Source organism: Cololabis saira, chromosome 5, assembly GCF_033807715.1.
Source record: "Cololabis saira isolate AMF1-May2022 chromosome 5, fColSai1.1, whole genome shotgun sequence".
Taxonomy (NCBI): domain Eukaryota; kingdom Metazoa; phylum Chordata; class Actinopteri; order Beloniformes; family Belonidae; genus Cololabis; species Cololabis saira.
The window spans coordinates 28,338,246-28,402,359 of record NC_084591.1 but is presented as its reverse complement, the minus strand read 5'-3'; the positions used below and the strand labels follow the sequence as shown (position 1 = coordinate 28,402,359).

The window sequence follows — 64,114 nt, the reverse complement described above, 5'->3', positions numbered from 1 at the left end:
AAGAAAAAATATTTTTTCTGGTGACGACTGCAAATGTTGAAATAGCAGTAAAACCACATTCATTGATGAAATGACATAAGAGATGGAAAGGGGAGATGGCAGTTTTACAGGGGGATGATTTTGACCGTTTTTATTTCAGGGGGGATGCCATCCCCCCTCATCCCCCCTCAACTCCAGTACTGGTCATTGCCAACAAAGAGTATTGAGCCCTGTCAAAGAGGAATTTCTGCCACCATTGGGACAGACAAGTATCCTAATTACTAAGTATTATAATATAACAAAGTATTGAGATGAACTTTTGTTATTGACCAAATAAAAGATTTTTTTTCTGGATTTTTTTTTTTTTCATTTTGTCTCTCATAGCTGTGAATTACCTGTGATGAAAATTAAAGGTATATCTCATCTTTTTAAGAGAGTGTGTGTATGTATGTATATATATATATATATATATATATATATATATACACACACACACACAGTATATTCCATACCTTGTTTTAGGATAGTAAAAGTAAAGCTATATTGGCTATGCTTGTTTACCTTTACAAGCTGCATACACTGATTGTTCATGGTGCTTTTGTTGTCATCTCTACCATCATGTTTTTCCAGCAGCTACCTGCTCTGTATGGTCATTGACTCTGAAGTTAGTTTCTGATTCACCTCTTCCATTTGCTGCAAGGCTCATGAAGTAAAGTTTGTGTTTTCTAAAACCAATATTATAGCACAGTGGATAGTGCGATTGCCAGCAAGAAAGTCACTGGTTTAACTCCTGACTAAGGCCTTTCCTACTTACCTCCTTACTTTGTATGTTCTCCCCCGTGCTTGTGTGGGTTTTCTCCAGTTACTCTAGCTTCTTTCAATAGTCCAAAAACATGTCTATCGGGTTGATTGGCGTTGTGTGTGTGTGGTTGTTTGTCTATACATGGTTTTGTGATAGACTGTGAACTATCTCTGCCTTTTGAGTGAAGGGAGCTGGGGTTGCTGCTGAAAAGGAAAAAGTGCGTATAGAAAGGTATTTTTGAAAACCTGTGTTCTGCTTGTACAAATGCAAAAAAGGCAATTTCACTGCTTATATTTACTTTTTAAACAGACCACAATAAATCATGTTACAAAAAAACCAACAAAATTTTAGACTACTCAAACTTGGATGAGATTGTCACTAAGAGAGTAAATCATATATACAACACAGTGTTTGAATTTTATGGTTAAGCATTGAAATTCCCTTTTTTTTTTTTTTTTTCATTTACAATTTCACACAGAATAAAAGTTTCAGAAATCACAAACTGTTTTGTTTTAACTCATATTTTTCTATCTAAGAAATAATTCCATCCTGGTTTGATCAAAGTATTGTGGTTTTTAAACTGGGCGTGTTTTAAGGGGGTCTTACTTTTTACAAAAATAGGTAAATGCTCTTTTTTGTCTTTTGCTTTGAAGATTTTATTTCAAACATGCATAATTACAAAAAGGAAAAAAAACAGAATACAAATATATATATGTATATGTGTGTACAGCACTTGGGCAGACCTTACGGATCCACCAACATGCTCGAAACGGAGTAGGAATGAAGTAGCCACTTATCGAGTCCTACCCCTGAATCTTACATACATTCTTACATATAATAAGACCAGTTTCAATAAGCCTACTTATAAAACACCCATACCTACTTTAATAACTGTTCTATACAGTGATATAGTACTCAATTATATGTACATATAAATATAGTCGCAAACAAAAGAAAACAAAACAAACGCCCATCATTTAGTTGTGCTACTATGTATGTATGACCGCCCTATTGGACGCCCTTCCTGTCGCTCGCGTTGAAAGCCAGTTGAAAGCGCTGTAGGAAACAGTCATGGACGTGGAACGGCTGAACCAGTTAGTTGAAATTAGAAGTTATCTCTATGATACCTCCTCATTTCACTACAAAAACCTCAATAAAGTGGCAGCTGCTGGAGGGAGATGGACAGAGAGCGTCCAATGTCACGCAATGCGACGTGATAGTCGGACGCTCACATGCAGTTACACGGTTTTATAATTGTGGGTGTGGTTTGCATTTTGGTTACGTAACGAAAATCAGCAGAATCTGAACGGCTCGTAGAAGCCACATCAAACTGGATGGGTCATCCGGGCGGCTGTACAGACACTGCAGAATTTGGTTGCTTTCCTCCTTCTCTGAGTTGACAGGTTGAGGGGAGACCACTTTATATATGTTAAAGCAAGAAAAAACTTGTTTTTCATAATAAGTCCCCTTTAAGGTTTAAAGCGTCTTGCAATGGAGATGCCTTTTTTTTAATATATATATATATATATATATATATCTTTTTATTGGTATTTTTGGGCAATAACAAAATGGTAAAAACACAGATATCAAAACCAACCCTATCAAGTATGCCATTTTTTAAACCCCAACCCACCCACAATTGCATGGCTGTATAGATGTGCAGAGAGAAAAAATATATATATAGCAAGGACATTGGAGGCGCAGATTGTAGCCTGACATGTGAACAGGGTTAGGTATGGCAGTCCAAGACATTCTGAGATGGGGGAGTGAGGCCCCATAGAGCTGGGACAGGCGGGCCCTGGATACGCAGAAATCCCAGAATACTGATAAGGTTTCAGTCATCGCATGTGAGATAACAGTCCTGTCCATACGGATCAAGGCAATGACAAATATCCCGGCCAAATAAACAAAAACAAAACAACAATACCACTACAATAAAACGTGTAAGATTGTGACAGTAATTGCAAATTAAAAGGGGAGCATAGAGAGATAGGGGGGAAAGAGAGAGGGGTGGGGGCAGGCCAGCTGACAGTCTTGCCGGGGCCCCGGACAAAATAATCTAAGATGGGCCCCCCTGCGCCCGGATCTCTCCTTCTCCCTCTTCCTCTCCTCTCCCTCTGCTCTTCAGGTTTTTATACAAGCTAAAGGACGTTAACATTAGAGCTAGCCAGTTAGGTTAAGTTACAAGGTTGGTAAACGTTGGCCGCCCTGTTTCTTACCTTGCTCTACGCTGACTTTATTAATTCCAGCTTCACCGTCACCACCCTTTTTAAAATATTTGTGTAGAGAATCTCTGAGTTCTCTATTTTCTTCTTCTCTTTTCTCTTCTTTTCTGAGCACCGGACTTGTGCTGACCGGACATTTTGACCATTCTAATGGTTGAATTAAATGATAACATCAAATTTTGATCAGCAGCCAAACCATTTTTGTGTTGGGGGTTCTTGACCACAAGGACAATTAGGAAGAAAACAAATAACAAGCTTTTATGTAACTCAAATACTACATATTTTTTTCCACAAATAGGCATATTTTGAAACATTTTGAAAAATGATTCCATAATTTAATGAGAATAAAAATTTTAAAAAAAATGTTGCGAAACTTCACCTCTCAGTGTGAATTTGATCTTTTCTAATTTTATGTATAACAGAACATCTGTGCCTCCATTTAAGAAGAATTAGTCGCCTTTTAGTTCAAGTTTATTTGAGATACATCATTGTATAACAATAATGATGTTTCTTACACTTTGACACAAGAGGACCGCTCTATTGAGGAAAAAAAAAAAATCAACTTCAATGCACAAAAAGTTCGTTTTACTTCTGATAAAGCTTGTACGCTCTCGGGAGGAACGACATCTGGTGTCTTTTTGTGTGACTCACAGGTTGTGTGAGTGTCCTCCCATTGTGTAGTGTGTAGCGACTTGTATTTGCAGAGACAGGCTCTGGATCATTGGGCTTTTAGCCTCCTGATGAATCGCAATCGAACTTCATGGTGGAGTGCTGTGCTCCCGCAGCCCGTCTCCAGGGGGCGCTGCTGCAGGGCAGCGGGGAACCGTGACGCGGCCGGAGGGCCGTCCCTGCTCCCCCGTCTCTGCTCATTCATGCTGGGCGCTCAGCACTAGCAGCTCCGAGCAGCGGCCGTCGAGCCACATCTCCGTCAAAGCACAGACCCGCTTCCTCGCGCAGATAGAAAGCGTCGGTGAGTCTTCTCCTTTCTTTATCTCTTTCTGGGGGCTGTGGGTTTCTTTAGTTGTAGCCGCAGGGGACGAAAAACAGCCCAGCATGAAATATGTCGGTATTTCCAGCGCGACGTCAACATGACCGTGAGTTTGGAGCGTTTCCTAGTGTGTCCTGCTTTCCTCCACCTTCACAGCGCGACCTGCAGGACCACAACTCAAGTTTAGGCTTCATATTTGGGCTGTCTAAGTGCTCATTATAACAGCTGGTTCATATTATATGTCAGGTAATCGAGGTTCCCACTGAATATAATCATTCGTTTAAATAATGCAACTCTTATGGTTTGTTTTTTGTGAGCTTTAACCCGAACAATCCAGACTAAACACCTGGTTGTTATTATGTTGTTACCCCGTCATGAATGTAGGCAAAAGTCCAAATAAAGGTCATTCATCACCTGGCAGCTCCTTTGCAATAGACCTGTAATTCTGTATTTTTTTTTTTTGTAATTCAAGTTTTTATTTCCTATTCTTTGGTGTTTGACAGTACAAAACCTCACATTGTGAGACATTTCTTATTATACACATTACATGTAATATCAGTGTCAGAGCAAAACCAAAATAAACTAAAGATGCAGCGTGAGCATTACTGTTCGTAAAGAGAGCATATTTGTAATTCTGTAATTAAGTATTAATACATTTCAGTAATTATGCATCTAAATGTCTTTATTGTGTCTAACCTTTGCCAAGAACAATTTCAAGGTGTGTTTGTGTTGAAGTGTCACCTGCGAGTGAAGGTCAATAGAAGTCTGGTTGTGCTGATTGTGCTGTCCCAATTGTATAAGCATTATTGGGTTTAATTCTGTTTACTTTCATGAAGGAGATGACGACATTTTTATTAAATATGAAACATTTTTTTAGAGGTACGCAAAAGTGACCTCATTTCACACAGTCCACGTGGACGGGATGGTTGTTTTAATACCTGGCATGTAACCTGTATGTTTTGAACTTGTTTTGAGTTGGAAAAATAACAGTTTGTATTAGATCCAGCCTTAAAAGGCCTCGGATGAAGGTGTGTGATGCAGACCGGGTCAATTTATGCTGCGAGTCGGAACTCGGTTCTGGGAATGACGTCACAGACGAGTTATCAGCGTTCCAGTTACAAAGTCGGAAAACAAGTTTGTAGTTCGCGTATACCACATGAAAAATGTGAAGTACACTATAGCAGCATATATATGCTGAACAATACTTGTATATGACTGATCTAGTGTGACCAAAACTAGAAAGAAGTGCTACGAATTATTACAGAGCTCTCTTCTACTGTTTACAACCGGGGCAGCCATCTTGGAATGTGAAGTCGGGGGTGGTGAAGACTCTCCCACTTTCCCAGTGGGAAATCCCACTTCGAGGGGCGTTCCAGTTGAAAAATCCGACTGGGAACTGGGAAATTCCCACTTCCGAGGACAAATGGAACGCGGCATTAGCCTGTAGTTGTAGGAGGTGCAGTTGACAGAAAGGCTTTCACAAACAGAAAAGGGTACCTGGCTGTTTATGAAATATGAGTTATTATATAAAATATAATAACTCGTCAGTGGTGCCTTCTCCACGCTGTCAATGTGAACACGTTGACTGTGTTTTTGCGAGTACAATTGTGTCAGTTTTAGCCGGTTCCGCGTTAAATCGACGCAGAGCCTACGCCGTAGGGTACGCGGCGACGCGCAGCGTACGTGCGGGTCGACGCGTACCCTACGTCGTAGGCTCTACGCGGAACCATAAATCAGCCTTAAGCGGCGCAGTGCTGCGACCTTTCCCCTAGTTTCTGCAGCAGGGCTGGTCATGTGATGCTGGTGGAGGAGGAGGAGGAGGGACTGGCTGCTGCCCTGTGAGTGGATGCAGCTCACTCCCAGGCCTGCAGACGTACACAAGACGTGTGCTGTTTTCAGAGTACTTTCCGCTCCAGTTCAATGAAATACTTAGTGAATAATATGCAAAATAGGAAGAAAAAAAACTTTCATTCTTAGATTGAGGGAGAGGAGATTAGTAGAGGGACTCGGCTCCAGTCATTCCTTCTGCAGACAGTCAGCAAGCTTGGTTGTAGCCGGGGCTGGGGAGCATTTCAAATGTCAAGAATCAATTCGATTCCGATTCAGAATTGATTATCAAGATTTGATTCGAATCGATTCCGATTCCGTTTTTTGAGCTGTTGCATGAATTATATGACTGTGTAGTAATGCAACATATTAATATTAGTATTATATTGAGATTCAACAGCAAGTATTGGCAGCTAATGATGCTGTAAGGACCAATTACCTCCCAGAATGCTGATAGAACTGCTTTCAGAAACAGTTTTGTGTGGGTCAGAATTATCAAACAGATCCAGGGCAGATCCAGGGCAGCAAACAGAGGTAGCGCCCTATGAAATCGCTTTTAGTTTTTCCCATATTTATTTATTTTTTCCATTTTCTGTCTTTTTCGATTTTTGAATTTTGAGAATTTGTTTTTTTTAGCATTTTAAGCAACTGTAACCCTAAGACAGTATATAAAATAATGAAACATAGACAATGTATGCAATGATAACTGAAAACTTTAATGTTTTCATACCTTTAAACATATTTAAAGGCAAAAACATGGCACAAGTTATTCTCGTGTCCAACAAAACATTCCTTTTTTTTGGGCATAGACAAAAAAATTACCAAAAGATGTAATGTAATGATGAAAAAAAATCGATCTTTAGACATGAATCGATTTTTAGGAATAAATATGAGAATCGATTTAGAAGTGGAAAATCGTTTTTTTCAACACAGGCCTAGTTGTAGCATTCTGGACGTCTAAATCTTGAAACAAGCTGCACCTTTTGAAGGGTTTTAAACCTTCTTTATTGTACTTTGGATCCTACGAGGTTATCGGAAATAATTGATGATTAAGAGTCGATCTCAGGTATTTTGACAAATAAAGAAGACATTTTTATCTAATTTAAAGTTTTACTGATTGTTAATTTATTTACATGTACATAGTAAAATATTTTAGTCCGTCTGAGTTCTGAGTTGTAGAAATTGTGTAAAGGGGAAATCAAGATGTTCTGCTACTTTTTTTTCCATTGATAGTATACGTTTTTTTTTTAAAGGGAACTGTTTCTGAAGTATTGATAATCATTAATAATATTTTTTAATGTATCAGTATAGTCTAAATTGTATAATTAAACCAATATTCAACAGTAATATTGCGTATCACATGTTTTCATAACATCCTAAAGCCCTGGTGTAATTTGTTGTCAAGATACTAGCTACTGGCCCTTTGCTTCCTACCAGTAATGTAAAAATGTAGAAATTCCTGAATATTAATAGTCAGTAGTTCCAAGCTCTTTCCTTTGTCACACCGTCACCCAAAGAAGTAAAGAGTCTGTGCGCCTTACCAGTTCAGAGATGGCTGTTTAGTTGACAACATTATGTACAAAAAAGCTTATTGAAGGTATATGTGAAATTACAGTATATCCTTTGTTTTTTGTTTGTTCTTTTCAATGATATGCTGTGTTTTTTGAACTTCTCAATATTTATTGTATTTAATACTTCAGATTTTAAGCAATTTTCATTCAAACTAAACATAAAACACTGTCACTCTAAGGTTAATATTTTAAATTATTTGGTCATTTCATTTAGATTTTTTTCAAATGCTTGTTTCAATGTTATATGGCTCGTGTGACTAGTTATTAATCCTCATTTGTTTTCATAAAATATATATATATATATATATATATATATATATATATATATATATATATATATATATATATATATATATATATATATATATATATATATATATATATGTACACATACACATTTTTAGGTTTCTAAACTGCCTGAGAAACCTTAACCTTCAGGTTGCCAGAACTGGCTCCTCCAGTATTTGAGTTGTTACATATTATCTTGCCAGACATCACCTTTCACATTCAGTGGGTGTTTCTTTACTAAGAAGTCCAGTTGATAAACTATTTCCTCAATAACTATCACTGTTATTGAGGAAATGCTGATTTGTAATTCAACAGACTGAAACTGATCCCTGTTACAGATTGTCCTGATATTTACCTGGCGGTGAATATTCACAGCTGCATTCAGATTCTGATTCTGGTAATTAGACAATACCAGCTGCTTTCTTGCGATCACTTTGGTCACCCTAATAGATTCTAATGCCAAAGATTAATGTAAATGAAAAAAAAAAAACAACTGTATGGCCGGTGATCCTTATGTGTGATGTACACTACCAGCTGTTTAAATTGCACACTCTTTCCCTACAGTGACTGCACACTAGTAGCCACCATGGCAGAAGCTCACCAGGCGGTGGCCTTTCAGTTCACAGTCGGCCCTGATGGCATCGACCTACATTTATGCCACGAGGCTCTCCGCCAGGTCTACCTCTCTGGCCTTCACTCCTGGAAGAAGAGGTTCATTCGCTTTAAGGTAAAAAAAATGAGTTAAACGAGCAAATGGTCAATGTCCATGCAGTTATCTGTACAGTAAGGGAAACTTTGTTGAGCTTTGACCGAGTTGTTATTATTACACCTTTTTAGCACTTGGTATCTCTCAGCATCTCTCAGTCAATTAGCAACATCATACGACCCTGAGCAGTGCTATGGGTTTTGTTTTGGATGAGTGCTGTACTGTAAATCTGTTTACAGTACATAAACTGGTTTTCACTGAGACGTCATCTTTTCTCCCACAAATGGCCAACCGTGACAGTGACGTGGCCGTCTCCTCTTTGGGTTTTACTCTTTTACCTTGTTTTCTGTTTACACACAGTCATTCTGAAAAAAAACTCAAACCCAAAGACCTTTAAGCATTTGGTCAATGATTGCAATTTTATTTTCGTTTAATGTTTGTGCATGAGGTAATGATGAGTCATGTTGCCACAACGTGGCACAATGACACAGGACGTTGTGACATTAATTCCTAGATTATAGTCTGAACCTGACTGACCTTTTGGAGTCTTGCGTTTGACTGGTGTTTTCACAGAATGGCGTAATGACTGGTGTGTACCCTGGTAGTCCAGGTGGGTTCATGATAGTGGTCGTGTCCTACATGTCATACAACAAATATAGACAGCTGGATCCATCCCTGGGGTTGGTTGCCAAGCTGGGAGAATACATACCCATCAGGTAAGTCTACAGATGTTGATAGATACAGTTACAGCATTATGTAGTTGTTTATTTTTCTCCCTTTTTCTTAGATGCCAGATAAAAATCAATCAAGAAATAATCTCTTTTCTATTTATTTATTTATTTATTTATTTATGTATTTATTTATTTATTTATTTATTTATTTATTTATTTATTTATTTATTTATTTATTTATTTATTTATTTATTTATTTATTTATTTATTTGTGTAGTGGGAATGCACCCAAAGAAGTTTCTGGTTCTTTTTAATATCTATCATGTAGGAAATGATTGATTGTTTAATACAAGATAGATCTTGCCTATCAGTAACATTCTCTACGTGATATATTGTTCCAAGAATTGATTACCTCCTTTATACAAACACCATAAAGCTACGCGATGTTATAGATCTTTTAATGCTTCTTTCTTATCAACAACATTGGAGACTTTCGTTCAAGGGCTTGTTTATCAAAGTTAATGAATAAAAACATCTTACAGCACTTGTTATCGTCATTATTGTTGTATAAATATAGAATATCCGGTGGTAAAACCCAAATTACCTCTGCAAAATGCATTATCACTCATCAAAAATCAGCCACCGACACAAGGCTCATGCTTCAGTCAGTTGCGGTGTGTTTTTAATACTCTCAAGAAGATAAACAATCCAGCTGTTGTTGGTCACGATTTAATCTTTCTTTGTTGATATTGGGTTTGGGTAAAGTCTGCTGTACTACTTGGAAGATTCTCTTGTGTGTCTCTTGTCAGGTTTTCAGCGGTTTTCAGCAACCTTAAAAACCTAATTTAAACACAATATCACAATAAGCATATAATACATTGTTTTAATCCCCATTAAATCAGTCTCATTTTATAAATTGTATGAAGAAACAAAATCTGGATTTACTACTGTTTTATTGTCCACCTTCTGTCTCTCTCTGTTATTCTTTCTTTTGGTATAAATCTGCAGCCAACACATGACCACAGACAGCCAGAGGATAGTTGGAGGAGTTGTAGTGGGCACAGGCCTGTGGGTTACCATAATAATGATTATGAGGAATGTCCTGAAGAGCCTCCTGTCGTGGCACGGCTGGATGCAGGCACGCCACGGCACTGTGCCCTTGTCTACTCGGCTGTGGATGGTAAGGCAGTGATGCAGTTTTGCCTTTTTTTTCCCTCTTATATTTAAGTTGTCTACATCTAGATCTGTAGGAGTTGTAGCAAATGTTTCTTGAACTTTGGCTTTGCAGTTTTTGCAATAATGTTAAAAATGTGATGTGAAAGGTTATGCACACATTTTTAATAAAAAACAAACTTTTAACTATTGTTTAGACAGTCAAAATAATGTAATTAAAATAACAACAACATGAGATATTGCAGCAAAGTATTATATAGTATATATGCAAGTATTCACAAGAAGCAAGAAATGAAATTCACTAAACTGCACTAGAGGAGTTATGCTTTGTTCTTGGATAGAGTGTCCCTTCAAAGTGGCTATTTTTGTTTGTCACTTTATGATTATATTATCTTGAGGTAAAACTTCAGAATTGAATGATTTGCATTTTAAATAATACAGTTTAACTGCTGGACTAAACATTGTTTATTATTCACTGCTATTGGTGAAGTAGTTTAATTTGATGCTAATAATCTCAAGGCTAGTGTACATTTTTTGTAAATTTATATTGTCCAGTGTTAACGAGTTGAGAACAACCCTTTTGTATCATCGGTTTCAGTACAAGATGTAGTTTCATCCTTCCAAGTTTAGTCTATTTTCGTTTAACATGTTAAATTATTGCACTTTTGTTTCATACTGTACTAAGCAGAATACAAGAGCAACCGAAGGTTAAACCTTGGTTTTAGATTGTCCTTTCCTATTATCTGTTCTCCATGTCCAGCTGCTGGTGAAGATATTCTCTGGCAGGAAGCCAATGCTCTACAGTTTCCAAAGCTCCCTGCCACGTCTACCCGTCCCCTCCGTCAAGGACACCTGCAGAAGGGTAATTTTCACTGTTACTGCCTCACTGAACTGGTGCTTTGTCTGCATTTTATAAATGTTCACAATGGTCCAAGCACTGGAAATTATGTTCATGTTTTGAGGAAATTTGACAAATGATGTAACACCAGAAATGTCTTTGAATTAAGTGCTTTAAATGCTTTAAAACAATCAAACTCAACATTAGTGCTTCGCTGCTACACAGCGAGTAGCTCTGCTTTAGTTCTGAAGATATCATTTCTAAAAGCAATGTGATGCCAGTCAATTACACAATACCATTTGTATATGTAAAGGTTGTGTTGATTCTGATTGATTTATGCCCTTCAGATGATCTTGTTTTGATTCAGTGTGTCTGTACATAACGAGCAGAAGGGCTGATAAAAGAAGGAGCATGTGAATTTGTGTGACACAGAGAAAAGGGCAGAATGTCTTTCTGTATGGGTTTGAATAAATTACAAAAGAAAACATAGTTTTAGCAAATTACTACCATTGATATATCTGGGCAGCCTGCCAAAGTGTTAATATTGGGTCGGAAACAGGGATTCTACTTCATGCTGCCTTTTTTCTCTTTTTCTAGTACCTGGAGTCAGTGCGTCCCCTGATGGATGATGAGCAGTTTGACAGGATGTCCGGGTTGGCTAAAGACTTTGAGAAGAATCTGGGACCCAGACTGCAGTGGTATCTTAAACTTAAGGCATGGTGGGCGTCTAACTATGTAAGTTAGAAGGAATTACTTTCTTCTCCACTCGGTCTCAGACACTGTCCTGTGTCTCCATTTAGGTCTGAGTGAGATAGGCCTGTCTGATCACAGTACTCTTCTTTCTTTCCCACTTCTTTCCCCTGGTGCAGGTTAGTGACTGGTGGGAAGAGTACATTTACCTGAGAGGCCGCGGACCCATCATGGTCAACAGCAACTATTACGCCATGGTAAGAAGAAAAAAAAAAACTGATTTGATGTGCATTTTTTGACAAATTATAGAGAGATGTTTTAGATATCTTATTTAGTATTATTTACTAATTATATTATTTAATGTGATATTAGAAATGCACATTTGATTGGCACGTTTTCCTTTTTTATTGTAAGGTTATCCATGCAGCAACATAAATCCACCTGTGTGTGTTCAAATAAACATTGTTACCATGGCTGTAATATATTCTTAAGGGAATATACTCCAGCCACAGTTGTACAGTCTTGGGATCTTTGACATCTTGGCTGGTAACACTATAATCACTACTGTACTAAAGGATAAGTAGCCCCCTCAAGTTCCCTGTTTGCCTTGTTTCTGTCTAAAAGAGTCAGAAAGTTGGCTCCTAACATCATATTTGGCTTTCAAAAGTACAAAATGGCATTTTCACCATCAAAATAACAGTTTTATTATCTCACATAAAAATGGATATCTGTCGCAAAACACAAACAAACAATTAAAAACGCTACCATCAAAGGAGATAGTCTGATGTGTTAGGGTTTGGGTTTCAATATGAATAATTTGGACAGATTTATACAAGTAGATATGTTTCTTAAGGCAGATACATACTCGCATTTCTTTGTGGAACATTTACCCCTTTTGCCGGTCACGGTGCCTGTATGTAAGAGCCACTTTCCGGAAAGGCGTAAAATCTGATCACCTCTTTTTTCCGCCTCCCGAGGAACTAAAATGTGTGAAAAAGGAGAGACAGGTCAAGTATGTAAGGGCCATCCCTTCATTCCTTAACCAAGTGAGAAGTGTGAGAGGTTAACAACTTAATTTACAAATAATTGTGATTTCCTGGATTTTTTTCTTTCATTTTGTCTCTCATAGTTGAAGTGTACCTATGATAAAAATGACAGACCTCTCTCTCTCTGGTTAGTCAGTGGCTGACTAAATACTTTTTCTGCCCCACTGTATACAGCTTATTTATTGACTGTACACAACACTGATACAATTATTAAAGAGATAAGTGGATTGCCCTTATGGCTTGGGGTTACGCAGGATAGACAACTTGTTAAAAAATATACAGCTGATTATTGATTAAAAGCTATGAATCTTCTTCGCAGGACTTTCTGTATGTGTTCCCCACATCCGTCCAGGCTGCCCGGGCGGGTAATGCCATCCACGCCATCATGAGCTACAGACGAAAACTGGACAGAGCTCAGATCAAACCAGTGAGTACAGAGCCTCGTCTGATGATTATGTTGAACTTTTGTCACTGAGAATGCTCTAACATATATTTATTAATGAGCATATGTCTGACAATGCTGGTTCCATGAAGATGTTTAATTTTGGCATTAAGATTTACAAATTAAATGGTTCTTTATGTGTTGTCTCTTTGGGTTTCAAATGAGAACTGGTTATCTTTCACAACATCTCTTTTCTCATTGTCTTACTCAGACTTTGGAATGAGCCATTCTCTGTGCTATTGTTATTACAACCTAAGCAATATCAAATGCATTTCTTCGAAGGGTTAGTTAATTGTGCAAAATGAATGCTGGGGATTTATCTGGTACTTTGTGATGTTATCTTTTCCTGCATCTCTGTCAGTCTTTAACCTTAACCTGATGCATGATACAAAAGTGCAAGTTTAAACTGCATTTGCACAGTACTGCAGTATGTTATTTGAACACAAACTTGCAAACTTTACATGCATGAGCTTGCTGTGTTACACACTTACAATAGGTTTTCTCTGTTTTATTGTTTTGTCATTTCGCTATGTCGGACGCTGCGTTAGATATACTTGCTGGCGAACAAGGTTCCTCTGTGTTCTGCTCAGTGGGAGCGAATGTTTAACACCTCCCGCATTCCTGGTGTGGAGACAGGTAAGAAGAGGGAATATTTCAGCCATGCCCTCTGACCTCTCAGCCCTGCGACCCTTAGTTGTTGCCTTGGAAACCCTGACTCCTATGCTCATTCTCAGCAGTACAGCCCTGAAACAGTCTCATTGGCCTCTGCAGGTAATCATATCAAGATCTGTTTAAGTATCCTAAAAATATCTGTATTTTTTTGTGAAACATCTGCTGTTGGCTCAGGGCTTTGCTGGTGGGTTTGAGATGGTAGGCCACTGGTTTCTGGACCCTGCTTGTACCTCTTTCCTCGGGAGCCTTCTAAGGTCCCCCCTTCTCATGACTGCTTGTCAAATCAACCCTCATTAATCTCACTCCTCTTCATATTCCCAAGTCCGAAGGTGTGTGTTGCTTTCTGGGGACTTCAGTAAATTGCTTTGTCATCTCTGTGTTTGACTCTCCCCTTTTACTTTTCAGCTCATGCTCCTTCACACTATTCCCATGTGCTCAGCCCAATACGAGCGTATGTTCAACACAAGTCGTGTTCCAGGTGTAGAAACAGGTAGAGTCTTTAGCAGTGCTCCCTTCACCACAACACTCTGACTGTACTTCTCCTTGAGACAATTCTCAATCTCTCTGGATTTATAAATAATCTGCCCTCTGTTACTGAACATTGCATGTGTGCCGATTAATGCACATTAAAATATGAATATGCATGAGATTGAAATTTAATTTCAGAGGAGCAAAAGCATTAATTGTAAAGGAAAGATGTCTGTGTTTTTGTGTAAGAAAGAACATAATGAAAATCACTTGATCCCTTGATGTAGTGGGTTTTTAGTATTAGGCAAATGCAGCCTCAGATGAACAACATGGAACCTTTTTTACCATTTCATTTAACAAACGTGAAGCCAAAAGGAGGGGAAAAAATGACTATGAACCAGGTACCACCACGATTCAGTAGATTGTAGATAGACCTTTATCCAAAATACTTTGAAGTAGTAATTTCCTGAATGACTTAATCATTCTCTCACATCGTTGTGGAGGAATTTTGCATCATCCCTTCAGTTCATTGAGGTTTTGGGGTATTTAGATCTTGACTTTGACTAGGCCCATCCAAAACCTTGGTTCTTATATTTTTTAGCCCTTCTGTGCTTTTGATCATTGTCCTTTTGCATGACTTGGTTTTGGCTAATATTTAGCTGTCATACGTTTGACCTCACATATGCCGATAAAATACTTTGCTGTACAGAGGTGTTCATAGCCGATTTAGTAACTGCAAGCAAGGATGCTGTGGTTTGGAAACAAAAAAGCCAGAATAAACTTCCCTCCACCACTGTTCCTTACAGTGGATATGGGATGTTTTCCACCAAAGCATTGTTTGGTTTTCACTAAACACGGAGTTTGGTATTACAGGCTAGGCAAATTTATTTGAATAGCACATTTCAGCAACAAGGCAATTCAAGGTGATTTACATAGTGAAAACATGAAAAGTACAGAGGAAAAAAAAGATTATGAGTTACAGTGCAGTGGCATAATAAAGAAAGTTAGACTTAAACTAGAGTTACAGTGTATTACTGAAATTAACATTGTCTAAATTTAAATTCAAAATGGTTTAAAACATTCAGACAAAGGCAGTTTGTTCCAGATCTGTGGAGCATAAAAGCTGAATGCTGCTTCTCCATGTTTGGTTTGGATTCCGGGGACAAAGAGCAGACCTGAACCACAAGACCTGAGAGGTCTGGATGGTTGATATGGCAACAACAATTCTCCGATGTATTTTGGTACTAAACCATTCAGTGACCGGAGTGATGTGAAGTGAATATCTTAGTTTCACAACTATGGTAGCAGCATTCTGAATTAGTCGTAGTTGTCTGATTGACCTTTTAGGCAGACCTGTGAAGACACTGAGTCATGCCGTGACTGTAATCATTCATGCTTCCGCTGTCCTGTCACTTCTGGAAGGGGGGAGTCCCAGGCCAATCAGTAGCTCGGCTAACCATGGTTTGCGTATAGATTGATTGATATTTTAAGAAACGGATTATCTGGCTCTAATAGCTCGATTTCAAGAACTCCAGTTCGGTTTGACTACAGCTCGACTTTTTATTAATTTCCAAACTTTGATATCAGTTGGACTAAGGCAATAATTAGACTTTCTCTTAGTGCATGTACTGAGTGTTGCAGTTATGTATTTGACTGAAAATAAAAGCATGTATGAGTTTTTCAAGATCCTGCTGAGACGTTCATCCTTTGATCCTGGTGATGTTCTTCAGGTGATGGGAGGCCGACTTTGTAATTATTTTGATGTGTCTCTGAAGGTTCAGCTCTGAGTCCATGACTAGGACAAGATTTCAGGCCTTATCAGTGGTTTCTAACTGAAACACCTGAAGTTGTGTGCTGACTCTTAAACACTCTTCTTTCAGTCCAAAAACAACTACTTCAGTTTTGTTTGCATTCAGCTGAAGAAAATGATGGCACATCCACTCATTGATTTGTTCAATGCATCTACTCAACGCTTGTATCCGCTCATTGTCACCTGGTGACAGTGTAATGTAAAGTTGTGTATCATCTGCGTAGTAATGGTAACTTATCTTGTTGTTTATTATTACCGGTATTTGAACTAGCGGAAGCATGTAAATGTTAAATAGGAAGGGTCCTAGAATAGAGCCTTGGCGAACTATTGACACAAAGTAATCCCTTTCTTTTAAGTAAGACTCAAATCAGTCAAGTACTGTGCCAGAATGTCCGGCCCAATTCAGCAGTTGTTCTAGTAATTTACCTTGGTCAACTGTGTCAAATACTGAGCTGGGGTCCAATAATACCAGTGGTTCTTCCCCAGTCTGTATTTATGTGGACGTCATTGGACATCATGACAAGGACAGTCTCAGTGCTGTGGTGAGCACGAAAACCTCACTGGAAGACGTCAAAGCAGTTGGTCAGAGTTAAAAAGGTATTTAACTGTTGAAACACAGCTTTTTCAATAATCTTACTGATGAATGGTAGATTTGAGATGGGTCTGTAATTTTGCATTAGCTACTTGTCCAGATTGTTCTTTTCAACTGTGGTTTGATGACGGCTGTCTTCAAGGTCTGGATGAAAACACCTGACAAATAGGATGAGTTAACTATTTGGGTCAGATCAGATGCCATGACGAGTGAACTTTCTTGAAGAAAGCTGTGGGTAAAATACTGAGACAACAGGAGGATGAGTTTAGCTGATCCATAATATCCAGGTTTTTGTAGTTGATTGGGTAAAACTGTAATTTTGTCCAAACTGGTTTTGATTGGACACAGCACTGTTGCTGGACTTGATATTGATGCACTGACTGCTTTTCCAATTTTCTGGATATTCTCAATAAAGAAGTTGGCCAATTCATTGCAGGCCCTTGTAGAGTGGACTTCAGATGCTACTGGCACATGAGGGTTTGTTAACCTCTCTACAGGAGCAAATAAGGCATGACTGTTATTGGTGTTTTTGTTAATGATTCCAGAAAACAAAGATTACCCCTCATTCATCAGTTGTAAATTATATTTGTGAAATCTCTATTTATAGATATCACCGTGAACCTGGAGTTTAGTCTTTCGCTACCTCCGTTTGGCTTTTTGACACTCCCTTTTTTATCTTACTAGTGGGGCATTTCTCCACAGATATTCCTCTTTACAAGGGACAACCGTTACCATTTACTGAGTTACAGGACAGAGTGGAGGTGGAATAGTAAACTTGGTAAAAGGTTTCAGTTGAGTTTTCCTTAAAAAAACATTTTTGTATGACTTCTCTTGGGCTAGATGGAAATAGGGCTTTAAAAAAAAATCTAGAAAAGTGGTGAGACAGGGACACATGAGTCACAGAAACCTTGTAAAGTCCCTGACTGATGATCCTGAAGTCCAAAGTATGCCCGCATTTCTGCATTGCCTGTTACACATGTTGAGTCAAACCAAAACTTTTTAGCACATATAGTTCTCTGTCTTGAGGGTTGTCAACATGGATTTTAGTCTCCCAGAATGATTAAATAGTTGTAATCAACACATATTACAGACAGCAGGTCATTGGAATCCTTGAGTTTGCACTGTGTTTTAGAGGCCTGTAGACATTCATAAACATGGCACGAGGATGACCCTTTAGCTGAACAGTCAGATATTACAAAGAGTCACATTTTCCTAAGAAAAGCTTTTTACACTTCAGTGGCGACCCCTCCACCTCTTTTATACTCTCTTCTTTCACTTAGAAAACTAAAATTGGGAGGTGTTGACTCTATCAAAGCAGGTGTCCATTTAGGCACAATCTGTCCATAGAACGATATTACTGTGTAATGTACAGTGTTTGCATACAGTCTTGTTAACTACAGTCGTACGCTCATGGTCTTTTTGGAGAGAAGAGGCTTCTGCAAACCTTTAAAGTAAACCATACCCATAAAGTATTCTTTTAATTGTGATGTCGTGGACTTCAACAGGTAAAATGCTCACTGAGGGCTTTAGGGTCTGAGATGCAGCTCTTGGGTTTTCATGTAGGATTGCATGGTCTGATCTTGTGATTCATAATTGGGGATGTCCGCTCCTGGGAACTGTCTTGCATGCTTTTTTACTTGTGAATAAGATTTTTTAGTGTAGAACATTGAAATCCAAACTGTTTGTTTTATAATCCTTTAAACCCCTTAAAAACGCTTTATAACCCTTTGCTGTGGAGCTACAACAGCAAACTGCCAAAAAAAACAGTGTTTCTATAAAACTCTGCACACCTGCTGATGATCAGTTCTTTAAGGGCTGAACAGCAACAGTTGGCAATAACTTGGCCTGTTAAATGGAGACAGTAAGAGGAAACTTGCTTCACATCAAATTTACATCTTTTAGTAAATAATGACATTGGGGAAAAAGGTTACATGTAGTTGTTCATCTGAGACCCACAATTATATTGAGTCTATAATGCACAATTAGTACTGTGAGGATCTTCATTGAACCAAGTAAAACTTCCCCGATAACTGACACAAGGACCACTTTTATACACAAACCCAGACTTTGAAGACTTGCGTCAATGAAAAGGTGAATATTTATTTGTTTGCGTCTTAACTGTTTTTTCTTTTGTTTTTATAATATAAAATTGAATATAATATTCAAATTACCGTAATTGAAGTATTTAATATGACTCAGTTTCTTTGATGAATCATCAACATTTATTTTTATGCATGGTACATTTTTACATTCCTAAAGCGCAAATGCTGGAATGTGTGTTTGGAGTTATAGAAGTTGTAAAATGCCACTAGTCCTAATGTCGTCTCCACCCATCAAAAGAGTCCTTATTGTCATGTACCACGTAACAAGGAATATCTTTAGATAAAAAGAGTGAGACAGCAGAAGGTAGGAGAGGAGAGAGTAGGCCGGAGAGTCAAAGAGTGACATCAGCAGTTCAGAAGCCTGATGGTTTGAGGGTAGAAAATGTGTATGTCCTTGCCATATAGAAGCATCACAGGCTGATTATTATTAGGGAAGTCAACACAGGATATCACCAAAACACCTATATGAGTTTGTAGCAAAGATGCCACGCGAACAAGGCTCTGGTATTGCTTGTTCTTGGTTATGCATGGGGCTCCCCAAACATTGTCTTAGGTCATCGTATTCCCATCCCCCCCAACCTCTGTTCCCAAATGACTTTCCTTTTCCATCTCACATCCTGCATGTCCCATTTCAAGCTCCCCTACTTTTGGAACTTGATAGCCCTTCCAGCCCCAAGCTCATCACTAAAAATGTTCACATTTAAAACTAATAACCTAGTGACACATTATCATACTATGTTTTTCTTTTTTTCTTTCAAAACAAATATGGATCTCGCATCATTTTACTAGTGGGGCTATGATCTGGTTATCAATACCATAGTTCTCAGAAATAAAATGATGGGACATCCATTCTTCATTCAACTGTTGCTCCTTTTCTTTGAGGCAAAAACCCCCACATTTATTCATACACTGGAAATGATACAATTCAATAAATATTCTTCCAATTCTTGTATTTCTTCTTTTCTGTCTACCTTTTGTTCTTCTCACACAGATACAATTCAGCACGTGAATGAGAGCAAGCACATTGCTGTGTACCATAAGGGACGTTTCTTCAAGGTGTGGATGTTTTATGATGGGAGGTTACTGTTGCCAAGGGAGATCGAGCAGCAGATGGAGAGGATCCTGGCAGACAAGTCAGAGCCTTTGCCAGGAGAGGAGACGCTAGCAGCACTTACTGCTGGGGAAAGGTAGGTGGCAGTACCGAGTGAGTGGAGTCTATTGAATGAAGAGATAACACACTGTACATTGTGTACTGTACCAGGGAAGGAAGGAAAAAAAACACAGACAACATTTTGCAGGTTGACATTAATTACAATACACACTAAATTTATTAAGTTTGAATAACCAGAAATGGATGGATGGATGGATAATATTTGTCATGTATTACGTTGTTATGAAATAATTTACCTGATATTGACCCAGAAATGCTTAGTTACCACCACTAAAACACAACCTCTCACTGTTTTTTTGTTGTTGTTTTCACACTGTTGACAGACCTGTGTATATTCACTTGTAAATTCTAGGTGATCCGTCTGAAACAACAGTCTTACATCAAAAAACATCAACATGTTTCCTGTTGCTGTAGTGCATTGGCAGTGCATTGGCAGCCTACAATTATGCATGTCTTTAATGTCCTTTTTTACATGATGTGATCACCAGATCTTTTGTTCTTTTCCCCTTTGAAGGACTCCCTGGGCCAAGTGTCGTGACACATATTTCAGCCGTGGTAGGAACAAGCAGGCTCTGGATGCCGTCGAGAAGGCAGCTTTCTTTGTAACCCTTGATGACACTGAGCAGCGTTACGATGTCAACAACAAAGTCAAATCTCTGGACAGTTATGCCAAGTCCCTGCTCCACGGAAAGTGCTACGACAGGTATGACAGACTTGTGAATAGTTCCTCATTAATTTTCCAACTTGAACCTCAGGTGTTGACCCTTAGTTTTCTTTCCAGGTGGTTTGATAAGTCCTTTAATCTGATAGTTTTCAAGAATGGCACCATGGGACTGAACGCAGAGCACGCCTGGGCTGATGCTCCAATCATTGGCCACTTGTGGGAGGTACGCCAGTGTATAATGTCTGTGTTAAGACCACTTCTGATGTCACAGGGAATATTTTTTATGGATCATTTATGTCGATTGTTTTGTAGCATGTTCTTTCCACGGACCCTATTAAACTGGGATATACAGAAGACGGTCACTGCCATGGGGAGCCCCATCCCAACCTGCCTGGTCCTCAGAGGATGCAGTGGGACATCCCTGCTGAGGTAAGACAGTCCAGAACTCTCATACTGTAAACTAGGGTTTAATATTCATTAACACTAGTTTCCCTGTACTGAACTTTCTTCAAGAGTTTTGACACTTATCCACTTAATTAAGAAAATGAACGGCTGGATGAACACAATGATTGAAAAAGTGACTTTAAATGAACTCATGTCAATATAACAATTGATTTGTATTTCATTAGTCCGGCTTTTCTTAATAGAATGCATTACAGTGATATAAGTTATTTAAATGCATTTCTAGTTTTGCTTTGTAAAACATACACATTTATGACATCCTCTAGTGCCAGGAGGTTATCCAGCACTCACTGACAGTTGCCAGGAGACTGGCTGATGATGTGGACTGTCACATTATCCCATTCCACGAGTTTGGAAAGGGGAGGATTAAGAAGTGCCGCACCAGTCCTGATGCCTTCATCCAGATGGCCCTACAGCTGGCCCATTACAGGGTAAGTGCAGTTACATGAACTTCCAGAAGAACAGCTGTGCACTGCATGTGCACTCAGTGGGCATTTAAGCTCGCAGTACTGCATAATACGTATCCATTTTGACATAAAGCTTCATAACTACTTGCAATTTGAACTCTTGTTGACGGCCACCAGAGGGCAGTCACCACCTGATAACATGAATATTATTTCAGTGGTCCATGATTTTAATCTCATCATTCAGTCTAAACGTTGTTCATCCAAACTTTGAAGCGTTTTCTCTTATGAATCTTGCAGTTTATTTAATAATAGACATGCACTTCAATAATAATCATTAAGATAATGATAAAAATGAATTATCAGGATATTGTGAATATAAAAATTAACTCTGCAGAGTATACTTATCCATGTTCATCCTTAACAGGACAAAGCAAAGTTCTGCCTGACGTACGAAGCATCCATGACCCGCTTGTTCCGCGAAGGTCGCACAGAAACAGTGCGTTCTTGCACCATGGAGACGTGCAATTTTGTCCGTGCCATGATAAGAGACGAGACTGTAAGTTTCAACAGCACATCCGCACTTGTTGACTGACTGTTGTTTTAGTATACGAACTACTCTGTTTTTTCTTTGTCATGTTTCACTCTTATGTCTTTGCTGTCATTGCAGAGAGAGGAATGCCTAAGGTTGCTCAAAGCTGCTGCAGAGAAACATCAGAGCATGTACCGCTTGGCAATGGTAGGGGAGGGCATCGATCGCCACCTTTTCTGTCTCTACGTTGTTTCCAAATACTTGGGAGAAGACTCAGCATTCCTTAAGGAGGTATGAACTGTTGCTGTAATATATAATATAAGATGATCATTCTTAAAGCTCTATTCACTTTTTCATACAGTTTTGAGTACATTTTCAAGCGTTGTCGTTACACCAGGTCCTGTCTGACCCGTGGAGGCTTTCCACCAGCCAGACTCCTTTGCAGCAGGTCGAACTGTTTGATCTCGTCAGATACCCAGAATATGTGTCGTCAGGAGGTGGATTTGGTCCTGTAAGTTCATATTAATGAAGTCTGGGTAGTAATTTTTAAAAGTTTTTAAAAGTTGTGCAGTTCTTATGCTCTGCAGGTTCTGCAGTTTGTCGTCTTATTTTATCGAGGTGTATCTTCTCACTATGAATATGATTCACTGCTGTGTTTTTGTTTAGAGATTAATACTTAAACTGTTGGTTAGATTAAACATCCGTACCCTTTTTATTCATCCTCAAGGTGGCTGATGATGGTTATGGTGTCTCCTACATCATTGTCGGCGAAGACCTCATCAACTTTCACATCTCCAGCAAACACTCGAGTCCAGAAACTGTAAGTTCACTAGTTGTCCTTTCATGCAGACAGCCCTTATTCTTATTTGTGTCTGTTGTTTTAGGTTCTCTAAAATCTTCTTCCCCCCTTTTTTCTTTATTTCAGGACTCTCACCGTTTTGGTGGCAATATCAAACGGGCCATGTTGGACATGCTTGACCTCTTCCAGCTTGACAACAAAGTCACCAAGTGATGGCCACCACGTATCTCCTCATTTGTGGAATGAACACAAAAAACTGTTTGGGCAAAATTTATATTCTTTCTGAGGCGTGTATGGATTCAGTTATTGGATTTGGGGTTATTTTAATTTAATTAATCTTAGAGAAATAAGGATTATTAAAGATAGTTGGACAAATTAAATAATATGTTTTTGAACATATTATACATGCTGTATGTTTAGGAAAATTGAGCCTTTGGTAAAGATTGTACACATAAAAGTATTTATTTACAGAACTGTACTTACTGGTGCCTTAGTGACCCATTAATGTTCAAAAAAGGGCAGAAAGGGAGGAGACAAATCGAATCTGAGATTGAGCCTATATTAAGTCAGTGACTGACAGTTTAAGTTAAAGATTTGCTCAGTAGCATTAGCCAAGTTGCAATTATGTTTTAAGTTGAGAGGGTGCAATATTTTTACCGGTTGCTATTCCTATACTCACCAAAGCATCAACCTCGACATTATATATCAACCCATTTTCAGATGCTAGATGCACTACAATTTGAAATGACTCAAATTAAGAGACTGTTCTGTAGGGCTGAACAGCTGTAACCCTGATGGAGTAGAAATGATTGATCTGTAATAATAGCAAGAATTATACTCAGCTTTGAAGTAAAAGGTGACCCAGCACAGCATTGCAACCTATAGGACAGAGAGTTGGTCCCACCGTCTCATTTCCATTGCCTTTTGGACTCAAGTGTACAGTCAGTGTTTTTGTTCAGTTTCAGCTGCTGCGTTTTGACTTTGTAGAGATGAAGGCAGATGACATTTGTGTGCCTGTGTGTCATTTTCACGAATAGCTTTTGCTAACTTGGCTTGTTATCCTTAGGTGCAGCGTATAGCATTAAAAAATAGTGCTTATTCTGGGATGCTGTTGTAGACATTGAAATGCAGTGCAATAAGCTGGGAGGTAGTATAGCATGGCATTTGGTGGGTTTTTTGTTTGTTCTTTAACACAGTGTGGTCATCTGTAACTTTTTTCTCATCAAAAAATACCCTATGTTTTGCACTCCATGATTTCCCTTACGTTCAAAGTTACCAGTACTTAACCACTTCTGTTACACCAACGAGGATGGTAAACGTTTCTTAGCACTGTGTCAGGTGGTCAATTACAATAGAGGTTTGCAGCTCTTGTTGCCTTGTTGAGATGATGTGTAAGGACTTATCTCTCCATGACTGAAGGAAATCCTAGTTTTTCTTGCAATGACTTTGACAAAAGGTGAATACAGTTGGAATTGTCATGTATATGGATGCTTTTTTTATGTATATGTTGTCAATTCACCGCATATAAACTTTCCCATGTTTTAACTTTAATTCACACACATCCATATTTATGGGCTGAATGTGGCAAACTACAAGTACTAAGTTTTTTTTTTTTTTTTTACTTAAGAAGTAAAACAGATTAGCTTTTCTTTTTTTGTTGTTGGACAAAACTTATTTGCCATTAGACTTTGCCAGTATGTTCATGTTTGGCATTTTATTTCAGCAGACGTCATGTTTACAGTGCTGCATGTATCTTGAAGATGAAGCTGTATATGTTTGCCTTTTAATTTAAAGATATGTAAAAAAAAAAAAAAAAGACAAGCAGCTGATATACCAAACAAAAATTTTAACAATAAAGTGAATGTCAGACAGCGGTTAACTTGCATTGCTTCATATTTATTGTGTTGTTGTCATCATCATTATTATAATTAGATAACTTTGTAAAGAAAGCATGATACACAATTAAGGATTGGACTTAAAATTAGTAAAAAAAAAAACTATCACTTACATATTCAAAACAGACTTAATGTGTTTTTTTCCTTTCTAAGATTTCAGCTTGTCAAATTTGTAATTTCTTCTTTAAAGTTTTCTGAAGATGTGAAAATAATGCATGTTAATCCAGAAATATGGTAGATCTTTGAAAAGCATGTTTATATTGGCATTTAATCATCCTCAGATTTACGGTCCTATAGGATGCTACAGCATCAGCAGGTTCGATGATTTAGTTAAAAAGCTTAGTTTATTTTGTGTACCCTGACAGTGGGTAAAATTAACAGAGTGCACATGAGTCTGATGGTGAAAATCAGTTTAGAAGTGTATTGAACAGGTGGAAATTTAGCTTGTTAATGTTACTGATGATCATCAGTGTCACCTTGAGAGGTGTGGTGTCTCCCCCAAGTGACTTGGGCAATCACTGTAATTGGCATATTCGGTCCCAAAGTGACCTTAAAAAATGTCAACCTCCAATGTCGCTAGGTTTCGTCATGTAGAATTGGGAAATTGCATTCGTGAAATATCCCAGGTTGGGCTCCTGTACAGGTTCATAATTTAATTTGAGGGTTTTTTAGAATGATTCTAAATTGCCTGTAGCTGTGAATGTGCATATTTATCTGCATGTAGCCCTGCGATTAATTGGCCACCTTTCCGGGGTGTCCATCGCCTTTCACCCAAAAAACCGACGGGGTAGACTCCAGCAGATCCCTGCACCCTGAATGCTAATAAATAGGTTTAGATAATGGATGGATTGTTTTAATAAAATAGATTTATAAGCTTCTGTATTCAAAGAACACATGTTTTTTTCACCCACTCACACTTTCTGCCACTTAGGTTTCTGTTGTGGAGGCTAGCTTGGACTGAAACGTGGCCGTAACCTCCGGCCTCAACAACGCAAACACAGATGTGCCTGTAAGCTCTTTTATTGCCAGCAGAAGGTGACTCCTGTGGTGGTCCATTTCTAGAGAGGTTTCTTACAAAATCCATCACAACACATCTTCGGAAAAGCTTTATGGTCTAGATTTCTTCTTTCACATCTTGTTTGGCATGATAATCATGCTAAATTAGATGGGGTTTTTGGCCCATAACCTGAGGTGTGGTTTAATTCAGGACTATATTGTGACTGAAACTTCATAACTGTATGGGCATGTGAAGTTTTTCCTGTTTCTCAGATAGATCCATCACTCACTTTTGTGGCTCAAGCTGAAGATGTAAAAGTCCACAGAACAACAAACCAAATAATGATGTCGCCATGGGAAAGTCCATGTTCGGACAACTGTGACAGCATCTGGGTTGTTACACGACAGGAACACTCTGCTGTGATTGGTTGTTATGGTTAGGGTAGCAGAGGTCAAGCAGCACGTTTAACACCATCTACACTGCAAAAACACCTGTAGAAATAACCCCAATATTCCATTAATCTAGTCATAATCGTATTATTTTATATAAGATATAATAGGGTAAGAAGGATCCTTTTTTAAAAATTTTTTATTAGACTTTTTAAAAACTAGCAAAATAGTCTAAAACAGTTCTCAGTTTTATTGAAACAAGACTTTTTTTCTTTCATAGAAAAGAGTTTTTGCCGTGTAAGACCAACTATTTTTTATTTGCATTGTGCAAAATGTGCTGTTTGTGATGTAGACGGGTCACAAAAGAGAAGCTTCCACCGTAAAGGAGGCCTTTCAGGCAGTTTAGGGTCAGTGTGTTCTGTGGCAAAGAGACACAGAGATACAAATATTTTATATTCAGAAAAAAAAGGGTTCTATTATTCACGTATTGATGTCATAGATGAACATACCAGGTCACATTTTTGCTCCTAACAGATGACTACTAAGAGCTAGCTGCCGCACTAACAGGGGATTCTCTGTAAATTTCAATAATGTGATGCCTTTTTTTTCCAGCTATCCATTCCGTGAAATTGAGAGTCTTCTTTAAAAAGAGTCATTGTCCATGTTGCATCTTCATCGTGGTTTATCTTGTCTGAATTTCTATCTGGGTGCTTGATCCTCCCTCAGCTGCACTGAAGGGGTGTAATGTTTCTCACGCCTATGCCCATCGGCTTTTCTTAGTTCTGACAATTTGAAAAACCTCTTAAAACCAGTGTGACGTGAAAATGAGATCGTTCCTTCCTTGGCTTGGTGTTTCCTTAATCAAGGGGAAGCTGGCTGAGGGCATTTACCCGCCATAAGGACAGGTGGTTGGGCTCAAGTGGACAGCACCACGGAGCCATTTCCGTCTCTCGGGGTATTAATAAGTCCCTCCTGCCGGGCTGTTAGGGGTGTATTCAGTTATTCACTTAAACTAAATGGAGGACTTTTAAAAGCCACGGCGAGGTGACAGATTTCCAAAGAGAGCAGACAACAAATGATTACATGTGACTATTTCCCTTGTAGCTAGAACCTCATCTGCTCTCTGCTCCTAAACGCGTACTTCCACTATGGTACCCTTCACCCTGATGTGAATCCTCCGTGCCCCTGAACTTCCGAAACAGGGCTAACATTTCACTGCAGCATTCCCGGGGGTCGCTTGCTCCTCACTTACTTTGGGAATCTGCAGTTTGGCCACGAGAGAAAAAAGAACACATTTCAATACCTAGATCTTTATTCCAATAGCATCAAGCGGGTGCAAATGTTCAGTGCATCAAGGAGGATCTAAATATGATTTAAGCATCAGCAAAAAGCACATTTATCTCAGTTCAAAATGCAAGGCATTAGGGGAAACAATGACAAATGCATGTAGCTTTGATGGCTGGCCTGCAGACAACAAGCTTTAAGAATAGATTGTACACCTAATTGGTAAGCTGGAAAACCCATTTGTTCATGAGCAGACACTGAAACCTAAAACCTTGACTTGCACTTTCTAAAAGTAGACTTTGGAGAGATCCGTGGCCTCTGCCTGTCACCAGTTTAATTCATGTGCCTCTTGCTCCACAACACCCTCAAAGAAAAGAACGGAGCCAGTGTGGCCTCTCCTGTTTTATGAGGTTTACATGACTGCAGCAGTAGACGTGGTTCAATTTTTATCTTTTTTTTTTTTTTTTATCTGTTGGTAGTCTTTGATAGATGTTAACAGTAAAGAACATCCTCATTTCATCTGCCACTACGGTATGAAGATCATTTGTGTCATTCTTGATTTGAATTTTGGCAGGACAGTTAGTTTTTTTCTGCTCTGCTGAACAACTTATGTAAGGTTCTGTTATGCCCCAAACTAATTGGGTTGAATGCTTCATGGTGATTCGATGCACGAGGGGGAAAATAATTGGACCACTATGTCCGGCTTCTTAAATGTTAGTCAAAGGGAGGAAGGTTTTAACCACAAGATTTCTGGAAAAGCCCCACTGTGCTGTGAATTAATATTAAAGTGGAACATACTGAAGTTCAGAATGAATGAACATCAATCAGCAAACCAATTTTTTTTTTTTTAATATACATGTGAAGAAACAAGCTATACTCACTGTATTTTATTAATTTTGAGTTACCTGGATATTACCTGAAAATCAAATTTCATAAAATGAAAGACTCTTAAGGAATGCCCTGCAAAATATCTCTCGAAGCTTTGCTGTCCCCCTTGAAGAAGGGTCCTCTCAAGTCTCTCACACTGTAACTTCAGCACCTCACAAAACATGGATCCCCACTAGTATGCCTTGTGCATTTTATCTGGCTGAGAAACTGCAACCAAATTTTAAAAAGTGTCACATGAATCTGGGTGATTAAGGCGAGGCTGTAAACAGAGAGGCTGAGCTCGGCGGCTGGCGTGGAGCGGCCCTGCATGGCTGTGGCCAGTTGCACCTGTTTAACTGCACTAAAGAAGCAGCGACCGGGGCCCCAAGGTGGAGCTCAGCCAAGTGGCAGCAGGAAAGGGAGGTAAGGGAGAGAAGCTGAGCAAAGGCTGGCCTGAATGCAGTTCCCCCGAGAACCGTCGCACCATGTGTTCACCAGAGCTATAAATATCTTTCAGTTGGTTTAAGTGTTATTAGAGCAGTCGTCTGCATACTCGCCGATATAAAGACGTAGACTTTCTGGCAAGGGGAGAAGAAAGAGGGCGGAGCGGTAATTATCAAGAGACTTGCAGACACTGACTTTTGCAAATGAGCACGCATAAACAAGCGGAAACAGACATCACAAGTAAAAAACATTTACTTTACATTCTGAAAATATTGTGCATGTTTTTGTTTGATGTCGTCTATCCCATAATTCTCTGGTGCCAAGGCAGGAACCATCGATGCATATTTTATACTGAAAACCAACATGTGTACAGAAGAAAATTGCAATATCAAGGATAAAAACACATAGCCCAATGATAATCTCCTTCATTACAGTCCTATACATACAACTATCAGCATCTTTGAATTTAACATAGAAAAAAAAGAAAATATACACGGATATAACAAGTTCTGTGAACACAGTTAAAAGCTCCCCGTGGATGATTTGATATCAGTTCCATAATTATAATGATAATAAAATGATTAATACACTCATGCTTTATTTTTCCACATTCACATGAGCAGACAAACCCACCCATCGCGTAAGACATTGGCAGAGCTTCAGGCGGATCCGGAGTGATCTGGAGAGATTGTTTCAGATCGTTCCATGAGCCACACAGTAAACCAAAATAAAGTCAGAGACAAACAGCAATGAGGACACTATTGACAGAAAAAGTTCTTAGAGTAAACCCAAGTCTTTCACATGTGATGCTCTGTGTGGTAAGATGAACCAAAACCGAGCTTTTTGTGAAGGAATGCAAAGAAAAGAACGTCCTGTCTTAAACACGGTGGAGGTTTTATCATGCTGTGATGCTGGCTCTGCTACTGGAGTCTTTAACCCCTGCAGGGCACTGATGGTTAGGCAAGCCCTCGGAGCGCCTTGCAGGGGCTAAATGTCACAAAGGAATGATGAAAGCAGGAGATTTCCAAGATGATCTGAAGAGCAGCGCGTACTGTACTCTGATTTAGATAAGATCATTTGTATTTTTTTCTGACGATATTCTTGAGGGATTCACTTACGAGTGAGTGTTGTCACGAAGTCTCGTGCCTGCCTCGCTGCCCCTTCGTGTCATGAAGTGAGCATGAACTTAATGACTTGAAGAAGTTAAGTAAGAAAATGTAAACTTTATTGCAACTTTGTTATTCTACGTTCTCTGATTTACAGAAGATAAAAACACTTGTAATGGCACAGTCATTGTAATATTTTCATTGCTGATACTGCAATAATCCAGACACTCCTCTTTGTTCAGATTTAAGAGTGGCATATCAATAAGGCATGTGTTTATCTCAGTCGACAGAAGGAAGGAATAACACATCAAGCTTTTCCTGCAACATATATGTGAACATGGCACAGCAATTCCATAAAAGCATTATCATGGGAACCAGAAAAAGCTCCTTACATGAAGGAAGGAGTCACAGTTTGTCCTTTGTACATTCTGCTCTATGAGAAATTAAGACGTCAGCGTGTTCACAACATACTGCGTTGCACTAAGACATTTGGTGATCTGATAAACCTTATTAGACCTGAGTGTCTGAGTTGACTAAGTAAACGTACGAGATCAGTTTATCTGGCAGTTGTGTTCAAGAACAAAGGAGAGTTCCTCATCTTTACTTCTGGTTGGTTTAGACTGTCTTATGAAGAATAAATAAATAATGAAAAGCACTGACATTAAGCATCGTCAATAACATAAACATGTAGATTGCATCGTGGTGTAAAGGCTGCGTTCCTTCTCAGAATACATCTGATTAGAGTATATGAGAGCATTAAGTCACTTTCAAAAACAAACGAGTGTTAACGGTCAGAAGAATGAGTTGGGTGTCCATGGTTCATGTCGGGGGTTACTGAACCCCCTGCTGCCTTTCATCCGACTGAGAACTGTCCTGGCCCTGGCACACTGACCCAGTTCAGCCACAGAACCAGCTCCACACTCCATTTATGTAAACTCATTGTTTTAATGGGTTTAGGAGATGCCCATTTGCTCTGGTGATGCAGTCATTATTGCCAATGGCCAACCAATACTATGTCTTAAAAAAATATCACATCACCCACTAAATGTCTCCCGTCCTGTATATTTGGTTGAATCGGTTACAGGTAAGGTTTAACACGGGCTTAAGTCTTTTTTTTTATTTTTATTTTTATAAACCAAACGAACCATGTTTCTTACTTCTCACACTAAATTTGTTGAATATTTACTTTCATTTAGACCTAAGCAGAGTGCTGGCTGAAGACCAACAGATAAATTCATTAGCTATTTATAGTGCATTATTCACCAAGATCATTACACGGTGAGGAAATGGGCATGCATGCATGCACATGCATCGTGTGTAACTCTTGAGCCTTTGGTGATGTTCATTTTAGTCTCTTGATTATATTATTCATGTTGTTTCTGCTTAGTAATCTTGGCCTTTCTATTGAATCACAATGTCATGAAACTGATTTTACTGTTAAAGAGGCTATTGGGATGCAGTTTCATATCTTATCAGTCTGCGTCACTTAAAGTACCATTAAAAGTCACTCATGTCAATAATGATAATTCAAACACAAACCAGAGTGAGTTCTTGTTTAGACGCCTGAAATAATATCAATATGTTAGCTACCTATCATTCACTTCATTAATGATGTGAGGTTTTCAGTAAAAAAAAGTTACTGAACAAACATACTTTCTCAAATGTTAAGCAATTTTTGTGAAATATCCTTTCAAGCTGTGTGGTGTCATCAGCAAATCTGCGAGGCTTTCTTTAGACCTTCACGTGGCTCTAATGAAAGAGCACCTCAGCACGACATTAGTCAAGTTTAAAAAAAGAACCACACATTTAGAAGTCCCTGCTACAGCAGGTTAATAAGAAAGTAAAGTCTGATCAAAATTGAAATATATCCTAAGTAGCAACAATAGTGGCTTGGCCTCAAGTTCGTCTGGTATACAGTACTAAGGGACATTCAGACATGTCCAACAGAGTGTTGGTAATCTAAAAGAAACTATTCAAAGAATACGTGTTAAGGGATCGTATAGTGTTGTGTGACATGACTTTTTGAAACAGTTAACATCCATCATTTGATGTACATTCATAAAATATCAGCCCATCGGCCTGATAAGTTCAAGTAAAAGCCTTTCCAATGAGTGAGCAAGACATATTGTACCATGGTGCGTCCGTCCTTGTTTTGTAGTTTTCTGTGACCTAATCTCCGCCCAGTAAGCATTTCCCTCAAAAAAGCCCTTTCAAACGTCTTCCTTAGTTCTTTTTTTTTTTTTTTTTTTTTTCATTTGATCATTTGGTCTTCTTGAGATATTCAGATTTCATTAAAGCCAACAATAGGGCTTGCTTTGATCCTCCTTTTGAAGAGAGCCAGCGGTAACTAAAAATGTAAAGACTGTAGAAAGGCAGTATGTAAACACACACGTTTCTGCAGAACTATACAAAAAACAAGTCCAGAAACAATCAGCCAAGAGGTAAATCCGATTAACATTTTTTTAAAAAAGGAAGAAGAGAAAAAAAAAACAATTTTTAACTGTAAAGTGCAAGTATTAAAAAAAATCGTTCTACATATCTCAAGTCAGAGCTTGAGATGAAATCAGAGGTCTTTAGTGGAAAAGTGCAAGTTGAGAACACCGCAAAGTTTTTTTTTCTTTAAAAAAAAGTAATTTGATTCAAAACAGTAACAGGATAAGTCAGGTGACTCAGTGGATCAGACTCAGCTTCTCCGTAAGAAAACAGCCACCTCCTCCAAAGGAACCGGGTAGTCCTGCAGAAACGTCCCCCCATCAAACACTTTTGCGTTCTGGCTGTCTTCCCACTGAAATCCCCCGTCAGGTAGATAAATATCCCTCTGCACTGCCCCCTTCTCCAGCACTGGTGCCACCAGGACCTGAAAATATGCAAAAGTAAAAACAAATGAATGCGCCAGGGATTCTACACTTAACTTGACAAACATCAGGTTCTAGCTGGGATGTCTTCGTTCACCATCGGGTGCCAAAAGCATCAAATGCTGAAAGAAGGAATCCCACCGTCTCTCATCAGAGCAGCATTGAGTCACCTCATCTCCGATGAGAAACTGATCATCGATGGTGAAAGTCATGGGGTCGTTGGGACTGAGCCACCATATCGGCCGGTAGATGGGGTTTCCTGTCATCTGCCACTCGTCTGCATACTTCTCTATCAGCGGTATCACATCCCTCTGGTGCTTTGCTATGTAGATCCGAGTTAGGTTTAGCACCTGTGAGTCGACACAAATCATAGTGATGATGGCACGGAAGGAGAATGAAGTTGCTACAGACCTATTTAAAATGGGATAACGATGGATAACTGTCTGCTTTTTCTTCAAGCTCTGTCTTCATCAAGGGCCACATCCATCTTCTAAAGATATTGAGCTAAATCTATTTTCAAGAAGTAAAAGTAGGAAGAAAAAAAAAATGTCTTTAAACTAAATCATCTGCCACAAAGACTTCAGGACAAGAATGATGTTAATAATGAGATCTGCTAGGGACATTTGTGCCATCTCTTCACCCAGACATGCTGAAGGAACATCGGGGGAGCTCATTGTTGCCTGAGTGGGTTTAACATTGTCCAAGTCTTTCTCCTGTTTCCGTCTGGCCACCCAACTTCAGCATTCCTAAAAGGGTCACATCCTCTTTACTGTTCCATGACAAAAAAAAGACTGCATCTTTAAAAAAAAAAAGAAAAAAAAGTATTTTCATGAGATGAGATTGAGAACGGTTGGAATGAGCTTGAACCTCTGCCCAGGTTTGATATTTCTCTAATTGAGAAGCCAGGCATGTGTGTGGGTTTGAGGTTTTACAGCTATTTGATTCCAGCGCAGTTGCTGCTGTAACCTGTCTGTGACCGACTAAAGTCTCACACGTTCTGGAAACAAAGGTGCACATTTAAACTACAGCAACATTCCCGTAAAAGGGCTATTTATCACATCCAGCATGGCAGCCTATTCTCCACTGAACATCTATCCGGTCTAACATCATCTGACTTCATAAGATCTTAGCTAGGCTGTATGCTGTCTAGCTGTCCAAAAGTCCTATTTTTATTTTTGTTATGTAGTACAGGTTTAAAACCAGTATGTTTTTTTCTTCCTTTGCCCTCTAATACTGAAAAAAAAGTTGGGAAGTTGCTTCCACATTACTCATGAAAATGTTAATTTCCACAATAAAGTATTTTTCCAAGACTTGTCCTTAAGTTCATTATCATTCCAGCTGAAATGGCTCTTGAGCGCGAGAGTGAGTCGTAAATCTGGAATAATGATTGTAATTCAGAACAGATGGGCTCCTAACCACAGGTGAATGAGATGAGGAAAGGCGGGATGCTCAGGGGACGGGAGGCCTCATCCTCTCCAGAAACATAAATTGATTCAGAAAACCTGGACATCTTATGGTCAAAAATATCAATATCTGTCACCAGAGATTGCATGACTAGTATTTTCTGCCGTGTGTGGTGTACAGTTCATTTCCAATTTCCAGCAGAGGAGAAGGGTTTTATTCTGCCTCTCCTGCCAATCTTGAGTGTTGATAGATTAACAGTGTAAAAGCTTTTCTCTAAAAGCATCAGTGGGAACTTCACAGCACTAGCCACCATCCGGAGGGAAAGTGGTTAAGTCAATAAACTTCATATCCAATGTCTTCTTTTTATAAGCAGTGTGAAAGAAGAAGGGATAATCTCCCCTTTTCAGAACACCTAATTGGCAGCATTCGCCCCTCATACAAGTGATAACCTTTTTAAGGGTAAGGGATGTGTAACGACAACCCCAATTTAACAAAAAGTTGGTAATGTAAAAAAAAAACACATAAAATAGTGATAACAAAATTTCATAAAAATTGATTTTATTCACAAATTAACCCGGAAAACATATATAATGTTGAAAATGAGAAATTCACCCATTTCATGAAAAACGCTAGTTCATTCTGAATTTGATGGCAGTAACACAGGCATCTTCAATTACCGTCCGCGAGGGCTGGCGTTCTGCACGTTTTAGATGTTTCTCTGCTTTATCACACCTGAATCTAGTTAATGGTCGTCACCAGTATGTCGTCAATGTCTGCACAAGTCTGTTAATGACACAGCCAGTTGTTTCAGGGTGTGTTGAAGCAGGGAAACATCTAAAACATGCAGGACACCGGCCCTCGGGGACCGGACTTGAGGACGCCAAGTAACGCGTTCCAAGAAATTAGGACGAGGCCAACAAAGGCCTGCAAAAGTGAATGCAAAACAGTGGTATGTCAAAAACACCTGGAGAAACTAATTAGGTCAATTGTCATCAGACCGGTGACATGATTGGATGTAAAAAGAGAAATGGGGTCTCAGAAGTAACAACCTTCAACAGTCTGTGAAGAATTACGTCTAAAAAGAGCTTCAGAATAATGATCCTCAGTGTAAAATTCAAAGACAAGACTGAGGTGAACACAGTCAGGACCTTTCACCAACTGCAGACACTTTGCATGTCTTGGGAAAAAGAAAAGAAGACCCAGGACCGTTGAGCAGCTCAAATCATTCATAAAACAAGACTGAGATAATAATTCCTCCATCAAAACTCCTAACCTGTGGTGTAACTACAGGTGTACCCAAACATTTGATGCATTTTCTCTTTTTGTCTTCTTACTAATATCTTTGACTTTTATTTAACCAGATAAAAAGACCCATTGAGGTCAAGACCTCTTTTACGATCAATCAGTTTGTAAAATGTGCCGTCAGGCTATGCGTTGACGTATTGTGCACGCCGAGCAGGCTTTTTGGACTTGGTGTGGAGGACTCTGAATTGACTGTGTTCAAATGGAAAGTGAATGGGGGACATCAGTTCTTGTCCATTAGTGAAGTCTTAGACTCGTTTTCCCCAACATGAACCGCTTCGTTTTCTGATATCATTGATATCCTGTTACAAGCTGCTCTGTGGAGCACCTTTTTTCAGTTGTAAACAGGATTAAATCCATCAGCAGAGCTACAATGCTCACAGAGACTGAATAGGATCTTGTTACTCATGTTTGAAAGAGAGCTCGCGGAGAAGCTGAGCTCTGATGAAATAATAAACGCTTTCAAGGCCAAGCCTCGCCGCCTTGCCCTTTACAGTGAGAGGTGCGCAAGTGTGCACAGGTAAGCAGCAATATTGTCGTCTTTTACTCTGCTGCTTGCTTTGCCATATGAAACCATCAGGCTAAGCCGGTACATAATCATATGTGATGAATGATGAGCCCAACAGTTGTGTTCAGATGGTTAAATAGCGTTGTTGATATTGCGTAATGTGGATATCTACGTTACAGCTCTATGAGGGTGCATGAGTGTTTTATATTTTACTATGTTCATTTCAATGGGTACACAGTGTTATCAAGTGAAGAGAAAATCCGAAGTGCTCAGGGAATTGTTCAGAAAAAATCTTGAAGGTGCTCTTTGGTGTTGGGGAAAAAAACAATATCTTGTCAAAAAAGGGAGTCCAAGGCACTCTTCTTGTGGAAAAATATTAAAAAGCCTTTATTGAAACATGGAAACATAAGTTTAAAAACATGGGAGCAGAGACCCACGCGTTTCGGCACAAGCCTTCTTCAAGGGGTACACAGTGTTTGTCTGTGCTTATGTTTTTGTGATGTTGTTAATCTCCGCCTTGTCCCAACTTTTGCATTTGGTGTGCTGTCTGTGTTCTATGGTGAGTAAAATGTCGATTTATGAAATTTTCAAATCATTGCTTTCTGTTTTGAGTCACATTTTACACATTGTCCCAACTCTTTTGGAAATGGGGTTGTACTATTTAGTTACTTTTTTAATGACATCTAATGGGGATGACAGCCTCCCCGTAATGGCCTGATGTTCTCTGACTTGTAACATGGTTCTGCTTCATGCCGGTATGTACCTGGTCCTCTCCGCATACCCAGGGTGGCGTATGGAAGGTGATAACTGGGAGAAAGGCTGCGATCTCCAGCCAGCGGATGAACAATTCCTCATCTGTAACCATGTCTCCAGAGAGGGAGCCTCCTGCACAGAAAGAAACAGATGAATAGATGCAAGGAAAGACATGGTTGCACAGCCAGCACACTTCAGTCTCTGTCAGGCTCTTGAAACGTACACATTAGAAATGTATGTTCAGCCCAAAAAGTTGCATGAGATGTAGTCTTCTTAAATTCACAGTACTTTGATGTATGGCTTTGCAGGCAACCAATATATATATATATATATATATATATATATATATATATATTTTTTTTTTTTATTTATTTTTTTTTTCCTTGTGAACTTAATTTCATTTGTTTTATTTATATCCATGTTTGCATTTCAGGCTGAAGAACCCTGGGACAATTCAGAGCTAGTAAGGATGTACACAAAAATGATATTATTTTAAACGGCTGATGTCAACATGAACGTTACAAAATATGCATGAAAGGAGCAAAGATGGACACTCCACTTTTCCAACAAAAACGTGTGAGAGAATCATTGAAATGCTTAAAAACAGCCTTCCTCAAATAAAATGTGACACTGTTTACATATTTCTTCTTTTACAGTGTGCAATTTCCTTAAAACATTCAAGGAATCCAGAGCATTATGCAAATTGTGAGAGCCTGACCCTAAACTGGATAACTGGGATGTTTGATCAATCAGACAACACTGCATGAAGAACTATTATTGATCAATAGCTGGTGTAATCAATGAATATGGGATAGCTTTGTTGAGTTCTTGAATACAGAGCTACATTCACAAATGCTGATCAAAACCTTCTCTTATGTTAACATCGTCTAGAAGTAGCTCTGAGGCATCTGGGATGGACCACACACTCGAACCATGTATGTGGTCAGAATTATCCCTATTCCAGATGTTTTGGGTTTTTGTTTTTTTGTTTTTTTTATTATTAAGAAATGGGCACCATATCCTCTGGACCAAAGACAAAATGGACCATTTGGACAGCTAGAAGAAACAATCCAAAAGTGCACCCTGTGCTTGTGCATGGTTGTGTCAAAGGGAATCCATACTCCTATGATGACAAGATTAATGAGAGAAAGTATGTTGAGATTTAGAGAAACATGATGCCTTCAAGATAACCTCTCTTCCAGGGACATCCATGCATTTTTCAAGAAGACAGAGCAAATCCACGTTCATCAGACATTACAAAATAGCTAACGTTTACTGAAATGCAAAAGTGTACGTATATCAACAGATTACATTAGGTTGATGGCAAAATAAAAATGAGACATTTTGGGTTCAAACCATCAACAAAGTCAAGCCAAAGTACATTTAAGAAGGATGATTTAAAAAAAATACATTTTTCATATTGTCACAGCTTAAGTAAAACATAGCTGATTCTAAGTGTATTAAAAAAAATACAGATCATTTAAATATATGCTATATTTGATCTAGAAATCCAAAAAACTGCAGTCATGATATTGATAATTAGATTATTTCTAGTAAGATTTTGTAAAAAAGTATAAATCATTATAACTCTCGCTCAATATGTGAGAACATATAATACTAATACTATTATTACTATCATTAATAATATTAATAACTATTTTATTCATATACTGACTGTAGGTATTACAGAGTTTAAATAACTCCCATGGCACACCATGAATGGGTTATATTAGATCAGTAGTCTACAAAGTTTTATGAAGACTAAGTGCAACTCTGCCTGTGCTATTGGCAGCTGCCTGTTTTCTCCACTTCAAAGTAAATAGTTGTCTCCCAGACATCAGCTGTCTGTCTGGCTGTCAACAACCATTAAAGGAATGCTGAGCATCACTTGAACACGCTGGAGTTTTGTGCCAGAAATCTGAAGCACAGATATGTTCTTGATCTGCTGTTTTTGTAACATGCATAAAAAAAAAAAACCAACACAAAAAAAAACCAACCAACTAATCATCAAACAATGTATTATTTGTGTTCGGTTTCATCATCATGCTATTCAAAATGAAAAAAAGTGACACATAGGTTGTTGCATTACCTACTGCATCAGGAATTAGGAAGTTGTATCCCAGCAGGGTGTGGTGCAGCAGGGAGGGAATGATTGCCCTCAGCCCCATGGAGCTCCAATCAGACTGCAAGGCTGTCATCCTTACAAATACAGGCTTGTCACTTGACCTGAAGTATGCATGAATGCAAAGTAAACACACCATCAAAAAGTAGGCTTGAGGAAGAATGTGAAGATGCAAATACACCTTGATATAACATGCACAAAACACACGCTCAAGACCATTACCGCGTTCCTGCTGTCATGATGGTGGAGTCTCCTATCCTGGTGGCCAGGTCAGCGAGAAGTTCGATGTACTTGTCTCCTTCTAGAGCCTGTGGTGGTCGCAGGGCCTGCTCCTCGAACAGATTTCTCTCCCCCCCTTCCAACGTGATGTACTCCATTCCTAAATGGGCCCTCAGGTATCCCACCCTGTCCAGGAACCAGCTCACTGCTCCCGGGTTTGTGAGGTTCAGCTTCACACAGAACTTTCCTCGCCACTGACTCATCACAGGTATCTGAAAGGGAGGACAGGGGGAAACAGATTTCAGATGCCGGTTTATCAGTATCAGTGTCTAAAAACTGACAACAGCCAAAATGAAAATACCGTCATGTCAGGTGAAAATCTTCAAATATGGACGAATGAGCAAAATGTAATGATTTACAGGGTGATTGTTTGCACTCGTCAGGTCTCACCAGCTGTCCCTGCGGGGCTGAGGGTAGACTGAGCCAGTAGGCCTCGGTGCCATCACGGAGAGAGGAGTGGAACTGCGTGGTGTCCACGCCCAGGAAAGGGGACAGGGTGATGGAAATGTTAAGAAGCTTGACAAGCGGGAGGTCCCTGGTCAGTCTCTTGGACATCCCCCTTTTCCTGCTGTTGAGGTAGTCATGGTCCTGCAGAGAGGATAAGAGATACACAACAATGCCATCTAACCGTGTTCACAAGGAATGCAGATCTTTGCTTTGAAAACTTCCACCTTTGACAATGTTGTCTTTGTCGGAGCTGTTGGACGTGTATGCTAAATCTCTGGAATTTTTCAAACTAAAGTCAAACAACAATCTTAGATTATATAACAGTGGAACAAAAACCTCTTAAGGATAAGAAAGACGGACCCCAGGAGGTGGAAGAGCCGTGGGAAGAAAGGACAGATTAGCACCTATTATGCAATTTTTCTTTTCTAATCTTTGTTGCACTGCTATTTTTTTTAAGAAGAAAGAAAAAAATGTCCTGGAAAAAAGACAAAAACATTCTTTTCATAGCAGCAAAGACACATTTAAGGAATGTTAACCTTGCTTCTTTTCTAATCTGCTTCTTGCTCTCATTTTCTTTTCAATCACTCCTTTTCCGAGTCTCTTAGTTGCCTCTGCCTTGATGTCCTGGCCAGCCATTCCCATACACATAATGAGAATAAGAGAAAAATGAGTCTGTTACATCTCTCATTCATTCCCACAAGTACGTGAACGCACCAAACCAATCGCAGTGGGGCAGCGGTGCGCTTTACGCATGACTTATACACCAGCATCCAAGAGGCAAGAGGCTGCAGAATAATTAATAACCCCTCGGATCAACTAGTATTTACTGCAAAACAGTTACCAGCATTCCTACGTAAGTGCACACCATTTTGGATGTCTTTTGTTGGCACTATTCATATTTAAATCCAGACTAACTCTTTGTACTAAACATAGAACGAGTAAGGCTGGTCCACTGTATCTCTGTGAGTTGATTTAATCATTTTTGAAGTGACACAGTGCTGTAAAGCAATATATAGTTGTCACAAGACACGACGGGGATGGGACGCCAGAGTGATTTGGGGTGGTGGCATTGCCTGCAAGAGCTAGATAACGCTTCCTTAAAGTCATAAAATATTCCTTCAACTGAATTTGAAACTTATATTTTAACATGGGAAGAGAAAATAACTCCTTTGTGCAGCTTTATTGTCACTTTTCAAACACTTTATTAAGGGTCTCCTTAATATGTTTTGGATCATCTTGATTATTAATAACCCACATTGCACACAGCTATGAAGCCATTCAAAACTAATATGGAAACTGGAAAGGAAAGGTCACAGTTCGACTGATAATTGACTTGTAAAACTGCAGTGAAAGAGGGAATTACTGTTGCCTGTCACACTTCTGTAGAGCCTTACACTTCATGGCAACTTAAATCCCCTAAGTTTCCATGCAGGACTGCACGCTTGACTTGTGCTTTATAGCTGTAACCGAGGGGAACTGGCTCTGCAGAGCCAAAAGACTGGCGCTTAATTTCTTTGATGTAACAAAAAACTTGAAATTCAAAGAAACTTTTGTTCCCCAGTGGAATCCATAAACTGACATGTGTTATTCCTCCCATTTTGCTCCCCGTCTCGTTGTCCTTTCACACCTACTGTAACTGGAAATGGGAACGTGCTGTTCTCATTCTGTTTGTACAGTACACGGAGAGCTATGTGAACCTCTTAGATGGACTGATTTTGTGAACCCCCCCCCCCCCTCAGCTTTGCAGGTTTCTGGTCAGATCGCAGCATCGCGCTGGTGTCAGGATCACCTGCTCAAGTTAGTCTTGGCTGAGATCCCTTCAAATCTCAGCACACCCAGTTCTTCACCATCCTACAGTTACCACGCTCAAGGCAACCTGAGATCTACTACGGGAGGTTCTGTTTATTTTTGCTCAACTGTATCTGTTTTGTAATGGAACATCACCAGGTACTGACATGGATACACTGGTCTTTGGGCCGCAGGCTACTTTTCAAAGCAGATTGGAATAACACTGAAAGGAAGTAACACGATAAATTTAAAACAATAAAAATGTTTCTGATACTCTGTGGAGCCACTTGGGACGGGTCTTTTGTCTCAATCCATGAGCAGTTTTGTGCCTCTGATCCTCACCAGATTCACTGCCCTGACGACTGAATTGGAAAATTACAAAAGTCCATGGCTACAGAGTGAAGAAAGAAAAAACGCACCAGTAAACTTCCAGAATAGCAAATCTAAAATGTACATGCACTCACCGACTACTTTATTAAATCCACCTCGTATACCTGATGAAGAGGTAAATGTGGATATCCGATTCAGACAGATGCTGGAATCAACTTGAGAGTACAAGACTGATTCTTAAAAGGTTTGTGGTTGTTAGATTTTTAACAACTACTGGCTTTTAATGAAAGTGGTGGGCAGAGAGAAGGGGAAGACATGCAGAAAGGTCACGCTTTTCCCCAATGCTACCTCTAAGTCACTTCTTCAAGAAATGCTTATAGTAATACTTTGATTTTTTTTAGCAACTAAAACAGTAATTAAGTTCTGGTAAGCTTGTGGCCATACTTTTTCCAGACTGGAAAAAATGTCATTCTTGAGGGTAAAATTTCACAATTCAGTAAGAATAATATTGGTCAAGACTTACTGTTTAGCTACGACGGAGTATTAGGGCCAAACTAAGACAAAAAAAATTGGAAATTACGAGAATAAAGTCATAATATAATAAGAATAAAGTCGTAATGTTGTGAGAATAAAGTCGTAACATTACGAGAATAAAGTCGTAACATTACGAGAATAAAGTCGTAACATTACGAGAATAAAGTCGTAACATTACGAGAATAAAGTCGTAACATTATCGAGAATAAAGTCGTAATATTACGAGAATAAAGTGGTAATTTATGAGAACTCTAACAGGAAGAGCAGTCTTCTCCCTGTGTTAAAATTAGGAATATTGAGCTGCATCTTGTGAAGATATATAATATATTTAATATTACGACTTTATTTTCGTAATATTAAGAATTTATTCTCAAAATATCACGACTTTATTTTCAAAATTACGACTTTATTCTCGTAATTTTTTTGTCTTAGTTTGGCCCTAATACTCCGTCGTATTTAGCAGAATGAAGGTAATAAAAAAAAAAAGGTAGGCCATGAATGGCTACTGGACAAACTACCTGTCAAGTTATTTGAATGCAATCAAACGTAAAAAAAGAAGTAAGCTGTAGCAAATAAAAAGCTAAATCTATTTGATGACTGCATCCTGTATTATCAAGACAATGTTTTCAAGTACAGTATGCAGTCCGAACCGGCTCCTTAGCAAGCCTGTGAACAACATGTACCATGTCAGAGAGGAGGGTGGTGGAATGTTCATTGAGGCTGATGACTCCCTCCCCCAGCTGGTGTCTCCTAAGACGATTAGAGAAGGTTCTCAGTTCCCTCTCCACCTTCGGCCCCGAGTCCGAGTTAGCGTGCAGCTTCCAGAACGGCAGCCTGTAGGGTACAGGGATCAGTCAGCACCTGCTGCTGAAGATGCAGCAACGTTCAAGGCTCTCTAAAGTTTCACTCGGTGATGCAAGCTCATTTGGCTCAACGGTTTTAAGCTAGAAATTAAAAAGGAAATAAAAAAAATCTCCTCAAATCTTCATCTAAACTGGACTCACCACAGCATTTTGAAATTGGGCCGCTGTCTGCTGTGGCCCGAGAGCCGTTGCACTGCTTCTTGGTGAGCGGCTCTGATGTTGTGAGCCACACACACGGTGTACTGCAGAGGGAGACGCTCCATACTGGGCAGTGACTGCAGGCAGAACTGCTGTCTGCTGTCCACCTCCAGCTGCACGGGAATATCAGGCGACACGAGCACTGCAACACCTGCATGGTAGGAAGCAGACAGGAGAGGCCACAGGACAATTGATACAGTTGACTGTGGAATAATCAGTGATGATTCAATCTTCCTTTAGGGAGAATCAGTATAGTACGACGGAGTATTAGGGCCAAACTAAGACAAAAAAAATTGGAAATTACGAGAATAAAGTCATAATATAATGAGAATAAAGTCGTAATATTACGAGAATAAAGTCGTAATGTTGCGAGAATAAAGTCGTAATAGAATAAAGTTGTAATATTATGAGAATAAAGTCGTAATATTACGAGAATAAAGTCGTAAAATTACGAGAATAAAGTCGTAACATTACGAGAATAAAGTCGTAATGTTGCGAGAATAAAGTCGTAACATTACGAGAATAAAGTCGTAATGTTGCGAGAATAAAGTCGTAATAGAATAAAGTCGTAATATTATGAGAATAAAGTCGTAATATTATGAGAATATAATTTATGAGAACTCTAACAGGAAGAGCTTCTTCTCCCTGTGTTAAAATGAGGAATATTGAGCATCTTCTGAAGTTATATTTATATATTTATAATATATTACGACTTTATTCTCGTAATTTTACGACTTTATTCTCGTAATATTATGACTTTATTCTCGTAATTTTACGACTTTATTCTCGTAATATTATGACTTTATTCTCGTAATTTTACGACTTTATTCTCATTACATTATGACTTTATTCTCGTAATTTCCTTTTTTTGTTTTTTTGTTTGGCCCTAATACTCCGTCGTGGTATAGTACACAGACACTGCCAAGTAAAATCATAGAGTAGAGCATTGAACTAATACAAGAAAATAGTCAAGAACCTTGTTTTTATTTTAGGCCTAAAAATGACCTGTTTGCATCAAGTAAACATGTCAACGTTTGCATGACTATCCATCAGAGATTCCACTTATTTGACAGAGCGAGAGTGTTACTGAGACCAGGATGAGTGTGACGGATGGAGTGTTGAGGGAAGCAGAGACTAAGCTGTGTCAGCTCATATTGCTCCACTCACACGAAATAAAAACACTCCTAGAATGAGATATACAAGTTAGGGGTAGGGTTTACCTCGGAGCTGCTGGCAGCTGGTTACATGGCACTCCAATGAAAGAAGAGCAGGCAGCCAGAAAAGTCCTATAGGTAATAAAAAATTCACCTGCTTTTATCGGTTCTTTTTCTGGTGCGTTTGGTTCTGAACAGGAAAATATGAGTGCTTGCTGTTTACTGCATCTCATATTCTCTTCACGGGATTCAGTCATGAGCACCTGTCAGGAAATGAGTCCGCTCATTTCTAGCTAAGATTCCTCTTTGCATACTTGCGTATGCGTATGGAGCGCTCGAAAAGTGAAATGACAAGATTGTGTGGCAGAAAATTGTGTCCGCAGATGTAGTTGCCCTGCAAGGAATGCTCATCGCTCTCAGGTTACCCTTACCCCCTCCGCCAACCTGACTCCCACCTTCTCCTTCCCAGCTTTAACTACCCTCTCTTCCATTCCGCTCTGCTCAGATATGTGTCAGACCCATCTAAGGTCAGCAAAACCTGGGCTGGTATCGATCTTAGTGATTAACCTGGACTCTGACCCCAGGCCTTGGGCTTTTTTTGTTGTTTTTTTTTCTTCCCATAAGCCTCTCAAACTACACAAACTGGAGATTTGAGATTTGTAGCTGATCTATGAACAGATTAGACAGTCTGAGTAGCCGTCGAGAGCTTGGCCGACTTCAGCCACCCTCTCTAGTTTCAATGCGCTTACTGTTCTTATACAAGTGGGGACCAGGAGCCGGCAGGGTACTCATGTACCAGTTTATAATCAGATTAATAGTTTCAGATCTGTATTAAGTACTGCATAAAGCCAGCGAAGAGCCTTCAACCTCAGAGAGATCCTCACATGTTTGCAACGGATAATGTCAAAGAGATACTGGTAACACCTCAGCTGCTTCTCACAAGGTATTAGGTCACCACCTCACTGCTTCTTACACACTCACATATGGGAGAGAAATACAGATTTTTACTTGGAACCACAGTTACATGTGCCTCATTATACATAATGCACAATCTTGTCATTTGTTAGGAAGTAGAATCTACTACAAGGAAGATCGTGCTGAATTAATATACTAAAAAAAAAGCACATTTTACACAACCTCAAATATTTAAATAGTATACAATGAGGTCAGAGGAGAAAATGTTACATGCTTTCGGAGGACTGGAAGTGAAACACAGGCAGTGGAAACAGAAGCGACGAGCGTACACCAAGCAGCTTCCTGGAATGATGTGCAGATACAGCGAGCTGTACAGTGTTTTACCAAAAGTGCACACAAGATGGAAAGAGGGGTTTAAGTTAAGCAAGTACAGCTTCTTGAGTCATATTCAATTAATATTCCATTTTTATGGGAAACAGCACAGAAAAGATTCATGAAACTGAGGCAACATGTCTAAAAGCTAATGTTCTTATTCCATCTCAGACTAGACGTGTGGATTTGAACTTGATACCAAAAAGATGAAATGAAAATAAAAAAAATCTTGTTTTGTGTTTTTATACAATTCTGAAAGCTTTGCGTGTAACCTGATGTACGGCTGCTTGCTGTACAGTGATGCACAAGCCGTGTGCTCTGACAGAAGCGTTGCGTCTGTGGATGTGCATACTTGAAGCGGTTGAGTCTTTTAAAGAAAGTGACAAAGGTTTGAGGTTTTGAGTTACAGCCAAGGCTGAATGCCAGAAGAAACTAAACAGGTGTTCATAAACGTTTCGTAAAAAATTCCAAGCTTCCCATAAAACATTACCTCTCAAAAGTGAGGTTACATCTGTGACTGAAAGCATCCTTTCACCTTCAAAGCAGGAACAGATATTAAGATGAATTAAGTTTATTGGGCAGATTTTAATGATTTGACACAGATTCTTCAATTTTACAGATGAACCAAAATAAAAGAAAACTTCCCCAAACACACAAACAATTAAATATTTTCCCCTACCTCTCTCAGACACGCATGCAAACAGACTTTGTCTCAGTATATTGTTTCCTTTGCCCCTCAGCGTAGTGTTCACCATCACACCTGAATGCTCAAACCTGTAACCTAACATCTTAATCTTTAAAAAAAAAATGAACTCAATGCGGTATCCACCTTACAGAAGATGGCTTATGTTGGTGATTTGTCAGATTTTGGTCCACATAATAATATAAAACACACACAAACACACAGACTTTCTGAATTGGAGACTACACACATTGCAGAAAAACTGGCGAGGACGTAAAGGACTGAAAAGGTTTTGCACTTCCTTTCATTAAGGAACCTTCTCAGGGGTCACAAAGGTTTTAACGCGGCGTCTGGGCCCTCTGACAAGGTTTGGTCTGAAGGAAAAGGCGTGTTGCCTTGAAACAGATGGACTGCACTCCTTTACCTGTCATATTTGTGCTCTTATTTATGACACCCATGCAGGTTTACAGACCTGACTGGGCTTATAAAAACGTGCATTAAATGTTCACTGTGTGTGCGTGCGTTTCTCTGTGTGTTCAGGCATGTATTTTCTTAACAATGGAAATTTACTTTCTGTGCCCAACCTCAAGAAATTGATGGCCACAAAACTGGGCTCTTGCCATGGTATAAAAATTTCCAATCCCACTTATTTAAAAAAAAAAAAAAAAAAAGAAAAAAGAAAGAAGTACAAAGAGACGTTTTTTGTTCAACTTCCAACATCACTCAGTTTCATTGTTTCATTGTTGAGACACTGTGTTCTGTGAAAACATGGTTATCAAAGATCCCAGGTCTAAATACTGGATGGCTGGTGTAATACATAGCCTTATTTCTTTTCCCTTAATTATTCCTTTAATTCGGAGCTGAAAGTCACTTACAAGTTTTTTAATTAAATCTTTAAAAAAGCATATACAGTCGTTAAGTTTACCAGAGGGCAGAAGCTTCTCCATGAATACTTCATTTAAAATGTCTATATCCACTATCTTTTGCTTTTTATCCTTAATGGAAAAATAGGCAGTCAGCTGGAAAGTTTTGCCGGCTGATTTTTCACACAGTATCACTCTCATATAAAAGATGACTGAGTGCTTTTGACAAACTCCCTGCTGGCTGGGCGAGTAATCCCTGCAGTGTTTCACATCTTACTTGTCTGGAGGCGTCGAGGGCTCAGGGCAGCTGCCCGGAGACCTCCTGGTGACCCGCTGAGCGGGCGACGCACGTGAGGCTTTCTGAGCAGCTTCTTCTCCTTTGACAAGGAAGCTTTTATTTCTGCATATGCTTGATATCAGGTGGACATAAACACAAAGGAAAAAAAATGCACCAAAGCCACTCTTGCTGCCATTTGAACATGAATTTTGTGTTTTATTTCATGGCCAAGTGTTGTGAATCGTCACAGATAGGAAAAAAGTCGCCTTCATTGGCATCATAAAGCTCTGCTGTATCAAACACAGCCGAACTGAAAGTAAAGTCCAAATCGTTGATGGTTTTGAAGCATTTATCTGTATTTCTCAGTTGTGCTTGGCTGCTTTCCACTCAGATACCCAACAGTAAATTAGTAGCGCTCACATATCATCCTACATGGAAAGACTGAGTCAGAAAGGGAAACAAAGGAGAAGTAATGGAAGACAATGAGGAGAAAGAGAAGAATTGGAATTGGCTTTAACAAGCAATTGGAGAGACGTCATGTCTGCGCAAACACACGTGTGCATGACGTGCTTCTGTTTTCTTGTAATCAAATCAAATGAACCTAGTAGAAATGATTTTTCATTCTTGTCTGGGATGCACACCCCAACTGTGCAACTGTGAGAAAAAGGAAATATAAGACTGCAGAAAGCTTACTGACTGACTTTACTCCATAGTCAAACCTGAACAAATGTTGAAACTGCAGCTATCACACCAGTACCTGTTTTTAGGCTAAATACATTTCTCTCAGTACTTGTTTGTTATTTTGGGTTGGGGAATATGTAGACACAGCTAAGTTATAAGTTTGGAACATCTCTGAAAGTTGCCATATTAGTAACATTAATGTTCCTATTAGTGTAGTAACAGAAGAAACTCATAGACTATATTTCTGTACAGAAACACAAATATGCTGCATCCTGAGAACCATGATCCCAAGTCAGTATTAAATATAACCTAAGCAAAACACAGTTTAAATAAAATCATGAAGTAGTTGCAATTAAATTGTTGCTTTGTATATGAGGTAAAACATTTCTTCTGTTACTGACACACACATTGATAATGTGCCGTTACCTGTGATAATGTGCAAAAGGTCTAAAACTCAGACATCAAACATGCACTTTAGATTTTAAAATGTGTAACACATCAAATACATCTGGTTGACCCCTGAAAACTGTATTTAGATAAAAACAGATCCCAGCATCAACTGATGCTAGAATATGCACCGTTAAATAACTCAGATAAATTCAAGAAAATATTTTGAATTGAAAACTGAATGTCTTGTTGTTGCCATGGAATAAAAACAATTAATTAATATACCTTCGTGGATTAATAAAGTATTTTTGAATTACAATTACAAAGACATTCCAGCTAATGCTATTGTTGCTTAATAATACATTTTAAATTTAACTCCTCAGTGGATGGACATTATTTTAACCAATTTCAGTAAACACCATATCAAGACCATCAGTCATTAAATAACTAAAGTTATTAAGGCCACTTTTGTCTTAAGTTAAGTAAGGTTTTTGTTTTTGTTTTGGACGACTGTGCATGGAAATCTGGCTCATTTACAGTACACAACGTCATACATGTGTACATGTGTTCCTTAATATGATTGTCCTCATCAAACAGATCAAATGAAAGGTGTGACTTCTGCATGTCTGTTTACATTTCCTTACAGCAACCTTATTAACCGTTTTGCTCTGATTCCCAATTCAATCTAGGCAGAAGAAAAAGCTTCAGGACCCTGTCTTCCCAAAGATCCTTGCTTTTGTTTTGAGCATACAATGTGGCTTCAGTCTTATGTAACCTGTTCCTCTTGGCTCAGTTGGTTTTGTATGGAAACAGACAGGTGGGGCAGTGACACGATCCCCCACTTGGCACGGCTCTCAAATGTCACTCTAATGCACAATTGAATATTGTGTCTCCAGAATTTCCAGATTGACACCAGTTTGACACTGTTTGTTTTCTATTCTTTAGTCTTTTCAGTGTCAGCCGTGTATGTTGCCTTTCATTAAAGTGAATCGATCCGTGCTCGTTAACCATCACCAGAGGTGCACTGAGATTGGCAGTGTCAGTCTCAAACCCGCGCTACAGGAGCGAGGTCAGTTGCAACATTCCGTACACAAGTGTGAAACCTAATAATTCAGACATCGTTAATGTGCTCCAAAAGCATCGTCTGCAGCGGACAGAGTACATTTGAGGGTTGTTATAGTTGCACAGAAAGCAGAGGGTGCAACTGTGACTAACTTAGAATGATAGGATTAAACCACAGGAAACTAATATTTGTTTTTCTGTTTTGGCTGTTTTTTTGGGGTGAAATGTAAAACCAAGCTTTGCTGGGAATTGGTGTGCAGTAAAAGGAAAGCGGTAGTTAATTTTTATTTTATTTTTTTGTGGAAAAACAACTCCAAGAAACTCAGCCCACTCTGACTATCAGTTCAATTCAAATTCAAATCAAATTTTAAAATACTTGACCCATCCCCCAAGGGAAATTAATGAATCTGTTGCTGTTGTTGAGTCTACAATAAAAAAAGATTTCTGCCCTAGCTTTAAGTTATGCAATTTATTTTATATACTAAATTCAAACAAAATGTGATACAATGAAAATAAAATAATTGTATAAAAAATATACAATCTAATATACAATTGAATTAACTGTTCATGTGATTGCAAGCACTCCAATAATGATCTAATACTATCTACCTATGAAATGGTAGAAGTGATCATTTTTGTTGAGCTGCAGGATTGATGAAGATGATAATGAATTTAGTGGATGCAGGCTGAAAACATAGATGTTTCATTTCATAAGGACATGTTGAATGATTTGTCGAACTGGTGGCTTCGGTTCAACTTTTCATGAAAGTACATGTCCAGTATTTCTCCGGTTTTCTGGTTGAAGCACTCCGACACAGCAAAATCGTGTTGAATTCACCACTAAAAAAGTGTGTATATGTATCTTTTAATAATTATTTCTAACCCTTTTAAAATTGTTAACCATCTAACACTGACCAAAAGTTACTCCAACACTATGGTGTGTTTGACCGAAGGGCTCATAATTCAGCTCAGGAAGCTGACCGCCAGTTCGAAAACAATACGGGCTAAAATACTACTGACATTTGTATATGGATATACAGTATATATCCACTATTTCCATTATTTTTGACCAAATATTTCTAAAACAAGGTATTTAATGATGCAAAACTTACCGCAGCAGCAAGGTAAGATGGCGTCTGCAGAAACTGTGGGGTGCTTCTTCACCGTAAATGAGAGTATGGTTAATTTAACACTGCAGGTGTGGCAGAGTGTGTCACACCCAAAATATACACTGGATGACATTTCCGCTGAAAGTGTTACCGGTAGTTTTTATCTAAATAGTGTTAAAATAATAAATTACAACTAACATTGGCAATGTTACACTGGCAGATTTGGTGTGTAATCATACCAGCTGCATGATTTGGCAAAGTTATTGTGAAATTTACCAACTTGAACATAAATAGTTACATTTTCATGTTTTTGTTTGGGGGTAAAAAATTCTGGTTATAGAATAAGATTTTAAAAATGGATTGATTGAAAGTAAATAGTTGGTATTATATGCAAAACCTCTATGTAAATGATACAAAAGGGGATGGTTGCGAATGGAGCACATAAACCTCCAGGAATGAGGAGGTCAATTATTTCAAAGAGAAGTATTTATACAACATTTAAATTGTTGTTAATGCCAATAAGAATCAAGCAGATGTCAATGATCCGTCATACTATATTGATGTTTGGCATTCGAATTTGGGTTACGTATTTTTACCACTACCAGTACTAAAATATTTAAATATGTATTCAGAAGTGGGAAAGGTTGTTTCTGTATTCTGTTTAACGGGATTATGCAAATTTTAAAGCTAAATGAAGATATTATTGAACATTTAAGCAAGACATCACTGTAAGTACTTTTACCTTTGAAACAGGGATTGTTCCTCATTCCTGAGCATCAGTTTACAATGTTTCGGGGTATGTACGCTATGCGCCTGTGGGTGGTTACTTGGCATCAATAAAACTTCAGTTCTCATTGGAATCTGATATCACTTGTGAAAAATGTTTTTCCCTATCTTTTTGCAAAGCTAGCCAGTGAAACAAAGAGTTACAATGTCCTGACAATTACTCTCATCTCATCTCACAAGGTGGTCATGTGACTCTCTTGTTAAGCCTTCCACTATTACATAACACACCAGTGGATGTGTGTGCGTGTGCATGGAAATGTGTGAATTTATTTCTGTCGGTATGTGAATGAATTTGTGTGAGGCTACTGTTCACAATCATTTGTTCATTCATTTTCCATTCAATTCTATTCAGGGACGGGAGTGCTGCATCACTGGGTGAAAGGTGGGGTACACCCTGGACAGGTCCTTTTACTATCAAGAAAGTTGGAAGAAATTATTGTCTATCTCACGCCAGCCTTATGTGGCTGTTTAGCCTTCAGTTTAATGCATTGTTGTGTTTCCTTTTTGAATGGTTGGTTTTATTGAACAGATATGGATTGCGAGCAGACAGTTGAACTCTTGTACTATGAAGCAATGCTGTTCTAGTACATTCAGTATGTGGTCAGACATTGTCTTGCTGAAATAAACAAGGCCTTCGTTTAATAAACAAGGAAGCTTCATGGGAACACATGCTGCTCTAAAACCCATACATCTTGTTACCATGGTGATGAGATAGTTGATAGTGCCCCTATAGCCGTGTTCTGATTAAACACACACAGACACACACACCTTTTCTATATGTATTGCAAGTACCAAATTACAAATTTAGCATACAGATTTCTCTCTTTAAGCATTTGATACGTTGTATTTGTAGTGCTTTCATTTCAAAATCAGATTTAAATGATTCTTCTGCAATTCTCTGCATTGTGCCTTTATGTGCTTTTTACATGGCACCCCTACAGTCGGAATAAAAACAAAAAAAACTAACCAACTTATATCAAGAAGAAAGATTGGCTGGGTTGAACAGCAGCTCACTGGCCAAACACCAGGTGAATGCAAAGTCCAAAGTTCCTGAGGCTGATGCTGCAGACTACCACACTGCACACATGTACACACACACTGCACACATTCCTCATCAGTCACATTAACCATTCACATCCGCTCGTGGTTCCTGCTTGCCACTTTGCCCCGGGATAAAATCTAACACCCCCAAAATAACCCGGTGAGTTATACGAGTCAGCAGGGCCCCAATCCAACCGGCTCTTTTTATAGAGACAAAAGGCAATTACAGCACTATTCCGAAGAGTTAATTTAAGATGCTAATGGTGGCTTGATTTCCTTTGTTGTCTGATCTCTAAATTAATAAACTGTGATACCACAGACAGTATTGTGTTACACTCTGTTTGTGCGCCAACCAACGTACCCAGCCAGTGATGCGTGTTATGAAGATGCTGCTTCTGGAGGCTTTTTTTTTCAGAGCTCAGACACAAACATACACACAACAGAGCAGTATCCATGTGGCTTTCCTTGTGCACTCAAATTCACACCTTGTATACCTTGTTAGAAATATGCAGAAAAGGCCAACCCTGTGTCATCTTACATACGTATACAGTAAAGATCATTCTGTGTGCGCGGGGAGAAGAGTGACAATGTGCTTCAAGTGGCAAAAACGACCAGTGTCACTGACAGCGTCCTACCTGAGGAGCCCAGGAAGTAGCGTTCCAGGGCAGAGCCGTACCCTAAAGGAGAGTCCTTTAGATCACTGACAACAAAGGGTTGCATTGTGGCATTTTGATCGTTAATCGGCCAGGTCTGACCCCGGACACTGGCGCCACCATACCAGGAAACGTTGGCCATGGAGAAGCAGTCCTACAGGAAAAAATACATGAGTATGTGTGTGAACAGTTTGATTTTTACACACACAAAACACACATATTGATTCTGTTTTGGTAGAGCATCTCGGTGTTAAAGTGCACTTCCATTGGGAATAACGATGAATACATTTCAGAAAAAAAGTCATTTATTTGAGCCCTAATTAACTTAGTTACAGGTGACTAGTCACAGGTGAATGTGATACTTTAACCTCAGTGTAAAGATGAAGCGCAAAATGACGCACAAAGTTAAAGTGTTATGCTGGTACATGACACTGTCTAAGAAAGTACTGCATGCAGAAGGGATTGAATGTCAGATGGTTTTCTAAGAGAGAGGACCCCCCACCCCCCGCAAGAATTACACAAAGTTGCTTGAAGCTCATTATTTCCATCTCATCTGCAAATCTGAGCTGTGTTGCCAACTGGTCACCTGAGAGGTCCTGAGAGGGATTACGTAATTTGGGACCATTAAGGCGACTCAGGTATAGGGAAAGATTTGCTGCAAGCAGTCTCGCCACATGACTAGGAATTATGGCGAGGAATGTCCCAGTGGGGACAGATTAACCTCCCAACATCCCGATTGTTCTGTTCCAATAATTAATGTGGGACCATGCTCTAAATATGCTTAACAAGCCTCAACAAGCAGATTTAACATGAAACATATATACTGTAGCCATTCCGCTAAATGCAGTGAGTGGAAGAAGTTGAGCAGGGTTGACAGCCAATCACTCAAACCATAATGATCTTATTAAACAAATTTGAAAATAGCTAAATCCAAACAAATTAGAATAATCCCACATATGATGTAACCTCTTTTAGAATCACACAGAGGGAATTATTCATTTAATAAAAATGGCAATGAATTGTCCATCTTAAGGCACTCATTAATGGATAGTAAGTATAATTCTTTTTTGAAAAGATAAGTTAAGATATCCTTTATTTTCTCCCTCAGTGGGGAAACTTATTTTGTTGTCAGCAGTACACTTAGCACACACATGTAGGGGAGGGGTAAAAAGACTGAAAAGTCAGAAATAAAAAAATATATATAAAGAATACAAAAATATACGTATAAAATATGTATAAACACAGGATATGAACAGTATATACAGTTAAGAAACGGTGCAGAAAAGCAGGTGGAGTGTTGTGAGGTAGACTGGCAGATTGACAGATATTGCACATCTTATATTATTGCACATGTGATATTATTGCACATATTATTGTCCACTGGCAATAATGTCCAAAATGTTTAACCAAAGGAATCTCTCATGTCTGAAAATTTTTAAGTGAGAAGGCGACCTTTGAAAATATGTGAATGTGAATTTAAATAAATATGTAGGATTTAAATGATTGGCATGAGTGGCCTTTTTGTCACATGCATTTCAGACAATAACAGCGGCATTTACGCATGAAGGCTGATTTATGGTTCCGCGTTACACCAACGCAGAGCCTACGGCGTAGGGTACGCGGCGATGCACACCGTACGGTGCGCGTCGCCGCGTACCCTACGGCGTAGGATCTGCGTCGATTTAACGCCGAACCACAATTCAGTCTTAAAGGGACAATGAACAAACCCAGAAACAAGTAGCCTGCAACTTTTTGTTCATTATATTTTGCACAAAGGTTTTTCCCCCCCCTAACCCTGTGTGTGCAGGCTGTCTCTTGAGGGGACTCCTACCTTCAGCTCCACCTGACAGTGCACCGGCGCCCAGGTCATACTGTAGCACTCCGTCTGCGTCTCCTCATTCTCCTCCAGCGAGATCTTCACCTCGGCCACCGAGTCCCACGTGTAGCAGAACTCCGTTTTATTGAGCCAGCACAGGTTCCTCACGAAGGGGACCTCGATGTCGGGGTTCCCCACGTTCCCCACGTCTATCTCCACGTAGGTCCTGTCCTCCGTCAGGGTCTGGATGAGCAGCGAGTGGGTCCTTCTCTCCCAGATCAGTCCGCTGAAACTCCCCCTGAGGATCCAGTTTTTGTTCGGCTGGTCCACCACTTGCCAGTATATGATCCCGATTGTCATTACAAAGAAGACAGCCACCCCCAGACAAGCTATAGCTCCTTTCCAGGTCTCGTTCATCTCCTTCAATCCCGTGTCCCATGTTACCTCTGGGATGGGGCTGGGATTCCTATTTCGAGCCTGGGGCATGTTTTTTTTCTTTTTTTTTTTTTTTAGATCAGCCAAGAATCAAACACAAAAAATACTGCAAAAATCCCCGTGTGTCAAAAATCCCTGTTGCTTCATCATGTCACAGTATTCTCAATAAGCTGTAAACAACTCTTTTATCTTTACACCGTTTACTCTCCTGCTTTTGTGTGCGCAATTGTGCCGGCAACAGAGTTCTGTCATGTGAAAAAGGGCAATGAGAAATAAAAAATCCCAGCGAGGCAATGAGAGAAAATGAATGAATAACTGACTTACCACATACTGCCGCTGTGTTAAAAGAATCAGATTTGTAAATTGCATTGGCTGCAGTGAGCTCATGAGCAACCCCAAGCCGAGTTTGGCAGCAATGCCTACAAATGGCTCCTAAGACGCTGTCTTGCCTGCCCTGCACATTCTGACGTAACGCTGGCTTGTTTCTTCTGGGGAACGGTGGAGAGAGGGAAGGGGGGGTGTTGGAGTTAGGCAACCCTCCGGGGTTAAGAGGCCACGGACAGCCTGGAAAAGAGGGAACACCCCTTTACTGCTCTCCAAAGCGCGCCCGCAAAATCCACCCGGCACCCTCCGTGCGTAAAAGCCGCGGAGACTTGTCATCTGGTGATTTGGTAGACACTGAGAGGCGCCGATTGGAGCTATGCGAGACCTGGACATATGTCCTGCCTCACGCACGCGGAATCTTCTTTTCTGCATATCATTTTATTGACAAGATGGAAAAAGAAGAAGAAGAAAAAGGGAAGAACTGATATTAATCAACTTTGGATTTAGCTCCGGAAGACTTTTAGGACAGCTGTGCCGCACTAACGTCTTACATAAAAGCTTTAATAACCTAGCAGCAGCAATGAAATATCAGTAATTAATATACATTACGAAATCAGATAGTTTAATTCAAAATAGCTACAAGCCGGACACTATACTATGTGCAGCCTCGCGCGTCATGCGCAGAAATGTGGACCTGTGCGTGCGTAACAAGACTACCGAGAGGGAAACAAGTTTTGCTGCTAAACGAAGAAACTACATGGTTCCGTGTTTTATTTTCTGGCAAACTGAGCTCAGGGATGATGGTGATGGATTGTTGGTATTGATTATGGGGGTTGAGTAGCTTGTACACCTGCTGGAAAGAGCGGTTCGCTATTTTAGTAAAATGTGCATCTTTTTATTCTGTTCTTAAATGTATTTTTTAATAATATTAAAAACAAACTAAAAGTCTGGATCATACTTCCTACTCTGGAATTATCAACCAAACCACAAAGTTCAGGTGAGAGTGAAGTGACGTTATTTGACTTCCTTTCCGACTACAACTCTGTTTGTTTGTATTTATGCTTTATGCTTTATGCACCAAGCAAAAGGGGTGGCGATATGCGATATGAGAGAATGAGTGTTTAAAGATCAACATGTAAACCTTGATCCGCTGTGTCTGTTTTATCAAGATCTGTATTGCTTGGTGAGGCCATTTGCATGCCTTATAGTGCAAGGACATGGCTTTTTTTTAGGAATGAGGGGGCTTTGTCCCAGTGGAATTTAATGTAAAAAATATGGGCATTAAGCTTAGTCTTTTTTTTTTAAAGGTGTTTTTTGTTATGAATAATCTCATTTTTTAAATTTGGCCCACACTTTGTGGAATAAAGGAAGGCAATGGACTTAGACAGTTTGGTTTAGCAGCTTAGTTTATACAGTAGATTTGAGCTACATTGCAACCATAAGATGTCCAGGACCAGAAATCTGCAGCTCACCACAATAAAACAATAAATAAAAGAAGGCATTTTTTTTCTTTTTTAAAATTATTTCAATATAGCCTATTTTCTATGATTCTACATTTCTTTTAATTTCAAGTTGTGTGGAAAGTCTAGATGTAATATACATCCAAATATAAGTAGCTTGGGGGGAAAATCAGTATGCTGGAATTAATGATTTGTTTCATGAGCTATATCAAGACATACAATATACCCAGATGTTTAATGCACGATATTAAACAGAACATCATGAGGATCTCTCCCCTTCCTTAGTGGCACTTGCTCTTGATCTATCTGTCACAATTTTCTCATACCACAACAATCTTCACAATATCAGAGAGACACAATTGTATGACATAATTTCACAACAGAGAGAGTAAAGTATCATCTGTTGTTACGAATAGGAACCCCAGTGTAAGTTATCACTGGGCTTTGTTCTCATCTCTTTACCGGGAAAATTGCCAATTTGGTAACTTTGGTGAAAAAAAAGTCATAAGCTCCAGTAGATTCCTGTGACCCTGCATCGGAGTCAGCGGGTAGAGATAAACAATGGTTGGATGGAAAAAAGTGTGAGGTTTGAACATTTTTAAATTTAAACCCACTGAGTGCCTTATAAACAGTTAAAATAATCTGCTCTAGTGAGACAAGCTTTGCCTCACATCCAACAAAACTCAGTGGTAAGAAACATGCCATGTCCAAAATGTTATTTTGACTCCTTTAATGTGTGATGGTTTTCCAATAGCTCTTACTGACTTGGTTTGGAATTATAGTGCTTTTACTGGGGTAGATTCAAGTGCAATTAAAAAGAAAAATAAATAAATAATACACAGAACAGGCTGTGACTGGTTCACAGTGTGATTTGCCATCATCATACATGTCATGAAAGATCCTTGATTACCTGATGTTTAGAGTGCCTTGTGGTTCATGTAGTGTGCAGAAGACATCTGAGGACAAGAATGGTGTTTATGAGTGCGCCAAGGGTAACAGGTCGTGGTGTGATTTGTCGAAAGTGGCATGTAGACTGTCAACATCTATTGTGTCTGGAGTTGTACAGTATGTCAACAGAGTACTACTGGTTCACTAATACTGCTCGGAAAAGATGGGTGCGCTAAGCCAATGAACATGTGTGAAAATGTACCAAACCAGAAGCATGTATTTTATTATAACTTGGTGTTACTATTCACTTATTTCAACACAGTCCTTAGAGTAACATGGCCATGGCTGCGTTGGCATCTAACAACTATTTTATTGGACCCAAAAATACGACATGAGAAAGCGGCTCGAACCACGTTGTTATGTTAACAGGTTGACATCTTCAGTGGTGCTGCATCATCTGACATACAGTACTTTAAAGATAACCTGTTCCTGTCCCCATTTATGCATTTCAACGCACTCTGCCACCCCTCACTATAACCCCAACCCACCCATCACATACCTCTGGCAGGGGTAGAGACACCGGATAAGGCTATGGGAACCTCTGTGAGCACTTTACCCAGTTGCCCTATGCCAATATTCCTATTGCTGTTGAAAAAAAAAAAAAAAACTACGAAAATGTCTATGGGACTGTGGTCACTTTTTGCAGACGTTTGAAGATATAAAAGTATATAAAAGATTTTTTTTTTGTGCTCCTCAGAACAAATAACTGCTTTTATCTGCACCATGTTGCTTTAGCGTGAGAGACGGGGAGACAAAGAAGCGCCACATCCAGTTATGGTTGTCATATGATGAAGGCGTTCTCATAGTGAATGAATGTGTTAAGTCTTCTGTATCATTGGTGATATATTCAAACAGGCTCTTTGCCTCAAACGGTTTCAGATGTTGCATTTTAGAAAGTGCAATCTTGCACATACGCATGGGCTGTGGATGTGTGAGTGTTGGCATGTCTTTAGGCTTGCATTTGGACCCCTGAACTTGAAGTTGGCCACAGGTCGCGTGGCAGCAGGATCCTGGGTCAGAGGTTAACCTGATGACTTCAACGGAACATCCGGGGGGAGGGTCTAAATTTACATCCAGATTGCCCGTGATCCACGAAGCTAATAATAGTTAGAGGACTGCTGAGGTGATGACTGCTGCGCGGCATGTATCCGCTCCCTCTGAGTGTGTGAACACAGGACAGGAAAAAAAAAACAAAAGAAAAACAGGAATCTGACCTGAACTGGCCACTGCCTCTGACCACTCATTAAGCACTGATGGAAAGCGGTAAGAGTTTAATTAGGTGTGGTGCAGACAAGCTAATGGTTTATGTCTTGTGTGTCCAAGTGGACTCTGTGCCTTAGTCAGGTCATGGTCAGTGCTAAGCTGTGTTATTAAAAGATGATTAATATATTTTGTATGGGCAATTCTTGGTATTTTATTTCTTCAAAAGAGCTGATGTTCACTGAGATTATTGGATCTTGCACACATTGTGTGGTCCCCCGCCTTTAAGATTTATCCACAGTCTATTGTCAGTGACTGTAGACACAGTGGAGTGTGCAAAAACCAACCAGCAGGTTGTGCTTTCAGAACAAATCCATTTTGGAGGTGAATTTGGGATTACTATCGCAGATCCTTTTTTTGTCTTCACCTTGTCCAGAAGGTGTCATGTCTACTTCCCGTATTTGGTGATATTCAATCACTATATCCATTCTTTTCCTTAACAGTAAACGTTTTCCATGCCACATTGCTACACAATCCATCTGTCATGGTGAAGTGCTGGTAGGGGAAGCAGAAGTCATAATAGTGGCCTTCATAAAAACACTAAACAACAACAAACAAGAAAAAAAAAGCACTAGAACCATACTGAGCACAACAAATGGGTTTCTGAGAATTCCTCTGTTGTGTGAAGTGAAGCAGCACCGTTATTATTTTTCAAGATCTTCATGTTCTTTAAACTTTTCCGCTAACACAACCTGCCCGTCTCACAAAGGAAGTGTCATGGGGACATACTTTGCAAATAACAAATAGCTCAATCACACTAGTCACGACCTTCAGTGTTTTTTTAAATGGAAAATGAAAAAAAAATGCAAAGATGAATAAAAATCACGAGACACTAAAAAATTGCATTTCTTTTCTTTATTTCACCGTAAAGTTGTTTGTTTGTTTTTTTTTTATTCAAACTAATACAGTAGTTCAACACAGAAATTAAAACAACAACAAAAAAACAACAACATCTTACTTGTAACGCTGTGACTTTTGGAAATAACCTGCAAATTACTTCACTATTTTCAGTAACAGATATATTGACCGAGGGTCCCCAAACCTTTTCATGACACTAATTGTGAAACTGAATAATTCCTGATTCAACACTGATTTATTGCTTTGAAAAACCAGGACATAACTGCGGTTATTAGCAGCTAAGCCAAAGAAACCTTTAATTTGAGCAAACAAATGTCTATTAGGTGCTTTAAATTTTAAACACCCAAAAAAACAGCTGCTAGTGTCACAAACTGCTTCCTGAATTTCACAGACTAAAGTAGTATCGAGCTTTTACATGTGATACATCATCGTTTTTCTCAACATCTGGCACTGTCCAACAGAGTATCATCTAAACTTAGCTCCTCATTGTTAGTTACATGTGACAGATAAGCCTTGGATGATGCTTCCAGTTAGTGATCAATAGTAATTAATTGTGGAAATTGGTTTGTTCAGACTAAGGTATTCTTTGGTTTTAAAATAAAAGAATAAAGCTTTTTAAAGTATAATGTACGTGCTTGTAAAATAGCACATACTCTTTGCTCAGAAAGTTCTCTCAGGATTCAGGTATAAATATGACGCCACACTCCCAACGTTCACAGGTTCCCTGTAACATCTGCTGGAGATGGTGAACAAGAGATGAGAAAAGATTTACATGCAACTGGCTCCTCCGATGCTCAGTCCTGCTCAGTATTACTCTGTGACAGCAAGAGCTCCAGGGTCGAATTAAGACTGAACTCTCATTCATAGCCGTAACCTTCAGTCATGTTCCTGCTTCTACTCAACCTCTATTTTTCTGTATTACGCATGAGGGTATGAGGCTGCTGTTTCTTTCAACTCACTTTGTATATATACATGTTTTGTAAAGAAAGTATCATATAAAGGCATGTAACCATTGGAGAAATGATTGCAGCAATCCGATCCGTTCTCTGAGGATGACTGAAGTGGCTTAAGGGAGAAACACAACAGTAGATCTTGTTACGTGCACAACCACTCACTTAAGTTGACAAACCTTTCCACCTTCATGTCTGGATCTTCAGTTTACCACTTCCTTTTATTTCTCTCTAGGACATTCAATACCGACAACTTGTCCTCTGACCACAAGTCAGAGGGGGAAAGTTTCCATGCGGCCTCAGTGACAGATCCTGGCGGGACAATCCTACAGCAGACTGGATTGTTTCCGTCAATCCACCTCTGTAGTGAGAGCTACCTCTTTTGCTCAAAATTCTCCCTTTTTGTGCTGTGTGCTGTGCTGTGAACCTTGCCCTCTCTCTCTGTCCCAAGTTTGATTTTAAATGTATCGTGATTATTTACTGCTGAAACCTAAAGATGTATGTTTATGGCTGTTAAGATTGAGCATCATTTGCTGCATAGACTGTTAAGGTGCGGGTATACTTCTGCGTCACACACACGCAGAGCACACGGCGCACCCGTGACGTCGTCACGAATCCTTCGGACTTCTCCGTCTCTCCATTTGGTCGCAGTGCAGTACCCCCCGCGGCCACTAGTTAGCGATCTTTTTCTGAATGGTTTATCCGACTTTTTCCGGTCACAGTAAATCAAAGAGATAAGGACAACTATTGTGCAAAAAACAAAAACAAAAAAAATCACATATAAACGAAGAAAAGAGCCCTGGGAGTTCACTACTGATTCAAACCGGAAACCGGAAATGCTTCGCTTTCAAACGAACCAATCACAGCCCTCTCGGTCTGCGTGTGGTCGGCGTCTCCTCGACGCGTAGTTACAATTTTCAGGAGGTGCACGTCAGTGACGGCGCATGTGACGGCGTGTCCTCTGCGTGTCCTCTGCGTGTCCAAAAACCACACGCCGTAGACACGGCGTCGTTTTGACGCAGAAGTATAATTCAGCCTTTACATGTCAGTTGAATGTGTTAGAGGTTGTGTTCATGAATGCACTTTTGATCTGTGTGTATTTGACCACTGTAGCCAAAAAATGGCAGGCAGTCTAGCGGCAGACTCTTTCACCAGAATATGACCTCTGCAAAACCGCTCCGTGAAAAACATATATTTAGTTTCACCGCCAAAAAGAAATGAGATCACCAGGGGCTCATGTATCATAAGCTTTCAAGCAGTCATTCAGAAAGCAAGTCAATTTAATGAATCATATTTGCACTCACATGAAAACTGGTAAAATCCCATAACATAGTTAACTTTCATTGTCCACAAACAAGTGTGACTGTGTACATTAACAAACACGGGTGTATTGCATCTATAAATGGCAGAGTTGGATAACAGTGTGAGACCAGACCTTTGGCTGAAGGTTGCACCGTTTCATGTTGCGGGCTCCTTGTGCTCCCCCTTGGCGCTAGCTGGTGCTTTGCTAAACATTGGCACCTATACTAAGGTAATGGATGCTGCTACTGCACCAACTGCAAGCCAAGAGAGAGTTAAGAGTTGTAAATTTTATGTGCACAACAAACGGCCACACAAATGACTTTCTGCAAAATGTCAATGAGAACTAAATGGACATGCACCTTTTTCATTATTATTTTTTTATGAATTGCCAAAGGTGCTTCCAATGCGAGAAAAAAATGATCAGAGAGAAGATAGAAACATTAGAGGTTATTCCGGTCAACAGGTCATTTTTTTTGTTTTATTTTTTATTTTTGGGAGGGAGGGGGGGCAAAGTAGAGGGGCACGGACATCCAGAGTAGACAACATGAGAGAAAGATTTCCATGATAAAAGAAAACCCACTCACAACAGTCTCAAGAGGAAAGCTCTGGGGGAGGAACACATCCAAGTGAGCCATGAACAGAAGACTTTACCAGAGCAAACACACGAGTATAAACCTCAAGAATGGAAAGGTCAGTTTATCATTATGAGGAGAAGAAAAAAGTCTTGAATAGTACAAGCAGCAGAGGAGGTGTTTTCCATTGTCTTCACTTTGCCTTCCATGTCAGGATGGCAATATTTGTGTTTTCGCAACACTTCCAAAAAATACCTAAACATTAGTAAATATTGATGAAATGACAAAAGCAGACAGATTAATTTAAGCGTATTGGAAAATACTATGCCAGGGTTTGGGGAAATGTATCAAAGTCAATTGGTTGAGGTGTCATAGTACGGGAGAGAAAATGACTTAAAACATGTTAAAGAATCTCAGGAATTTTTGAATGAACGCAAATGGAATACTCGACAATGCTGAGAATAAATGTAGTTAATAAATCAGAGGAGGAGGTCTTTTCCTTAGTGATGGCCATGTGATACAGAGTCCAGGTAGTATTTTCACTACAAAGGAATTCCACATTAAATACCCAAAAATTAACATGTCAGGTATGGTAATGTACACTTCTTTCATTACATTTGAATCATATCTGAAAATTAATCATATCTGAAAAAGATGATTGGAGTTAGTAAACCATTCGCTGGATGCAAAAATATGCATCCATCTCCCTTGCAAACCTGGAATGAGGTTGATGTTTTTTTTCCCTTAAAGGGTAACGCAATGTAAACTGTACATATCATGTAATAATTTTCAAGACACAATATCTTGGGTAAAATCAATTTGTTACAAAAAAGTCAAAAGTGTCAAGGGTATTTTTTTCAGGTGCTTAGAAATAAAGGTTGCATTGGAAAATGTATATTATTACTTAATTATGAATTGTC

At 39.2% G+C, this 64,114-nt stretch overlaps 2 protein-coding genes across 3 annotated transcripts; one reads left to right on the top strand and one right to left on the bottom strand.

Moving 5' to 3' along the window:
• Nucleotides 1–3,838: 3,838 nt before the first annotated feature.
• Nucleotides 3,839–24,796, top strand: cpt1ab (carnitine palmitoyltransferase 1Ab (liver)). Of its 2 annotated transcripts, none has more exons than XM_061721460.1 (19): nt 3,839–3,976; nt 8,245–8,407; nt 8,960–9,102; nt 10,066–10,237; nt 10,991–11,092; nt 11,666–11,803; nt 11,938–12,015; nt 13,124–13,231; nt 14,324–14,408; nt 19,882–20,077; nt 20,576–20,764; nt 20,843–20,948; nt 21,038–21,154; nt 21,454–21,618; nt 22,019–22,150; nt 22,262–22,414; nt 22,521–22,634; nt 22,851–22,943; nt 23,049–24,796. In XM_061721460.1, exons 2-19 carry the CDS (start codon nt 8,267–8,269, stop codon nt 23,133–23,135), a joined length of 2,319 nt encoding a protein of 772 aa, XP_061577444.1. In that variant the 5' UTR covers nt 3,839–3,976; nt 8,245–8,266; the 3' UTR covers nt 23,136–24,796. The 2 variants fall into 2 exon arrangements, with proteins under 2 accessions (XP_061577444.1, XP_061577443.1); XM_061721459.1 differs by lacking the exon at nt 14,324–14,408 and adding an exon at nt 13,795–13,882.
• Nucleotides 24,797–28,609: 3,813 nt separating this feature from the next.
• Nucleotides 28,610–55,957, bottom strand: si:ch211-236l14.4 (SITS-binding protein). Its single transcript, XM_061721458.1, has 10 exons — nt 55,101–55,957; nt 53,252–53,423; nt 43,231–43,438; nt 42,910–43,060; nt 39,518–39,715; nt 39,071–39,339; nt 38,816–38,952; nt 36,737–36,858; nt 32,930–33,109; nt 28,610–32,761 (listed from the first exon to the last, which is right to left on the bottom strand). The coding sequence occupies exons 1-10, from the start codon at nt 55,569–55,571 to the stop codon at nt 32,588–32,590; spliced, it is 2,082 nt and encodes a 693-aa protein (XP_061577442.1). The 5' UTR covers nt 55,572–55,957; the 3' UTR covers nt 28,610–32,587.
• Nucleotides 55,958–64,114: the final 8,157 nt, after the last annotated feature.

Coding starts and splice junctions, on each gene's coding strand:
- cpt1ab (XM_061721459.1), top strand. CDS start 8,267: ATGGCAGAAGCTCACCAGGCGGTGGCCTTTCAGTTCACAGTCGGCCCT. Junction 20,078..20,575: donor GCACTTACTGCTGGGGAAAG/GTAGGTGGCAGT, acceptor TCCCCTTTGAAG/GACTCCCTGGGCCAAGTGTC. Junction 21,155..21,453: donor AGTGGGACATCCCTGCTGAG/GTAAGACAGTCC, acceptor GACATCCTCTAG/TGCCAGGAGGTTATCCAGCA.
- si:ch211-236l14.4 (XM_061721458.1), bottom strand. CDS start 55,571: ATGCCCCAGGCTCGAAATAGGAATCCCAGCCCCATCCCAGAGGTAACA. Junction 39,716..42,909: donor CCACCCTCCTCTCTGACATG/GTACATGTTGTT, acceptor TCCTCTCTGCAG/GACCATGACTACCTCAACAG. Junction 39,340..39,517: donor CAGCCCCGCAGGGACAGCTG/GTGAGACCTGAC, acceptor CCTCCCTTTCAG/ATACCTGTGATGAGTCAGTG.